Source organism: Schistocerca serialis, chromosome 8 (assembly GCF_023864345.2).
Source record: "Schistocerca serialis cubense isolate TAMUIC-IGC-003099 chromosome 8, iqSchSeri2.2, whole genome shotgun sequence".
Taxonomy (NCBI): domain Eukaryota; kingdom Metazoa; phylum Arthropoda; class Insecta; order Orthoptera; family Acrididae; genus Schistocerca; species Schistocerca serialis.
The window spans coordinates 455709876-455781964 of record NC_064645.1 but is presented as its reverse complement, the minus strand read 5'-3'; the positions used below and the strand labels follow the sequence as shown (position 1 = coordinate 455781964).

The 72089-nt window shown below is 38.4% G+C and overlaps 1 protein-coding gene and 1 long non-coding RNA gene across 2 annotated transcripts; one reads left to right on the top strand and one right to left on the bottom strand.

Annotated features, from left to right (window-relative positions):
• Positions 1 to 48924: 48924 nt before the first annotated feature.
• Positions 48925 to 56798, bottom strand: LOC126416419 (uncharacterized). The gene is made up of 2 exons (XR_007575455.1): positions 53220 to 56798; positions 48925 to 49311 (listed from the first exon to the last, which is right to left on the bottom strand). It is a non-coding gene; the product is annotated as an uncharacterized LOC126416419 (long non-coding RNA).
• Positions 56799 to 63498: 6700 nt separating this feature from the next.
• LOC126416574 (glycerate kinase) lies at positions 63499 to 66830 on the top strand. Its single transcript, XM_050084323.1, is given in 2 exon segments — positions 63499 to 64841; positions 64844 to 66830. Coding segments are annotated over 2 exon segments (1626 nt in total). The 5' UTR covers positions 63499 to 63682; the 3' UTR covers positions 65311 to 66830.
• The last annotated feature ends 5259 nt before the right edge of the window (positions 66831 to 72089 follow it).

Sequence of the window (72089 nt, the reverse complement as noted above, 5' to 3'; positions counted from 1 at the left end):
CTGGAATAAAATTTACACATATTTCAAGCTTCAAGACAGCCCTCTGTAGGAGGATAGGTTCATGGGATGGTTGCTAACTACTTCATAAATACTAGTAAAGTCATCTCCTACAGTGGACTACACAAAATAAAATATGATAAATAAAATACATGTTAACTTAATATAATGTACAAGTTCCTATACCTAATACCGTTTCTAAGTGTGGTGTCCCCACTATTGCTGTTTCTAAGAGTGGTGTCCCCACTATTGCTGTTTCTAAGAGTGGTACCCCTCTATTACCTTTTCTAAGAGCGGTGCCGCTCTAAATATCTTAGGATCCTACAACTATGTAAATCAGTGTGGCAAGTGTATATTATAGATATAGTTCAAGTCAATCAAGTTCCTATAAAGTTTGTGTAGTTCATGTCCTTCCTTTCATGAGTATCAAGCAATATAAATAAATGTTTTACTTAATAAATAAATAAATCTTCTTAGATAACTGCTGCTGCGTTCCATGCTGTATATCCATTCTGTATTTACCTTGTGGTACCTGTAAAATCCTATTCATAAATAAATATGTGTATATGTCTCTCCATACTGTCAGATAATCACAAATTATATATTTCATCATGTATAAATTTTTCTAAGGGAGGGATGAGAGTATGAGCCACAACAGAGGCCTGACGTTTTTGTTTTCTCCTTATTCTCCTTTCTATTTAATGGTGCATTAGTTCAGTACAGTAGATGAGCTTTAATTATGTCATTAGATGACTGCTAAATATGTTCTCTTAAATAATTTTTCCAATCTGAAGTGTCAAGCCGACATAACTCAAAAAATTTCATTACAAGTTCCCATTAGATTAGTGTTGAAGTGTTATAGATTTAAACCTTCTGGTATATTTCCAACAGTGGCTGCTGTAAATAATTCTTTCCACATAAATCTATACTTTCACCTATAGTTATAAGGATATATAAGACATCACATAAGTTATTATCTCAGGCATACCAATCTTTCAATAAATAGTATTCTTTCCACTACTTTCATTCTGTATTCCATGAGTACATGTGATATAGCGTTCAAATCTAGTTTCTCTCCTCTCAACATATTCTCGATTACTCATAACATTTTCACCTATCCATTATTCATTCTACACGAAATAACATACTTATTCCTCAGCATTATATATATATATTAATCATCATTTACTTTTTTACTTCAACAACAACAATAATAATAATAATAATAATAATAATATCCTTTTCTCATCTTATATTCCATTTACCTCTCTTCATATTACTATTTATCCTCTTATTAAACTAAAATTACATTCACTCATATCAACATTACTATTATCACATGCCTCCTAAAGAAAATAATTCTGTTCAGTTCTCTGCCTCCTCTAATGTGTATATGCCTCAATAGCAACTCCTCTTATAACCAAATATCTTATTAGCTATTGGATGGTTCACATTGCTTTCTAGACTTACCTGCATTCATTAGATTGTAAGTATCTGTATAACTTAAATGTAGGCTCATCATAACTGTATATCATATTAATTATCTTCTTCTCATTAGCTAACATTTTACTGTATGTATTTTTTCAAATGTCTGTGTGGATGTAGATCTGTGGGTTTGTGTGTTAATGGATATTCTAATGAATAACAGCTAGGGTGTGGAATATTTGCAATTCGGTATGGTCCAGAGTATAAGATCTGTCATTTCCTGTTTAAATGTTTCAGTTTTGTGGGTTTAGGGTGTGTTCTTAGTAAATCTAACTCATCAACTTGAAATGTTTGTGCTTTCCTGACACCTCTGTCATATTTCTGCTTTCTTTCCTTAGCTGTGTCACATAATGTTGTGTAAGCTTGTCTTACCTTTTCTTCTAAACTAACATGATTTGTTGTTGCTGTAAATTTAGGTAGAGGGTCTGTCCATTCATTTCTTTCTGTTTTATCCATAATTAATTCAGTTGGTGTGTATCCAGTAGAAATGTGAGTTAAATTGTTCACTATTTGTTCAAATGGTGCTTGGTATTCTACCCATTTTGTGTGCTTCTCTGGTGTGTGTGTTCTCATAAACTGTCCAAATTCTCGAAATGTTCTTTCTACTGGGTTTTCTGCCGCGTGAAATCTTGAGGGTCGACAGAAGCGTCCGATCCAATGCGTCGGCTTTGACCCGTGACGTAAGGGTGTTGTGTGTGACGTCATGACGGAGCGGAGTTTGGTTTGAGTGTGGCTGTCTCCAGTTCTGTTTTATTTTATTTACTTTTCTGATCTGTTCGTTCTATCTCGTGAGGATTTTTTTTTTTTTTTTTTTTTTTTTTTTTTTTTTTTTTTAACACTTATTACTTATTTTAATTATCTGTTTCCTTGAATTTCTGTTTTAGTTTATTATATTTATCTTTCTGATCTGTTCGTTCTATCCCGTGAGAGTTTTTTTTTTTTACAAAGACAAAAAACACTAATCAGCTACTGAAGCATCTTTATCTTCTATGGGTTGCAGGGGTTACGACCCCTGGGGAGGTGGATGGGTATTCATGCATGGCTGTCTTCACTTACATGTTGTAGCTACGCAAGGCGTCTAAATTTGTTTATATTTAGTTTGCCCGCCACCCAAAACACCCCATTTCCCGCGCTTGTCCCGTTAGTGTCATTAGGCTTCTTGTGGAAAGTGTGTGTTTGTTTTTGTTTCCACCATATTTGTGACATCATGGGTCAAAGCAGACGGGTGGGATCGGACGTTTCCGTATTTCTAATCTTGAAATTAAAATATGTTTAACATTTTGTTCTTCAATAAAAGTCTTCCATTTTAAACTGGTAAAATATGCTGCATTATCCGTGATCATAACTTCAGGTTTTCCTATTATTACAAAATAATCTGTTAATAGACGTCTGGTAATAGCAGTGGTAGAAACTGAACGTAAAGCATATAATTTTAAATACTTTGTGAAAACATCTAACACAGCAAGGATGTATTTCATTCCTCCACGTGCTTGTGGATAGGGTCCTGCAATATCTAAAGAAATTAGCTGTAATGGCCTCTTAGGTATGATTGGGTGCAATTCATTCATGCTTGTGCGATTAGAATATTTGGCTTTCTGACATATGATGCATTTTCTAATATTACTCAATACTCTTCGCCTTAAATTTGGAAAATAGCAATTTTGTATAATCTTATCTGTACATTCGGTTACACCATAGTGTCCTCAAGTTCTGTGTGTAAATAAAATAAAATCATCAACATGAGCTTCTGGTAAGCAAACACACCAATGCTGTGATTCAGGGTTTCGTTGGTGAAATAATACTTCTTTGTGTAATGTGTAATATTTTCCAAGATGTGGGTCTGTTCCTGCACGTAATTTATTCTTTATTTGGATCCACCTGGGATCATTGTCCTGCAATATGGCTAACTTCCTGCACATGTTTTTGTAGTAAGGTGCAAATGTACCGTCATACATGAGTAAAATTTTGAAATCTGATGTTTGTTCTGTCACATCTGAAAATTCTTGTAGGCCTTGTGGCAAACGAGATAGAGCATCGGCTACAATGTTGGATTCTCCTTTTATGTATATAATATCAAAATCATATTCTTGTAGTGATGCACACCAGCGTGCAAGACATGAATGTAATAACTTTCATGATAGCAGGAAAGAAAGAGCTTGATGATCAGTATAAAGCTTAGTACGTTTTCCCCATAGAAAGCAGCGAAACTTGCGAAATGCCCATACTATGGCAAGTGTTTCGCGCTCGGTCACTGGATATGACTTTTCGCATTCAGTGAGCGTGCGGCTAGCAAAACTTATAGGTTTGATGACTGTTTGTTCATTTTCTACATGAATTTGGAATAAAAATGCTCCGAGCCCATAGGAATTTGCATCTGTTACTAGGCAAAAGTCTGACGTCATGTCAGGATGACATAACAACGGTGCATTAACTAAAGCATTCTTAATTGCTTCAAAATCTGTCTGACAGAACTCTGTCCATTTCCAAATATTAGTTCTTTTGAGTAAAGATAGAAGATGTGGACTGTTAAGAAGGTGGTAGGGTACAAATTTCCTGAAGAATGAAGATAGACCAAGAAAGGCTTTGAGTTGTTAATGATTCTGTGAGGATGGAAAATTCTTTATTGCATCAGTTTTTCTTGAGTCTGGATAAATGCCTTCAGTTGATATGATGTGACCAAGGAATTTGATTTCTCTCCTCCCTAATTTCGTCTTTGATAAATTGATAGTGACACCTGCATCAGAAAATTTAGTCATAAGTTGCTTCAAAAGATTAACATGTTCTTCCCAAGTAATGGTGGCAATGACAATGTCGTCAACATAAACTGTGATTTGCGATAACAATTGTGGTCCAAGAATAGCATCTAAGGCTTCAATAAATACTCCAGCACTCACTCGTAGACCAAAGGGTAGAACACAAAATTGATAACTACGTCCCTCACATAGAAATGCAGTGTATTTACGACTGTTTTTATGGAGGTTCACCTGCCAAAACGATGAGCGGAGGTCGATATTGGTTAAATACTGTACATTATGAAATTTTAAAAGTTGTTCTTCCAAATTTATAGGTCGTGTGTTGATTGGGATTATAACTTTGTTAATTTCTCGTGCATCCAGTACTAACCTTACACTACCATCCTCTTTATTAACTGCTAGGATCGGACTGCAATATGGTGAATGTGACCTTTCAATGATACCCCAAGCTTACATTTTTTCAATCTCTTTCAAAACTGTGGGTTTCTTTGACCAAGGAATATTATTATATGTTCTACAGTATGTTTTGTGTGGTTTAACATCCATCTCATAAGTATAGCCTCTAATAATTCCAGGTTTCTCCACAAATACCTCAGCAAATTGCTGCAAAACTTCAAGTAATTCAAGTTGTTGTTCCTTTGTCAGATATTCAGATTCTGTGCATTTTTCATATAAATTATTAGGTTTAATTCCCTGAGCTACAGCTTCATTAAAAGTTAAATCACATATGTTTGTTGCTGGTGGATACACAAAATGTAACTGTTCAAACTTACCTTGTTTACTGTTTAAGTTTTTACCCTGTGTTAACTCTATTGTCAGTTGTTGTTGGTTTACGGTTAAATGACATTTCCCTTTTCCTAAATGTATGATTGATTGATATTCATTCAAAAAGTCAATTCCTAATATGCAATGCATAACTAATTTGTCTACTACCAGAAAACTGTAATTGAGTGGTATATTTGAAAATGTGAAGTTAATTAGCGCTTGAAATTTCACATTCTTTGATTTGTTACCGGTGGCACTTATAATGTGACAATTCTGTACTGGCAATGTTTGTATTTTCATTATTTGTTTGAGTTCATTATATAAGGACATTGAAGTGACACTTGCTGCTGCTGCTGTATCTAACATTACTTTCACTTCATAACTACCAATCATAACTCGTGTTATAGCCTGAATAATCTTCTTTGTTTTACAGGTACTATTAAAATCTACATCCTGATATAATTCATTTTCTATTTTCTTACTGTCATCATATCGGAGAAAACAAATCGTCGGTTCCGTTGCGCTCTGCTCCCTATCGACCGTAACTCGGGCGCTTAGCTCGGTCGTCGTTCGTTTTCCGGCAAATTCGGGTGTTGCCGCGGGTTGGGCTCATTGCCCAACTCAATAAGATTTACATTTCTGTCGCGTGTCACCCAAGTATCAGCTGTTTGGTTGTTGACATTACCTCGCGTCGCATTGGGAGTTCCGTTAGGTAGGAATTGAGGGTTGCTGTATTGCATGTGTCGTGGCGGTGGTCCATTGTTATTTCCCCATACATTATTTCGCCCATGACTGTAAGTGGTATTGTCATTACTGTTATTCTTGCAATACATGTTTGGATGTTGTTTCTCTGAAAATATCCTGGATGGTACCTGTTATCCTCTCTTCTTTGATCTCTATGATTTCGGTTCCTCCTTCTGTTGTTTTTATTTTGAATATAACTGTTATTGTTCTGATTGTAATTACTGTTCGGATAACCATTATAGTAATAATTACTGTTTCTTTGCCTATGCTGCGAGTTGTTTCTCCTAATATTGAATGGACTTGTCCCAGTGTAGTGCGAATTGTTTCTTTGAGTGTTTTGTTGCGGTCTCGGAGGCGGATTCCAATAGCCTCTGTCATTTCTGTTGTGCGTACGCGAATTGCTTTGATGGATCGGATAAAATTGATTGAAATTCCTGATCTCAACTCTGTAAACAACATCTATCTCATCAACATAATTGAAAAAATTCTTTATGTTGTCCTCGGACGCTCCTATTAATTTATCACGGTAAGGAAATGGTAAGTGACTTTTAAGTGTTCTAATTACGTCTGGTAAATCTGCTGGTTTTGTCCAATATAATGTTTTGTCTAGGTAGCGTTCAAAGTATTGATGTAAAGTCTCTTTCTTCGGGTTGTAAATTTCTGGATTGTATACTTCTCGTTTTAAACTTTGCTGTTCTGTGATCGACCAGAATTCCTCAAGAAATGCTTGTTCAAACTGTTCAAATGTTAAACATCGTCTCTTCATTGCTGCTCCCCGCTTAGCTGCTCTTCCACGTAGCAAATTTGTAACATATCGAATTTTATCGGCTTCTAACCAATGTCTCGGGAAAATACCATCAAAAGAGCAGATGAAAACAATCGGATGCACTTTGTCTTTCTCATCACATGAAAATGTCTGAAAGTATCCATGTTGTACTAATGTTTCATCAGCTACTCCCGATGGTATTATGGGTCCTGCATTTTGTGTCAAACTGTGCATAGTATGTGGTGATGTCTGATAGTAATTTTGATCTTGTGGTAGCATTGAAAATGGTTCATTGGGATTTGTATCGCTCATTGGTAATTCTATTTTCAGCTGTGTGCTGGGTCTAGCATTATTCGAATTCTCATTTGTGTCTTGGTTGCCTGTTATGGGTTTTGGTATCACTGACAAACTTGGTATTACACTTTCTTTAAGTTTACGTACCTCTTTCTGAGTATTATCTGTTTCTCCCTTTTAGTTGTTCCTTTGTCTTATCTAAAATGATCTGTGTCATTGTCTCAAACTTCTCATCTAAATAATCATCACATAATTTGCATTCATGTACAAGTTTCTCTGCTAGAGTTGTGTCATTCTTTAAAGATGCTACATCTGCTCTGTCTTCAAGTTTTTCTAACTTTTCCTGTAAGGATTTCTGCTCCAATGTTACATCATTTAATCTGTCTGAAAGGTCTGTAATCGTCAGGTCTAAGTGTTCTTGGTTTGTTTTTACGGATGACTGTCGTAATTCGTCAACTTGGGTACTGGTTTTCTGTTGTTCAAAAACTACTGTTGACAATTTCTCATTACATCGTTGTAAGTCAGTTTTTGTCTCGTCACTGAATTCCACAAATACCTTCTTGTCTCGTAACCTAGTGTGATAAGTCAGTAAATTTCCTTCCAAGACTACTGGTGGTTTCTGTCAAATCGGCAATTTGTCTCGATTGTTTTTCAAAATTTTGTTTTATGTCCCGTGTCAGTTCATCGAATTTAGTGTCAGATTTCCCAATGTCACGTTTTAAATTGTCATTTTTCTCGTCTAAAGCGTCAAATCGTTTGTCAAATTTTCTGTTTTGGTCACCAAGTAACTTCAGAATCTGGTTGAGCATGTCAGAGTCCTGTGTCTTAGTTTCGTCATTTTTTCGTGTCTGATTGATGTCTGGTGCTGAAGTTGACGTTGTCAATGTCACGTTTTGTCGCGTAGTACTCGCTCTCCATTCGCCTGTATATCTGTTTAAATATAGGGGTTGTTGTCTTAATCGATCCGGTAAAATTATGTCTTGAACATCCTCACAATTAAGTTCAATATTCATTTGACTGTCGAACATGTTTTGCAATGTGTCGCTTTCACTAAGCTCGTCCGCGGAAACAATTTCTACGTGTCTAGCGTCCAACTTGCGATTTTCGTAATTAATTAGAAATTGAATTATTAAACTGGTGCTGAAATTTCCCTCTCACAAATAAATGACTATGAATATGCTCTTCAATTATCATTTGCAATAGTAGTAAATCAATTTTAACTACAATTTGAAAAAATAATTGCGGAATAAATGGATCGGAATAAAGAAAGTACAGATGGCTGCTTGAAACTGTAAAAAATGTAAATTTCTGTACTCACAATTTTTTTTTCTTTTTTCTCTCTCTTCAGTCTTATGTTGCAAATGTAGCATCAAATATACAGTTTTCAATCCAAAATTTTTCTTTGTGCAAATTATTTTATGGAACGTTATCTTTTTTCCTTTTTTTTAATAACAGGGAAAACAATATTGTTGTAAATTTCATGCACGTAACATTACAATTTAAATGAATGAGACTTAGTCCAAATTCATTTTCTGATGCTATTAAGTGATTAAAATTAGATAAAATGTCCAAAATTTATAATAATTCCACTTGTATCAAATCCGGAGATTTTAAGTCCTGTCACCAGGACGCCAATTGTAGTGTTTCCTTATCCTCGGGGTTCTGCCGTGAAAAATATAAAATAGAAAATCTGATTGATGTCTTGAATTTTGGTGGTTTCAGTTACGGATAAGGCGGACTTCGTATTATTGATTGAGATCGTGCTGTAATTTGACCGTGCATGGCAGACCAGATCGGCAACACTACAAAAAGCGACTGTATGGAAATAGCATCAGAAACTAATTGAAATTTACCTTATAATCTTGTTAGATACGCAGTATTAATTACAATATAGTCTTCATGGCTGTCATCCTAATTTCGGCACTTATGCAGTTTAGCAGGTACGGAAAAAATTTATCAATTTTTTTCAAAATTTGATCGATTATAGTCAAATTTGATACGCTGATTACGAATACGATATTTATTTTCGCCCCAGTCAATTATTTACATCAAAAAAATTGTTTTAAATTTTTTTAAAATTTTTTTATTTTTCAATATTTTGTCGATATAGTGAATTCTGATGCGCTGATTTCGAATATAACATCCATTTTCATTTTCCCTTGACCGTCGGCGATATCTTCTGCCCGATAAGCGCGGCGCTGCCGATGACGCAACATTGCGTAATACACTAACTAATCAGTATTTTCAAATCATAGGCGGCCGCTGCCGCGGCCGCATTCCAAAAAAAAAAAAAACTCCCAACCTAACCTCAAGTGGGCTACGCTACAGATCACTTTATTTATGAAAATACAAAGTACAATCACCAACAAACTTTACATATTCACCCACAAAGCTCTCCAAGCCAGATACATTTGGAATGAAAAATTTTTTCCGTACCTGCTAAACTGCATAAGTGCCCTAATTTCTCTTGTAGGACGACCCGTCTTTCACTTTTCTCCGTCTGTTGAAAACTTCTTCAAGTTGTCACTGTCATGATCAATTTACAAATTTGGCGATAACCACCTCGAATCACTATTGAAACAACCTCGCTTTGTAATATAATTTTAATTTCCACCCAAAAGCACATTCAACACATCGCCGAAAAATACACATCTTTCGTATGAAGACAAGAGAGAGAGTGTCATCAATTAGTTGTTAAAAAACAAAAACCTACGCAAAAGTAAAAAGACGAACAAAATTATTTATAAAAATCGGTCGCTGGCGCAGCGCTCTTCTGCGTGCGCAATCGTAAATTATATCTTTGTATTGGCGGAGGTGCGGTAGTCAAAGTACCATTACATCACGAAGGTTCCCTCCCATTATAAACTGTCGAGACAAGAATTCAATGCTCATATTAAATATGGCAAACAGTGAACCTCCTGCCATAAGCATTAATTTAGAGATTATTTATATTGCAATAATATTTTTAAAAAGTTAATTTCCTGATTAGCCATGTACCTCAGATAGGGCAGGTAAGTATAATACCACCTCTTTCATCTGTAATACGTATCCCATAGATTATACTGACTTGTGGTGACAGAGCCATTTGTTAATGCAATTTTATAAATATTTATGTAATGTTTTAACTAGTTTGTATCTGTTTCTTATATTTCATGTTCTTCCAAGCAGAGAGATGACAAAAAAAAGTAACCAATCCAAGAAAACTGTGATACACCAAGAGATGGAGAAACAATCATTGGTGCAGCAGCAACCTCCTTGCACCAGGTTTTGAGCACTCAGAATAGGTCAGAGTGCAGATATTATTGTTCAAGTAGGGAGTAAAGTTATTTCCATGTGTTGATATGAATTGAATATAGTTTATGAGTGAAATCAGCAACAGGCAGAACTGTGCTCAGATTTTTTTTTTCCCTTGTTAACTGATTGTGACGCAGCTGTTACTGCTGCAATAGTAAGAACTGGGCAAAAGGGTTGCCATATTAAATGTCTTGACATTACATTTCATTTAATTTTAATAGTTTTGAATGAATCCAGGCTGTGGTAAAGATTGCCAGACAACTAATCCTGGATCATGATCACGGTAGTGATGTTGCATTGGAAGCCAAAGCAGGAGGAATGAGTACACAGGAATTATGACTTGTAGGTGTGATGACTGAATAATTGAAAATAAATTGTGTCATTGTTTGTGGCTGTGACTGAAATAGTGAAAGACCAGAAGGTTATGGCTACAGGTCACGCCGAAGCAGAACGAGTTTGAATCTGAGCTTGCTACACTATCAGGCAGAGAGACTAAGATGGCATAAGAGTTAACTCGCGAGGTATTGGGACTAAAGAAAGTGCATGAAGGTATTGCAGAGATGGTGTAGAAATTAACTGGAAAGGTTAGTGGGATAAAACAATCATTTTCTGCATGCTGTCAAAATGTCCAATTGCTTTCAATCAGGATGAATAATTTTGTGATAAAACAAGGGTAAGTTTTGCACGAGCAGTTTGAAATGCAGGTAAAACATGTTGCACAACTCGCGGCGTGGGCATCCAAAAAGGACACTGTTAAATACCAGGATATGAAAAAAAGTTTCAAGTGAAGCTAAGGAGGAATACAACCATTCTGAAGATCCTGTAGGAACAGCTACAGAATGTAACAAAAAAAAAAAGGTCGGGATCAATACGGGTGGGAAAATGATGTAAGAGAACAATTGGAAAATGTAAAGAAAGAAACTGCAGAAGTTAAAAACATTAAACAGGTGATCAGTCGAAGCATGCAGTTCGGAAAGTAATTCCATTTCTGAACCAATGATACATAGTCCACAACAAATGCCAGCAGTGTATGTGCAGTACAGAGGCCACACCATTAAGTGCTGCAATGCTGCTGGAAGAAAATATAATTTACCACAGGTAATTTCAAACTTTTCAGCCATAAAATAAATCTGTTAATCCTATAGTATTCATTCACACATTTTGTGGAGCAAAGCCAAAATACTGACTAGATGGTCAAAAAGGGTGAAGAAGCAATGTAGGCCACAGAAGATGCATAAAACTACAGAATGTATGATGAACTTGAAAAAGTATTTGTGGTGAAGTGCTAGTTTGATGGGGTACAACAACAACTTTGTAAAGAAGTATTCAGTCGTGAAACATTCCAAATGTGGCAAAGGAGCTTGCACAATATTTATCAAAATATATCAATAAAACACGATAATGGATCAATCCCACATATCAAAGAGGTGTGCTTAGAATGCTGCAGGCTAAACTACCACTGTATATATGGGGAAAGTTAATTACAGTCCCTGACACAAATTCAGAAGAGTACTTATCAGTATTGTATGTGATAGATCTTAGACAAGAAAACTCAAAAGGTGCATCCAGCAGTGGACAATTCAGCAGAAATGATAATGGAAAAAAAAATGTTTAGACTCACAATGATTGTGCAGGTCACAACATCGGACAAAATAATGTTCTGAGGGGCTGGCGCAACAAAAATGTGAATTTTGGACAAAACCCAAATAATGGTTTTAACAGTAGCAAGCAAAGAATTGGCAACCGGTACATACTGTGATATTCAAATAGCAGTAACCACAACCCATGGCAGCAACCACCACAGAGTGGACAAAGTAACCTGAACTTTCATAATTCAGCTCAAATATGAGAAGTGGAAAATGTTAGCAATTGTCCACACATCAGGTTTGGTAAACTAATCTCAACTGTCTTGAACACCAAACCGATGGTCTACAGATGGGGTAAGGGCGAAAACCAGTAAGTTCAGCTGATTCAATATGAGGACAGTCATACCCTCATGGACAAACTTTATTCTAGTGGAGGAAAATGTGAGAGTCACCACAGTATCATGCCACAATCAGCGAGTACAGGGTGGGGCACATAAAAGTGGCCTGGAGAAGAGAGTTCCAAGGTACAAAAAAACACAGCAAAGGCAAGGAAATACAGCACTAACCTGACTATAGCAGATGTTGAAAGGGGGCCACCATTCCTCTCTTGGTGCTTTTCGTTCCTGATCAGCAATTTGCTGAAGGCAGATTGAAGCTGGACTGCTGGAATTGCTGCAGTCTTATCCAAAATGTTCTGTTGCAGTTCTTGAAAACTATGAGGGTTGTTGTAATACACTATAGACTTGAGGGCTTCCCACACTGAGTAATCACACACTGACAGATGAAGTGACCTGGGGAACAGCTAGAGCTGCAACAAGACTGGCCTCTGCTAACAACTCTATGAGGCATGAAGATCGTGTAAATGTGCTCCAGGGTTTGACCAGCTGTATGGGCAGTTGCTGCTCCTGATGTGCATCACGGGATGTGGTTAGATGCATACCTTCACGTCCAATAGTATCCACTCGTCAGGGCCACTTTTATTTGCCTCACCCTGTACCATGTAATTAGGTGACATAACAACTACAGCAGTGGTATACATGGCTGTTGTTCTGAATGTTATCTCCATGAACTTGTTAAGAGAATTAGTGAAAGAATGTGTGTACCCATCTATCCTGTTAACAACTGCAAGATTCTGGGAGTGACAGGCATGAGATCATAAGTTGCAGGTCTTGGTTATTTCTTTGAATAAGAAATTTAGCAATATTATATGCATTCTTGGTACTGGATGTTTTGGTAACAGACTGTATAATGGGAATGGAGTTTCTCCATCAAGGCGACACACTGAGCAACTTTTCAGCCAGAGTATACTACTTGAATTGTGCCAGCATGGAGGTAGAAGAACTGTTGAAGCTCATGATAATTATTACCCGGTGGTAAAGATTAACCGGTTTCTGTCACTGATATTAAGAACCAGATAATTCAAAAAGCAACAGTGTCTGCATACTTAACTGATCAACAGTGCAATGGTTTGAAGAGTGTGGTGCTGAAATATGCAATGGTGTTTCATGAAAGACCTGGTTAAAAGTAAGATTTTAAGTGTTTTCTGAATGTCAGGCTGCATAACACCTTTTGTCACATAGTCATCACTACGGAAATCCAAAAAAGTGTCAGAAAGGAAAATTATTGATCCATCTATTAGCCCATACTGCAGCCCGCTCCTTGCATCTACAAGGTACAGAAAATTAGAACCTAATGGACCCAGAAGTTATATATATGTGATAAACATATTTTTATATATAAATTATATATAAAAACAAAGATGAGGTGACTTACCGAACGAAAGCGCTGGCAGGTCAATAGACACACAAACAAACACAAACATACACACAAAATTCAAGCTTTCGCAACAAACTGTTGCCTCATCAGGCCTCAATCTCCGCTAATTTCAAGTTGCCGCCACTCATACCTCACCTGTCTTTCAACAACTTCTTTGCCTCTACACTTCCACCTCGACTGACATCTCTGCCCAAACTCTTTGTCTTTAAATATGTCTGCTTGTGTCTGTATGTGTGGATGGATATGTGTGTGTGTGTGTGCGAGTGTATATCTGTCCTTTTTTCCCCCTAAGGTAAGTCTTTCCGCTCCCGGGATTGGAATGACTCCTTACCCTCTCCCTTAAAACCCACATCCTTTCGTCTTTCCCTCTCCTACCCTCTTTCCTGATGAGGCAACAGTTTGTTGCGAAAGCTTGAATTTTGTGTGTACGTTTGTGTTTGTTTGTGTGTCTATCGACCTGCCAGCGCTTTCGTTCGGTAAGTCACCTCATCTTTGTTTTTATATATAATTTTTCCCACGTGGAATGTTTCCCTCTATTATATTGATAAACGTATTTTGTATACATTGCATGTGAGAGGATGAAAAATTACTTATGGGGGTATGCACACCTCACTAGCACGTAGTGCAAGTAGAGGAGCATACTTTTTTATAGTGAATAGTTACTTATGCATACTATTGAGTAATTATTTCCTGATTGTTGAAATTTACTACCTAGATATGGTTGCAGATGTTAACTGCTATTTATGCCACTTTTCCATATTTTGTATAAGAAACAGGTAATGGGAGAGGTAAGGGAATGTTAATAAGAAGAAGATAGGAATATGGAGTAAAATGTATGCACATGGGGACTAGTAATACCACAATCAATGAACTATGCATAAGTGAGACTGCATATTAGTAGAGAAAACATAATGTGTTATTAAAAATATTACCTCTCATATTGTAATATTTTTTGGTAAAGCATTAAGTGAGGCACATGCCCTGAATATCCATGTACATGTAGAAATTTGCATTTGAAAAACATTTGTGATGATGGTTGTAGAAGTGGAAGTAAGCTGAATCACACTGAAGCACAGAAGTTATGTTTTCCTCTGTAATAAGTTAAATAATAAGAGTTTGGGTGATTATAACCACTCTAAAAATCATGGACTTTTCGTTTCTTTCTTGGTTCTTGCTGCTGAGCAGTATTTTCTTGCTAAGAATGGCACAGGTGTGTATCCACTTGGTAAAGAGCCACTGGCTGTTTGCATATTGAATAGTGGCTAATGGTGTTTTCAAACTAGCCCTTCAACAGAGGAGCCTAATGGAGAAATATAAGGGGTGTTCAATAGGCAATGCAACACTTTTTTTTCTTGGCCAATTTCATTTGAAAAAAATGCATAGTTATATGTGGGACACCACAGTATATTCTTGCTTCAGCCACTATAGTTTCATGAAGTTCCAGTAGATGGCAGTGTTATATGTAACCTTTAAAATGGCATCTTTAACAGAGGTACTTTCGAAGCAGAGAGCTGTCATTGAGTTTCTTTTGGTGGAAAACCAGATAATCACAGATATTCATAGGCACTTGCAGAGTGTCTACAAAGACCTGGTAGTAAATTATTTTTTTTGTAAAAAAGAATAACAAAAATTATGAAAATTGTCAAACTCATTGCAATTGACAAAAGAAAGTCCGTTTGAAAGAAAAATTAATAACCATATTGTCTTGTCAGTAAAAAGGAAAATAATCAAAGTGCTCCATAAAGCAAAGACAAACTTAAACATGGCAAAAATAATAATCCTCTCAAAAAAGAAGAAGAAGAAGAAGAAGAAACAAGGAGCTATGTCAGAATGGCATCAGCCTTGTTTATTGCATTAAAAAAATCCTTCCCAATTAGGGGCTATATAACTTATATCTTATGAAATACTAGAAAATTAGCATTGTCTCTTACTCTTGATCAGAGGTTATGTAATGATGCAGAGGAATCAATGGATGGAATATGAATCCTTACCAATACTGACATGACTCGCTGGTCACTAAAGAACAATACAAAATTAACTGTGGCTTAAAAAAAACCTTGTTCTTAGTTTCTGGTAGAGTACCATCATCTTAGTATGAAGGTGTTTATATGCTTTGCAACAATAAAAATATTTACATGTTAAAATATAACTTCGGGTACCATGTTATATGTTAATTTAAATAAGGGATGATCTTTGATAAGATTTCAGACTAATTATAGACACACAGTATGTGGTGTATTAGACTTTATATGGAACAGTAGTTACCAAGACAAGAATTCAAAGCTCAATTAAATACTGCATCAATGAACCTGCTGCCTCGCCCATTAATTCAGAGATTATCTCTTATTGCAATAATATTCAAAAGAATTAATTTTCTGATGAGCCACATAACGACCATATTTGATTGTGTCAACATCACCATATTACTTGAAAGCTGTGGAACCAGGTATCAGAGGAACTGGCTATGAGCTAATAAAATCGTATATGAGCAATAGATAACAATTTGTCTTGCTTAAAACAAACAGTGGGTCTTACAAATCTAAAATTACTGATATCAAATATGGAGTGCCTCAAGGTTCTGTCTTGGGACCCCTTCTTTTCTTGATTTATGTTAATGATATACAGTTTTGTTCTCCTAACTGTACAAAAATATTGTATGCAGATGACACATCAATAGTGTGTAAACATAAAGACTATGAGAGTCTGGAGGTGCTGTGCAACAGTGTAACTAATGAAATAGTCATAGAGGGAAACATTCCACGTAGGAAATATATATCTAAAAACAAAGATGATGTGACTTACCAAATGAAAGTGCTGGCAGGTCGACAGACACACAAACAAACACAAACATACACACAAAATTCAAGCTTTCGCAACAAACTGTTGCCTCATCAGGAAAGAGGGAAGGAGAGGGAAAGACGAAAGGAAGTGGGTTTTAAGGGAGAGGGTAAGGAGTCATTCCAATCCCGGGAGCGGAAAGACTTACCTTAGGGGGAAAAAAGGACGGGTATACACTCGCGCACACACACACATATCCATCCACACATATACAGACACAAGCAGACATATTTAAAGACCTTTTTTTTTACCCCTAAGGTAAGTCTTTCCGCTCCCGGGATTGGAATGACTCCTTACCCTCTCCCTTAAAACCCACTTCCTTTCGTCTTTCCCTCTCCTTCCCTCTTTCCTGATGAGGCAACAGTTTGTTGCGAAAGCTTGAATTTTGTGTGTATGTTTGTGTGTGTTTGTTTGTGTGTCTGACGACCTGCCAGCACTTTCATTTGGTAAGTCACATCATCTTTGTTTTTAGATATATAATGAAATAGTCAAGTATTTTAATGAAAGCCATCTAACTGCAAGCACTTCAAAGACTGCAATGATGGAATTTAACACAAGGAAACAAATAGAATTTGACATGAAATTGTACATAGGAAATTACATTGTAAAAAAGGAAAAATGGACAAAGTACTTGGGAATTACACTCCAGGACAGTCTCAAATGGGACATGCATACTGATTCCTTAGCATGTAAGCTGTCGAAGAATGTGTTTGCTATAAATATGATTAGTAAATGTTGTAAGGACGTGTGTAGTAAAAACTGCTTATCATGCCCTATTCTCATCAAATTTAAACTATGCTGTAGAAATATGGGGTGCAACAACTCAAGCCACCCTAAGCACATTATTAATACTACAGAAAAAAATTATCAGAATTATTTGTGATGCCAAACCTCGAAAATCATGTCGGAATCTGTTCCAAAAATTAGGTGTGCTTACCATTATAGGTGTACTCATATTGAAAGTTATATTGCATGTGAAAACAATAAATCCAAATTTCAACTGTGACCTGCACCAGTACGATACAAGGCAAAAGTTCAGATGCCATGTAAGCTGGGCTGAAGCTTGCCAATGCCCTACCAAAAAATCTCACAACCCTTCCTACTAACAAATTAATAGATCAGCTAATAAGAATTCTATTTGAAAACCCTTTTTATTCCCTAGACGAGTATTATATCTGTATGAAAAGTACTTCATAAACATGTCAAGCTCATAGTTTTAAGTAACCTACAACTAATATAATGTTGATAACTACAATATTTGTAATATTGTGATTGTATACTACCAAATGTAAAATGCATCAAAATGTAAAATTTATTAATACAAACAAATCTTTAGTTTGTAATTTATAAACTGACGTATTCAGAAGAATAATCTGTATGAAGTCCTGAAACTGTATTATTTCTAGGGATTGTATTTCATTATTCGATGTTGAATAAATATTATTATTATTATTATTATTATTATTATTGTCACCAGGTAGGGCAGATGAGTATAGTATGTCCTTTCATTTGTAATGCACATCCTGTATACTGTGCCACCCCATGCCATCTCCTTACTCCTACCACCACACTGCTGTTCCCATCAGGTGCAGTTATGACTGACTCTGGCCACAGCATCAGAGAGAGTGGTCGTGTGGGGGGGGGGGGGGGGGCTGTGTGCATAGCTGAAAGCTAAAATGAAGGACAGTCTTTTCATTGTGCCTGTCTGCGACTCTGTGTCTCCTTTATAAGGTGAGTAACTATCTAACTTTTTCGTAATACTGTCGTTATTCTATTCTGGATTTTCCACTGTTTGAATTTCTTTGATTGTTAGACCCTGTATTAACCATAATTCTGTGTGACAGCATATGACATAAAATTCTCTTACCTGTCATGGATATGAGTTGTGTTGTGCATTTGTGCTAAATTATTGCATACTGTTTCAGAAAAGAAGGCTGTCTATGCATACATACACTGTACTAACAGGCAATAAGCCACATATGAAAGATCATACAATTATATATATAATTTGCAAGTCTATTGTCATATGATACCTGAACAAAAAGTAATGAGGAAAGATGATATAATACAGTGTGGAAGATTTTTGAAGAGAGAAAAGTGTTTGATATGTAGTGTATGACACTAAAGGTAATTTGGAAGATGAAGGATTTTTTTCAACAGATGTATAAAGAGGTAAGGGTTCTATGTGCATTTACTGGCTCATATGGAAAGAATTGTGGAAGTACAGATTGAAGAAAATTGTTACAGAATTTCTGAACACAAGAATGAAAATAAGAGTTTTATTATGTATGTATTATGAATTGGAACAGAGTAATGAGAGTATATGCCACAACTTGTAAGGTACAATTATTCATAATTTGTGTGGAAAGAAATTGATAAGAATGGAGAGCATGGAATAAGAGTTGATGAAACTTAGAGACGTATTCTTCTTTAGTAATTAAAGAAAACACCATGGGAATTCAGCAGCGTAATTACTATGGAATCTTTATTACAGGTACATTGAGAGAAGTGAATGGAAGGGCCGTTCTTGCATTTGCAGTCTTGAAGATAGATCTTTTTTTATATAATTTCAGCACAAATTTGAAATGCTTTTCAAAAAAATGAAAATGTTTCTTTGCATATTATTTTGTTCAGTAGTTAACATTAGATTTCAACAGTATGTTTGAGAGTATTGTCACACAGTTGATTAAGGTATACATGATCTTTATTTTTCGTATGTTATTACAAGATGAAATTCTATTTATGCGTTAAGATACTATTGGATCAGGGTAAAGAACACGTGTATGTGACTGATGACTATTCTCTGCAATGATGATATTTATACCAATAGTGTGTACACACACTAGTTACCAAAACATCGATGGTCACCTTTCCCTGTCCCTAAGCTTATGTTGTATATATGTTTTAGTTTGATATTTCTTCACAGTTAGATGCACTGAGTAGACGGGTACCCTGTAAATAGCTCTTTTTTTTCTCTTTCAGAGTTTTTCACAATAACAGAGATCTCAACACAGTATAAACAGCATCTTAGGACATATTTTGTTGTACTTACGCATTGTTCATGTCGTTCTGTACCTTTATTGTACAACTTAAGTACAAACTAAGGATTTACTATATAAGATACATTTTATTACACATAGATACTTTGTTTCACTGCATGTCGTTTCACACAAAATGGACCAGATGAAGTACAAGTGACAGTGGGTGATAAAAAACAAAAGTTGACACTGCCATTATTTCATAAATACTTAACATTTGTTTGGAATCTTTGGTTTGTCGGTGGAGGAAGTGACTCAATTTTTTGCCCACCCTGCATCTGCCTTATCTACACTACTGTTATTTAATTGGAATCTTTGGGTTGTCAGTGGAGAAACTGATCACTTTAATGTGCTCTCTGAGCCTGCCCTTGGTCCACAAATATGTAGCTTCCTGTTCAATTGTGGCTTCATGACTCAACCAGTAGTGTCCTCTGTAAAAAAGTGTGGTGTGTGTGACAGTTTACCATTAGTTAAACAGTTTCAACTCCCAGTACAGGACATTGTCCCATATGTATTTTCTCCGTCACTTTAGCCAGACAGTTTACATGTTTTTAAAGACATCTAATATTTTATTGTCAACATATCATCAATAGTTGTAAATCATTCAGCTTATTTCTTTGCTCATGAGGTAAAATTTCTTATTGTTGTTCCTTATATTATGTTACTATTTTCTACTTTTGATGATGTACACACTTCAGTTTTCTATAGATTATTTATTTTCAGAGTCTGTCCTGTTAACTTGGTCTTAAACATAACATTTTCAGTTCTCTTTTCAATTACTAGTGACTTTATAGATTGTTACAGTTCATATTACAGTACCACTATTCATACTTATTTAATATGTTTCATATGTTTACTGTTTCAACACAATTTTTGTCCTGTTTTGTAATTGTTGGATGCACAACTTTATGTACTTTGGGCTTTTTTCTTAATATGCAGTCCAGTCACATAAATGTGACCACAACCTGTTTGACATCAGTGTGGAGCAACTACTCACAGACAGCAGGTGGCAGCACTAGCAGTGGAGTGTATACAGGATGAGGAAGCTAAATCATAACACCCCTTGTATCTCCCCAACCGTAGTATACACAAAGATGCCATTTGGACAGTGAATTGCAGGGACAGGGGGCTACTTGAATACGTCACATTTCATGTTTGTGCTATCTTTTTTACAGAGATATGAGGCCACCTTTTTTTTTTAACCCTATGTTAAATTTGAGCGTAACATGATGGGCTTAAAAAGACGGTTTCAAATGTATGTATATCATAATATTTAGGTGAATAGTTTTTGAGACACAGCTATGTTCTCATAACGTGTTCGTCCTTTGAAGCGTTGTCCGATGCGACCTTTCCTGTTGTGTAGAGTACATGGTAAACGTCGCGAGGCCGTCCTTACACAAACATGCCCATTTACTCAATAATAATCATACATACTGCGATGTTTTGCACAAAAATTAACTGATGATGTCGAGCAAATAATATTCAGTTATTTGACAACTGTGATACCAAAATAGTAGACAACATACAGTATTAAAATACTACAAGGTGTTAATACATTTTAAGTAACAGAAATACAAATGTAAGTGAGGAGGCCCTCATTGGTCACAATTTTTCATATATATTTGTTTTTTATTTGAAAATATTTACTATTGATCACAGTATGAAGCAAATACACACAAAGATGCAAATACATATTATACATGATACAAAACTTTACTGAAGCATGTGCTCAAAATGCTTCCCCTCTGTTGCAATGCACATTTGTAGTCGCCGTTCGAATGATTTGTGAACAGCTGTGCGGATGTCACGTGAGATGTTAGCACACGCTTTGATGATACATTGCTTCATATCGTCTGGCATAGTTCGTATTTGAGTGTACACTTTGTTTGATTGCTCCCCACAGAAAAAAATCAAGAAGGGTCAAATCAGGAGAGCAGGCTGGCCACATCACTTCAGCACATCGTCCTATCCAACAATCCGGGTACTTTTCATTTAACAGCTCTGTAGCCACACTGGAAGAGTGAGCAGCACAGCCGTCATGTTGGAACCACATGCACTGACGCTTAGTTAGTGGTACCTCTTCAAGCAAAATGGGCAGAATGTTTCACAAGAACTGTGCATAGTTTTTGCCATTTAGTATACCTGGAATGACGTACGGCCCCACAATGACATTTCCTACGATGCCGAACCACATGTTAACACTACACGGTTGGTGATGCTGCACCTGTCGAAGCCAATGAGGGTTCTCTATTGGCCAGTAATGCATATTATGCAAATTCACATTACCATGGTTGGTGAAAGTCACTTCATTGGTAAAAAGCACCCATTGAAAAAACGTTGGATCATCTTGTAGGCGCTGCAGAGCAAACCGGCAAAATTCCTGGCACCGTTCGAAATCCACCCTGGAGAGTGCTTGATGTAATGTGAGGTGAAATGGGTGAAATCTATGCCGGTGCAATATGCGTAGAACACTTCTCTGACTTATACCACATTACGAGACAATACGTTGCGATGAAACAATAGGGTCATTATGCGCCAAAAACGGTTATACTGGAGTTATTCTTTGATAACTGTTAGGCCAGTATTACACTAACAAATTTCTTTGTCAAAGGAATTTGATGGTGTAAAAGCGAACTTTGTCAAATCTCGTCTGTTGTCAAATAAATTTGATCAAATAAGTTGCTCGTCTTCTGTTCTCTGCAACATGACATTACCACATGGAGTGCTAGCATCACTGCAGCATTGTGTCATCTGTAGTATTTTTATAAACATTGCCGGTAAATACAATTGGTGTGTACCGACAACTACAAAATTAATAGAGATGTATGAAGCTGATGAGGCGCTTTACAATGTGAGGCACCCTGAATACAAAAATAGGTTAAGAAGATTGGAGACCTGACCTAACCTAACTTCACGGCCAAGGCAACCTATCCACATTCCTTCAGAACTTCAACACTGTTTCTCCTATCTGCTTCACCTGGTCCTCCTCTACATAATGTGCCACATTCCTGGAAGTTGATCTCCACCTCTCTGATGGCTTCATCCACACCTCAGTCAACATCAAACTCACTAACACTGCATTTCAACAGCTGCCATCCCTTTAAAAAAAATACAGCATAGCCACCTGTGGACAACATATCTGCTCTGAGGAGAACTCTCTTGCCCTGTATGCTGAAGGGCTCACAAAGGCCTTCGCAGACAGCAACATTCCCCCCAATCTAGTCCACAAACAAATTTCCAATGCTGTATCCTTACACACCCACAATCCTCCCACCGTCCCCAAGAATCAGCTAGAAGGAGCGCCCCCTCAGCACCCAGTATCACTCTGGACTGGAACAAGTGGACCATATTGTTCACCAGGGCTTTATCTCTCTTCCTGCCCTGAAAGAGGGACGTCCTACACCCCTCCTAAAGTGGTGCTTCATTGCCCACCCAACCTACACATCATCCTAGTGTATCTCCATGCCACTCCCACTCTCATCCACTTATTACAGAGATCATATACATGTGGCAGACCAAACTACAGGATCTGCCTAATCCACACACCCAGCTCCTACTACTCTAGTCGTGTCACTGGCTTATCCTACCCATCAGAGGCTGGGCCACCTGTGAAAGGAGCCATCATATACCAGCTCTGGTGCAATCACTGCACAGCTTTCTGTATTGTGTGACTACCAACCAGCTGTCCACCAGGATGAATGGCCACTCCCAAACTATGGCCAAAAGCAAAGTAGACCGTACTTGTGGCACAACATGTAGCTGAACATAAAATGATTGATTTTAATGGCTGGTTCACAACCCAGATTATATAGATCCTCCCCTCCACCACTAGCTCTTCTGAACCACACAGACTGGAGTTATCCTTAAAACATATTCTCTGTTTCTGAAATTATCCCGGCCTCAGCCTACAGTAACCTGCTGTCCCCACATCCTCAACCGAACAATTTCTGTCCTGTCTGTCCTGTCACCCCTCCCAAGTTAAATTGTTTTCAGCATGTGCCCTTTCCCGCTGGCCACTACAATTGTACCAGCCCATATACCTGCCACCCCTCCCTCCCACATTCCTAGCTGACAAACTAGCCATCTCCGTCCGAGATACTAGCTACCCATTACCAGCTCACCTCCCACCTCCTGTTTTTGTTAGTCTAGCTCGTCAAAGGATAAATCTTAAAAGCTAGCAAGTTTTCTTTCTTTTGTTTGTGCCTATCAACAACTCAATACTTCTGTTTTTCGGTGAGTGGTCTCCTGTAATTCTAACGTGTTTATCACGGTTAAAACATGCATATGAACTTCTTTGAGCAGAATTTCACTAGAAATGCTTTTGTCATAATAGATGTCTTCGAAAGATGAACTGTTATTCATAAAAACAGAAAAATATAGATCAAAAAATTGAATTAAGGGTTGGTGGAGGAAGACTCTCACCCACTAGGGGAGGGAACTTTTCTGCTTCTAACTACTACATCCAGTATGACTATTTTCCTGAAGTTTCAAAAGCTTATAAATTATTCCCCTTATTTTTTTAAATTTGCCTGGGGTACAAGACAGGCAGCAAGCTACAGGTTGTCCATTGATTATTCTTAACTGTTTTAAAAAGGACAACGTTATCTCAAAGAAATAACACACATAAATAACTATCAACTATATTCCATGAGTAACACAAATTTAGAATTATGGGTATGTCATGTCATTAACAACATGGCTTAACACTGTGTGGCGCCGATGAGGTCAACACCAGCATTGATATACGTTTGTCTCTAGACTCCGAGCATCGTCTGTGGACCCTAAGCTAAGATTATCTTTGCTCTCTGCTGCCATAGGTAGTTCTTTAATAGCCTTGCTTGTGTTACGAGGTGAATAAATGAACTACTATTAAAAAGGTGTTGTTTGGTGTAACTGACCTGAACATCCACCTCACTGGTGACCCCGAGGTGTAATGTCTTCAGTTTGCGCCGTTTTACTGTGTCCGCGGCCTCCGCGTCAGTTATTTTCCCGTGTATTACATCAACACAGTATTCAAACAATGACTTCGGCCCAAACACATAATGCTGGATTTTGTGATCGATATGCATCGTGTTGCGGGCGATGTACACCTGCCAGGACTGCAACACGATGCCTCTCATTCGACGATTACACCGATTTCGCCGGACGTTTTCAAGCCTGCAACAATAAGTGTGGTTAGGAGTGTGCATGACTACGGCCATCAGACACCTTTGTTCCCACCACATGTGCCCTCCCTCATCAACGGTGCAGTTACCTCTTACGGATCTCCGTGCAGTGCGGGACCAATGCCGATTTCTGCAAATGCTTCGTTGGATAACCTACCACCGCCAGGACAACGATTTACCACGTCGCAATCCGTGCAGTACCACGCGGATTCCTGTCACATGGCCGGAACTGCTTGTTCAAAAAGATCAACCTCCTCAGCATCCGACCACGCCCGCAACTGCCTCAGTTCAGCATCAGCACATGCCTTCCTGCTTTGATACCTCGGCCTGCAACAGGAACAATACCTTGTTATCTCCATCCCACTGCTACGCCTCAGTGTTTTTTGCCACAACATTCACCTTCTCCGCACACCGTTTTGAGTGGAGTGACTATGAACAGTGAACATTCACACATTCCGTCCGACGTTCGACATCATTTTCCACACTGTGCTTCTGGACAGCCCGCACCTCCGCAGCCTCCCTGCAACACAGGTGGCTCCGGCTCTGATTGTACGTCAAGCTTTCCGCACACTAGCACGCGTTTTCAAGCTTTGAACTTTTTCTCACCTGTCGCCCCCGCACCGGCTCCAGTCGAGCTTCCGCTACCGTTCTTGGCACATCTTGGTGCCTCACCCATGTCAGTCTTCCGCGACGCATCAATCTGAACACACCCGCAAGGTGTTGAGCTTCCGCAACCGCAATCGACACATTACTGTGTCTCACCCGCATCGGCATTCCGCGTCGCGACGGATCGCGCTCAACGACAATGCGTCACCTTCGTGCTGCCAACCGACCAGCTGTCATCGCCACATCCTCTGGAGGCACACTCTCCTGGAATACTGCAACAACAACAGCTCGTTTCAGGCAGTGCCCCGACGAATTCAACTCAACCTGTTCTGCCGAACATTCTACAACATTTACCGACACTGCCGCCGTTTAATCCCGACAGGCGAACAACCTGGTTCAAAATTGTGGACGAAGTGTTCGACCATTACAAACTTGACAAGTCAACCAGATTTCTGTGCCTTATCACCCACCTGCACAACCAGGAGGACTTGATTGCTGACCTGGTCAACGCCCCGGACTCAGCTACCCGGTACACTCTAGCCAAAAAGACAGTTGTACGTCGGCTTGCGCGCTCAACTGAGGCAGCAATACAGCAAGTGCTCTACGTCGAGCAACTAGGCAACGACAAGCCTTCTCAACTCTGGAGACGGCTACGGGCCCTTATCAGTGCGATTTACTTTCTGACACAGCTCTCCTCGCCATCTGGTCAGATAAACTCTCATCCACTTTGCTCTGGCTCAGAGGTCTCCCGAACCTGTCGACCAACGAATGACAATTGCTGACAAACTACATGATGCATCACAGCTCAATTTCGCCAACCACTGCCTACCTGGCAAGTCTCAGGTTCAGGCTCTTCATCCCGCAGCCGGGGCCGCGCTGTACCGACTGTTCCGCTCGCTCCGCAGTAAACAAGCAGCTGGGACGTCACTGGCTGTGCCCACGGTCACGCCCTCTCCTGCAATTGAACCTGCTGTGGCCACCAAACCTCAGCCACTGCCTCTGGCAACGAACTTTCCGCAGGAAATGCAACCGCACTACCCATACTGTTACTTCCACACATGACTCGGTGAGGCGGCATGGAACTGCAGACCACCCTGGTGCTTCCCAAACGCCAATCGCAGGTAGGTCCAGGTGCCACCTCCTGCGCACAACATGACAGGCCCCCCCCCCCCCCCACCCCACCCCCACCCAGTGCTCCATTCTGTCCGGTAACAACTGGATAATTATGGACAACTTTATATTAAAGACATTTCGTTGGGATACTTTTTCCTAGTGGACACAGGTGCCGATGTTTCGCTGCTGCCTACGTCCTTAGTGTCGTTGAACATCCGCCCTGATTATACTTCACTGCAAGCCATGAATTCAACTAACTACAATGTTCGAGTTCAACCTCCCACGTCGTCTCACCCTCCGCAAACTGCAAACTCGAGTGGACTTTTAGTGTGTGATACTGAAGAACCTATACTAGGCATTGACTTCTTGCGACACCACAAACTTTCACCGGACCTAGTGTGAAACACTGTGTTTGGTCTTCCGTCCAAAACCCCTTTCCCCTGTGCTCTGTCGAGCAAACCCCCCCGTGACACATCGGTCTGGGCTCACCTCATCCGTACATGCTCGTCTCTGTCGATGATGTTACAAGAAACAATGCACAAGTGCCTTGTCGAGCTTGAAAACGTCGCTCACCCACGTCAGGAAAACTTCAAGCTCTCCCTCCGGCACCACGAAACTCAGCTCCAGCTCTTCGACGCAGCAAAGGAATTACAGACACTGCAGCGAGGACAAAGCAATCTGCTTGTAGTCAAAGCAATCGAGTCTCCATGTGCTTACCTCCCGCTACCCCTTGCAACTGTGCTATCAAGTCTACTATAACGTGTACTGACAGTTCCACGGGACCACACCCCCCTAACACAGAAGCATTTGACACTCGGCTGGACACAAGTGCGCATGTGCAACGAGCGTCACGTGTTCTCGAACTGACAGCTCCTACCCCTCCCTTCGCAGACAGCAGCTCTAACTATGCAACTTCGGCTCCTGCGCACCGCTGTGTGACCGCCACTGACAACACAAACAGTGCACTCGTGCCTAGCGCTTCGCCCGTGACCGTGCTGCCACAGGCTGCACCCTAAGACAATCGACTCACCAACGCTTCACGAGCTCTACCGAGCTGACCTGACCACGGTGCCACTGCTTCGGGCCGGTGGCCATCTTGTCACTTTGACTCCTGAGACACTTTGCCACCTCGGCTCCTGTCAGATCCGCCGAGTGGCTCCAAACACCACGACCACACCTCGCCTGCCCCACCCGGCACACATTGTAAACAAACCGCCTCCCGTGCCGCCGGCAACATTTTCGTTGTCACCAACGGCATGGTTCACAAGCATCACCTCACGCCAGGCCCCCCGATCTCCAGTAAACCATGTTGACTTTGTCCCAAGCGCCTCTCCGACCTTAAAAAAACAGATTTCTGAACTACTAAGCTCTGGCATCATTGAACCCTCTGCCAGTAGCTGGTCTGCGCCCATACATATGACACCCAAGAAAGACGGGTCGTGGCACATGTGCGGAGACTACCGTCGACTAAACGCACGAACAATTATGGACACCTACCCCACACCCAACATTACTGACTTTACCAGTTCCCTCGCACGTGGGACCACGTTCTCTGTCATTGATTGCAAATGGGCCTACCACCAGATCCCCATGGCACCTGAAGACATCAAGAAGACAGCAATCACCACCCCGATCGGGTTATTTCAATTTCGATTCATGCCCTTCGGTCTGAAAAACGCAACCCAGACCTGGCAATGCTTCATCAACGAAGTGCTATTCGAACTAAAATTCTGCTTTGCATATCTTGATGACATTCTTGTGTTCAGCTCCTCCATCAAGGACAACATTCGACATGTGCAAACTGTTATGAACACTCTCGCGGCAGCCGGCATCGAGACCAACCAGGACAAATTGCAGCTACATCAACCCGCTGTCATTTTACTCAGTTTTTCTCTCTCTGCCGACGGTATTTCACCGCCCCCCCCCTGAGAAAGTACAAACAATACTAAACCTACCCAGACCTGTGTCATTTAAAGAGCTCCGGTGCTTTCTGGGGACGGTTAATTGTTATTGCCGACATCTACCTTGGGCTGCGGAGATTCAGGCTCCACTGACGGATATCTTGGCAGGCACCCACACTTCTGGATCTCTCCCCATTCCATGGACCGCTGCTATGACTGACTCTTTCACTGCCCTCAAAAATCTTCTTGCCGAGGCCTGCACCATCGCGCATCCTCATCCCAATGCGCAGCTTTTCATCACCACAGACGCGAGCGATACTGCCATCGGCGCTGTCCTTAGCCAGACAATCGACGGCCAGACTTCGCCTCTACAGTTCTTCTTGCGCAAGCTCACCTATGCACAACGGAAATATTCCGCGCTTGGCAGGGAGTTGCTCGCAGTCTACAAAGCGATCAAGCATTTTAAGACTGACGTTGAGGGACGCCCTTTCTATGTTTTAACGGACCACAAACCCCTGGCTGCGGCCATTACAAACCCACCAGCTGTCCCGCCTCCTCGCCGCTTCAGATACATGGACTTCATATCTCAGTTCACCACCGATATCAGACACATAAAGGGTGCTGACAATATAGTTGCTTATTTACTTTCACAAGTCGACGCCGTCCATTCACTGTTAGACATCTCTGAACAGCCTAATCTCCAACCCGCCGACGAGGACACGCAAGATCTGATCTCAGACTCTACCTCTTCACTACACTTAGTCCGCACCACTGTCCCTGCATTTCTGGTGAGATCTAGTGCGACGACAGTACGGGCACGTTACCCCCCGCCCCCTCCGGTCCCAACCACGCTCCGTCGAGCTGTCTTCAACGCATTGCATAATTTAGCCCACCCTGGTGTTCGTGCGTCCGCCCGCCTTGTAGCGGAGTGCTTTGTGTGGAGAAATGTCAACAAGGATTGCCAGCAATGGGCACGCTCCTGCATCGCGTGCCAATGATGCAAAGTACACACACACACACTTCACCCCCCCTCGGTGCCTTTTCGATCCCTCCTGGGCATTTCCGGCATATTCATATTGACATTATTGGCCCTCTAACGGCTCTCGTTATGCTCGGTCGGTAGATGAGAGAACAACTCGCTGGGTCGAGGGTTTTCCCCTCCCCAATATTACAGCACAAACTGTTGCTCGAGCTTTCGTCGAGTCATGGGTATCGTGTTTTGGATGTCCAGCTATCATCACAACTGACCAGGGCAGACAATTTGAGTCGGCCCTGTTCAACGAGATTTGTAACATTTGCGGCATCCGGCGCATCCATACCATAGCATATCACCCGCAAAGTAATGGGCTAGTTGAGTGCTGGCACCGCACTTTCAAGGCGGCTCTTCGATGCCACAACTCTCTTTGGACGGAGGCCCTTCCCCTTCTGCTACTCGGCATTCATGCGATCTATAAGGAAGACCTCAAAGGCACAGTAGCCGAGTTCGTATATGGTGAGAACATTGTTCTCCCTGGCGAACTCGTGAGCCCTTCTGCTTCTCTCCCTCAGTCTGACTTACCTTCCTCCATGGACTGTGTCAGACGACACTTCATCAACCTCCACATCACTCCGCCCGCCAGCCATTCCCGCCCTAAGGTTCATGTCCCAAAATCTCTGGACAATTGCGAGTATGTCATGCTCCGAGATGACACTGTCCGTGCTCCCCTCCAACCTCCATATACCGGCCTGTACCGAGATCTCCGGCGCACAGCCAACACCTATGACATCCAGATGAAAGATTCAGCTGTCACAGTCTCTATCAACAGACTTAAGCCTGCTCATGTCGAGCCTTCTTCTGCTCCCCTTCAGGCCACGACCACGCCACTCACTGTCGTGGCTCATGACGCTCCGACCACCCCCTCCAGGTCGGACTTACACACTCAATCGAGTGACTTCCGGCTCCAATCATCGAGCTCTCCTCTGACCTCACCCCCTACTCCGGTCTCACACTCTCTGTCGAGTGACCCCATTCTTCCCACATCGAGCTTACCTACGATCACGCCCTCGCCCACAGGCCCTTCGCTGGTCCCTTCGACCTCTCCTCAGTCGCCTGCCTCTCCCTGTCGAGGTTTCTCATGCCCCCCCATCTTGAACGTGCCCTCGCTCGAGGTGTTTGTGCCTGTTCCCCTGGAGATAATCCATAACATCTGTATAATACTACGCGATGATACACTGTTCGTCGTGTGTTTCCCTCCATCCGGTGCTCATGACACAACCTACCCCCGGCCTCTCTAGAGTACTCCGACTGGGGGGGGGGGGGGGGGGGGGGGGGGGTTGCTATGTTGCGCCGATGAGGTTGACACCCAGCATCGATATATGTTTATATGTTTGTCTCTACACTCCAAGCATCGTCTTTGGACGCTAAGCTAAGATTATATTTGCTCTCTTCCACCATAGGCAGTTCTTCGTCAGCCTTGCTTGTGTAAAGAGGTGAATAAATAAACTACTGTTTAAAAGGTGTTGTTTGGTGTAACTGACCCGAACATCCACCTCAACTGTATCTTATTTTTATTAATATTAGCAAACACAAATTGCTCCATTGCTATCCAAGGCCCCCACCCCCCAAAACAAACAAAAAAAATTCAAGGTAAGGACATTATCGTCCTTGCCCCCACCCCCCCCCCCCCCCCCCCCCCCCCCCCCCCCCCCAGTCTCCTCCATCAGGGGGAGGAGCAAAGTGTTTGAGGGCATGCTAACTACCCTACCCAGGCATAGGTTTTAACAACTTTTATTTTTATTGCACTTATATCCCTTTTCTTGCAGAAAGCAGGTAATTTCTCTTGTTTAATTTTACCATTTTAAGTTATTTCTTTTGATTGCTGTTACAAATTTTACACACAATACAGCTAAAGAAAAGATAAGAACAATGAATTTATATGTGGTACATGTATAGCTAAAGAAAATATTATAAGAAAATGGCATGTAAATAATGTTATACCTTGGGGTTTCTTCTCAGGTTCCAGCCTTAGCTGGGACTAATCTTTTACTTTCCAGTATGCCAGCCAAAATGGTCTGCCATGGTGTCTCACAGATGACTCAGTCTTCGGTGTCTTTTATCTTCATCGCAGTTGCTAATAACATGATTCAGTTCTTCCTGCTGTGCCAGCCACCCTTTGTAGTGCATTACTTCATCAGTTATCACTGTTTGGTCAATCTTTGCTGTTCGAGTTGATTTGAGTCTATCCTCTCAGGTAGCCTCCTTCATTCTTGTTGTGCAGTTGGTCAACATCACCTTTTTGCCTTTCATCTCAGGGTGATCATTGTGGATGTCCACCTGGGGTGTCAGTGTGTCTCGTGTTTTTGAGAGTGATCTTCAATTTGGGAGGCTGTTGTGACACCCATTTGCACACTGACCTGCATCAATCATGACTCTGCCTCTGCCTGCCGGTGTTGGGCTGATCAGTAGGTGGCAGGCCTCCTGCAGTAGGGGTCAGGCTGCTTCCAACTGAGCAGATCGTATGCTCCTCACAATGAAATTGTATAGGATTCCCAATGAAGTACGTCAACGAGTGTGATGATTCTCGTTGTGAATAGGTTGACCCCATGTTCACCTTTAGTAACTTCATTAATGAACTATAAATATGTAATTTAAAAGAGGTGTCTTATTTTAACTATGGTTCGACAGAACTTTATAAAATCAACACAAGACTGTTCCCACACCAAAACTTGGGAAGTAACATTGTTCATGGAAGTAACATCGTTCATGGAAGTAATATCGTTCATGGAAGTTACCCCATCCACTTCAACTACTGTGTATTGTCTCAACACTGTCAGACTATGCCCAAATACTGATGCTGCATGCTTGAGGAATGTGCATAAAATACAGCAGAAGACATCGTTAAGTGCTTCAAGAATGATTACATTTTTTTGGCTTATTTAAGATACATGGGCAGGAAGAGTACGTTACAACAGTGCTCAAAAAATTACTGTATTCCAATCATGAGATGGTAAGTAAAATACATAAGATGGTGTAAAATAAATAGCTTACGATGTGCGCATTTAAGATAGTTTTATTTTTCCTATCAACAAATGAAGAACGGTTCTCGGTACATTTCTTGAGTTTCATCCTTTGTGGCCATTATCCTGATTATATTTTAAAGTCTTATTTTGACGTGTGTATAAATATTTTTCTTTGTATTAATGCCCCATTCTCTGAAGAATTTGCTTCTATTCTACATTAAAGTCATAAACATGGTAATCAACAATAGTTAATGTAGTGTCTATTGTTGTTAGCTAATAACAGTACTCACTGTAACTTGTACAGTATTGATAGTATATCTACACACTGTACTATGATCACTACAGATACATTTTTATAGGTTTATTATTCAGTTGTGGCAAAGGAAATGCACTGAGAGTAAAGATGAGCAAAATGCGGAGTTATAATTGTACAAAACATTACAGTATTGATTGAGATTTTATTACACTGGCATTCATTGTCTAATATTCCGGGTTCAACTTGGTTTGCAGGGACAAAAGGCATAAGGTATATTGCATCAGTAACACCACTGCCAAAGGATGTTAATTTTGCCTTGAGGGAGTATCCTGTACAGCTTGCTTCCTGTGTTGAAATACGTATCTTATACTCTTTATTCTTGGGAAAGCAATTTCTAAATAGCCAATTTTTTAATCAGTGATTTTGTAACAATGAAATAAAAAATATCGCAAATATACAAATCTGCTAGGAGTGATAATACAACACAGAAAACCTAAATATTTGGAGCTCATAATGATTAAAAATTATTTTGTATTTAATGTTTTTTGTGTAAACATGCTCAAGTCCATGAGTTATGTAATACACCAAGGAACATGTGCAAGACAATTTCACCCTAGTTTCTTTTGGCCAGAACGCAATAAAAAATGAAACCAATATTTTTCTTTGGCCGCAGTGGTAACACCAGTTCCCATCAGATCACCGATGTTAGGAGCTGTTGGGCTCAGCTAGCACTTGGATGACTCACCATCCGGGTCTGCCAAGTGCTGTTGGCAAGCGAGGTGCACTCAGCCCTTGTGAGGCCTACTGAGAAGCTGCTTAACTGAGAAGTAGCAACACTGGTCACGAGCTGACAACGGCTGGGAGAGTGGTGTGCTGACCACATGCCCCTCTGTATTCACACCCAGTGATGCATAAGGGTTGAGGATGACACAGCAGCCAGTCAGTACCGTTGGGCCTTCAAGGGCTGTTTGGATTTTTTTTTAAATACTTTCTTGAACATGCTGGAAACATGTTATAAGTGTGTCTACATCGAATGACTATTATATCAAATGTTTGTTGATAGTAAATATTGGAACTGAGAATAGTTAATTGAAAATTATAATGATACAAGTGTATATTTGATACCCTTTAGAAGCAATCCTGACAATTTGTACTGATGCCAAATCCATGAGGATATCATACTTAAAAGCACTGGCTCTAACTAATTAATTTATTCAGGAAACTTGGATACATTTTGTTATGAGGCACAGCGTCCATTACATTTTGTTATAAGACACAACTTCCATCCATTTGAACCTGCTTACAGTAGTCAAACCTAGGTGCACCTCTATCTAATTTTTATCCCACCCACTTCCCTCCAATACCAAATTGACTTGACGATTCCTCGATGCCTCGAGATGTGTCCTAGCAGTCAGTCCCATTTTTTAGTTGTGCCATTAATTTCTCTTCTTACCAAATTTATTCAGTACCACCTATTTAGTTATCCAGTATACCCACATAATCTTCATCATTCTTCAGTAGCACTTCATTTCACACGCTTTATTCTTATGCAAATTAATTTTCAGATTGTGTAAACACCTACTTTATCTCCCTAAATGAACACTGACGTAACAAGATTGAATAGGCATTTTGTTGTGATGACTGATATGTAGTGCAACCAGAGTATTAGGTTAGGGTGGCTAGGTGACAGTTCGGTTACGTGTGGCCAAGTTGAATGTGAAAGCAGAGTGTTAAGAGTAAAGTATTGTCCCATACCTGTGCAGATAGTATTGCATGGGTGGGTACAGTGGAAGTGGTGGGGGTTTTGTTGTGTGCGAGCACTATCCGGTAGGGGGGATTCAGTTCAATGGATGAGGCCTACTCAAAAGCATAACTCCTAAGCTACAGTTAGCGAGTCTGCGAAAGATCATACAGACAGCTCATCCCAGTATGACTAATAATATAACTGACTGAAGTGCCTAATAAGAAAATCACCCCATTAACAATTAAGGCAACTGCTGATAGTGGACCAAGCACACTGCTCAGCAGATTACTGCAGACTAAGATGGTCACTCCTCCGTAACAAAAAGGTAGACACACCTGGGGCTGTGTGGCTGCCAAGCTATTTGGAGCTACATGTAACATATTGATTTGTAGAGCAGCAAGAAAGTATTTTAAAAAAATCCGAACAGCCCTTGAAGGCCCAACGGTACTGACTGGCTGCTGTGTCATCCTCAACCCTTAGGCCTCACTGGGTGTGAATACAGAGGGGCATGTGGTCAGCACACCACTCTCCCAGCCGTTGTCAGCTCGTGACCAGTGTTGCTAGTTCTCAGTTAAGCAAATGTCTATGTTCATGCCATATTTAGTGCACTTTTTGTTATAAAAATGAACTGCAAGGTAAATTCAGAAAGCACATACAGGATAATAAACTAGTATCTCATGAGTGCATGACACGCATTGTATGCAGTCTACAAAAAATGCAGTGGGGGAATGTCATACTGTCTTCTAACCACATACAATAAATAGTTCTAGTTTATTTCATGATAAATAGTCGAGAAGATCTAACTGATATTATTACCAGACTTCAGTATACTACTGTTTGTTTACATTCCAGGCAATGACTGAAATTTAAGTATTAGATTATTTGGTCATGTTTTCATATTTACTGTTACTGCTACAAATGCATAGACAAATCCATGAAAAAGGAAACAATTACAAATGTTCAATGACATTAGTAGCACATTGCAAAAAACAAATACACAGAATTCGAATGAAAACAAAGAAATCTTTGTTTGAGAATCTGCCAGAACAAGAAAGGAACAGTGATTTTTTTATGGGTTGTTCTGAGCTAATTACTTTGCTGGGAGCATCTGGATTCAATGCAGTCAAGGAGCTAGCTGTTGTATGTACGCAATGTCCTTATACCAGAAGACTATGAATAAAGTGAAGACAATGACGTGCTGCTGCCTAAGAATCCTCCTTTACCTCTTTGTGGTGATGACTCATGATTATTCTTATATATAAATGTAGTGTCATTAAAAAATAAAATTGGTATTCTTAGTATTCTGCTAGGTGTAAACGAGAAGACTACATTATGTGTTAATAAACACTGGTGCAGTGAAAATAAGATGCAACTGTACATATCACGGTGGATGGTCCTGGCATACTGTGGCAGATTGAGCTGGCATCCACCGCCTGCTCTTATTACACCCCAACTACTACCAATAATTTTTTTCTCTCTTTTCTGTCTCTGGGTGTCTTGGTTCTGATTTTCAGTAATATTAGTATGAGGTCAAGGCATAAATCTGCCCATTTGTTATTTAGGTCAGATTTCATTGTTACTGTTGTAGTCTCAAAATCAGACTGCAAAAATACAATTAGTTTTGTTTAAAACCATGTTAATTAAAAGTTATGTCTGATTAAAAATTTTACTATATTAAATAGCAGTGAAAATATTTTGAGCTAATAAATAGCATGCAGCTTTACTGTATGATTACATGATGATGGCGTCCTCTTGGGTAAAATATTCCGGAGGTAAAATAGTCCCCCATTCAGATCTCCGGGCGGGGACTACTCAAGATGACGTCATTATTCGGAGAAAGAAAACTGGCGTTCCACGGATCGGAGTGTGGAATGTCAGATCCCTTAATCGGGCAGGTAGGTTAGAAAATTTAAAAAGGGAAATGGATAGGTTAAAGTTAGATATGGTGGGAATTAGTGAAGTTCGGTGGCAGGATGAACAAGACTTTTGGTCAGGTGGATACAGGGTTATAAATACAAAATCAAATAGGGGTAATGCAAGAGTAGGTTTAATAATGAATAAAAAAATAGGAGTATGGGTAAGCTACTACAAACAGCATAGTGAACGCATTATTGTGGCCAAGATAGACACGAAGCCCACGCCTACTACAGTAGTAAAAGTTTATATGCCAACTAGCTCTCCATATGACAAAGAAGTGAAAGAAATGTATGATGAGATAAAAGAAATTATTCAGGTAGTGAAAGGAGATGAAAATTTAATAGTCATGGGTGACTGGAATTCGAGAGTAGGAAAAGGAAGGGAAGGAAACATAGTAGGTGAATATGGATTTGGGCTAAGAAATGAAAGAGGAAGCTACCTGGTACAATTTTCTGAAGAGCATAACTTAATCATAACTAACACTTGGTTCAAGAATCATGAAAGAAGGTTGTATACATGGAAGAACCCTGGAGATACTAGAAGATATCAGATAGATTATATAATGGTAACACAGAGATTTAGGAACCAGGTTTTAAATTGTAAAACATTTCCAGGGGCAGATGTGGACTCTGACCACAATCTATTGGTTATGAACTGTAGATTAAAACTGAAGAAACTGCAAAAAGGTGGGAATTTAAGGAGATGGGACCTGGATAAACTGACTAAACCAGAGGTTGTACAGAGTTTCAGGGTCAGCATAAGGGAACAATTGACAGGAATGGGGGAAAGAAATACAGTAGAAGAAGAATGGGTAGCTTTGAGGAATGAAGTAATGAAGGCAGCAGAGGATCAAGTAGGTAAAAAGACAAGAGCTAGTAGAAATCCTTCGAAGTGAGAAATATTGAATTTAATCGATGAAAGGAGAAAATATAAAAACACAGTAAATGAAGCAGGCAAAAAGAAATACAAACGTCTCAAAAATGAGATTGACAGGAAGCACAAAATGGCTAACCAGGGATGGCTAGAGGACAAATGTAAGGATGTAGAGGCTTATCTCACTAGGGGTAAGATAGATACTGCCTACAGGAAAATTAAAGAGAGCTTTGGAGAAAAGAGAACCACTTGCATGAATATAAAGAGCTTTGATGGAAACCTAGTTCTAAGCAAAGAATGGAAAGCGGAACAGTGGAAGGAGTATATAGAGGGTCTATACAAGGGCGATGTACATGAAGACAATATTATGGAAATGGAAGAGGATGTAGATGAAGATGAAATGGGAGATATGATACTGCGTGAAGAGTTCGACAAAGCACTGAAAGACCTGAGTCGAAACAAGGCCCCCGGAGTAGACGACGTTCCATTAGAACTACTGATAGCCTTGGGAGAGCCAGTCCTGACAAAACTCTGCCATCTGGTGAGCAAGATGTATGAGGCAGGTGAAATACCCTCAGACTTCAAGAAGAATATAATAATCCCAATCCCAAAGAAAGCAGGTGTTGATAGATGTGAAAATTGCCGAACTATCAGTTTAATAAGTCAGAGCTACAAAATACTAACGCGAATTCTTTACAGACGAATGGAAAAATTTATAGAAGCCGACCTCAGGGAAGATCAGTTTGGATTCCGAAGAAATGTTGGAATACGTGAGGCAATACTGACCCTACGATTTATCTTAGAAGAAAGATTAAGGAAAGGCAAACCTACGTTTCTAGCATTTGTAGACTTAGAGAAAGCGTTTGACGATGTTGATTGGAATACTCTCTTTCAAATTCTGAAGGTGGCAGGGGTCAAATACAGGGAGTGAAAGGCTATTTACAATTTGTACAGACAGCAGATGGCAGTTATAAGAGTCGAGGGGTATGAAAAGGAAGCAGTGGTTGGTAAGGGAGTGAGACGGGGTTGTAGCCTATCCCCAATGTTATTCAATCTGTATATTGAGCAAGCAGTAAAAGAAACAAAAGGAAAGTTCAGAGTAGGTATTAAAATCCATGGAGGAGAAATAAAAACTTTGAGGTTCACCGATGACATTGTAATTCTGTCAGAGACAGCAAAGGACATGGAAGAGCAGTTGAACAGAATGGACAGTGTCTTGAAAGGAGGGTATAACATGAACATCAATAAAAGCAAAACGAGGATAATGGAATGTAGTCTGATTAAGTCGGGTGATGCTGAGGGAATTAGACTAGGAAATGAGACACTTAAAGTAGTAAAGGAGTTTTGCTATTTGGGGAGCAAAATAACTGATGATGGTCGAAGTAGAGAGGATATAAAATGTAGACTGGCAATGGCATGGAAAGAGTTTCTGAAGAAGAGAAATTTGTTAAAATCAAGTATAGATTTAAATGTCAGGATGTCGTCTCTGAAAGTATTTGTATGTAGCCATGTATGGAAGTGAAACATTGACGACAAATAGTTTAGACAGGAAGAGAATAGAAGCTTTCGAAATGTGGTGCTACAGAAGAATGCTGAAGATTAGATGGGTAGATCACATAACTAATGAGGTGGTATTGAATACGATTGGGGAGAAGAGGAGCTTGTGGCACAACTTGACTAGAAGAAGGAATCGGTTGGTCGGACATGTTCTGAGACATCGAGGGATCACCAATTTAGTATCAGAGGGCAGCGTGGAGAGTAAAAATCGAAGAGGGAGACCAAGAGATGAATCCACTAAGCAGATTCAGAAGGATGTAGGCTGCAGTAGGTACTGGGAGATGAAGAAGCTTGCACAGGATAGAGTAGCATTAGAGCTGCATCAAACCAGTCTCAGGACTGAAGACCACAACAACAACAATAAATAGATTTGGTAAGGATGATACCACTCATTGTAAAGACTAGCATTCCAACTTTTCATTAACATACTTAGAATTTTGTGGAAAAAATTAACTTAGAAGATAATTACCATTAAAGTTCAGAAGTAGACACATTTTACATTGTGCATTTTGACTCTGTGCTTATTAGATTTCATCTTTGACTGCTGTACTTCTGTTACTCCAGTTTTTAATCACAAGGTGGCTTACTTCATTAACTGATTGAGCCATTAGTTATGAAAATTGTCTAATCTCCCTTGATGTTCAGTATTGCACTTGTACTCATAAATGGATTAGTGCCAATGCAGATGCATAAAATGATTTCATATACTATTCCGAAGTCCTAGATCACTACACTTTTTACTAACCAAATTATTATTAATAATTATAGTCTAACCTGAGTAGTATTTTTTTTTCTTCATATGATGTTAAGAAATTGGTCATCATCCAACAATGGGACCTTGAAGACAATATATGAAAAAGTGAAACCAAAATTGTAATGGTGTGTACATTCTTGACCATCCGGAACGCATTAAGATTTTCCACTTTATGACTTCAGACTGATGTGCTACCAAAGAGGCATCATAGAAGAGACTACATAAATCAGGTTGGTGGGCTTACAGTACTTGTGCAATACAGTGTCCTCAGTGTGGATGATATAAGTCTAAAAAATGCAATGGAAGTAGCTGTACTGTTATAGCCCACATTAAAAACCATAACTAGATTTTTGTACTGTGTGTCAGACACTAATATTGAAGCATTTGGGCAGCCCTTGGAGAAAAATAACTCACTTTTAGCAAAATGGTCCAAGGAAAGATATAGATTCTTGGAGACAAAAATACTGATTTAAGACTGAGGCAACCACACAATTTAGTTTTCTTAAAATGCTAATATTGGATGACTTGCATTGCATTAATGATAGTCCATAACAATTTTTCTGTCGTCATCAGGGTTTATCAATGATACTTCAGAGAACGGTCGGGTTTCAACTACCTCTCCTCGTGCCCTGGAATGAAAAATATCCCCCCCCCCCTCCACACACACACACACACACGGCAGGGTTTCAACTACCTCTCATCATGTCCAACTTACGCGGTATCTTTGTCTGCCCCTATTCAACCCCTTCTCCGAACCAATTGTCCCATGGGGCTTATCCTGTAATAGATGCAAAACCTGACCCATACTACAACATGCTCCAGTCCTGTCCCTAGCATCTCCTATCCCATCAAAAGCAGGGACAAATGTGAAAGCAGTCATGTGATCTACCAAGTTATCTGCAACCATTTTCTGTCATACTACATGGTCACGACCACTGCCAAGTTGTGTGTCCACATGAATAGCCAGTGCCAAACTCGCCAAGAGACAGCTGAATCACCGATTTACTGAGCATGCCACCTAACATGATATGCTTGAATTCAATGACTGCTTCACTGACTGGATTCTTTCCACCCACATCACCACCCTGATCTCAACCTTCCCTGCTCCCACTCCAGCCCTACACAACCTTCTACCCCACTGGCGGAATCTTTTTGCCTTCTCTTCTTTACTCCACCTCCCCTCACAGCATTAGCCTGCAGATGCTGCAACTATCAGCTCATCATCCTTTCTCTACTATGTCCCAGCATGCTCTCTCTCTCTCTCTCTCTCTCTCTCTCTCTCTCTCTCTCTCTCATTTCACTAGTGGGATTTCAAAATGTTTACACAAACAATTTTTGTCAGTTCTACTTGAATATATAAAATGCACATAATTTTTTTTTCATTGTAAGTGTCAATCACTAATAGTGATATCTAAACTGAAAGCATGATTTAATGTATAGTTTACTGCAATAGGTGTGCAACTGGTGCCACTTGCAGAATTGTAAGATTCATTTTTTGGATCCTGCTATCTCTCAATTGTACAATCACAGTTCCTTTATTTTGGACTATGCCATACAGTACTGAGAAGTTCACAATCCATGTTGCTTATTCACTACCTGTATAAATTTCAGTTACTGCTCTTAAAATATCTTGGCAAGCTGTTGTACCACTTGTGTCTATTCATAAATTGTTGTTTGTCTGAAGCAATGGTATTGTGACCAGGTATCTTATTACACATACTTGATTAATCTCAATGGTATACAGAAAATGAAAAGTAACTGTGAAAGTAAAAACTTTCTTTTTTTTTGTTTTCCTGTATCATGTCCTGACACGAGGTCCTTCCTACACAAGATTATACCTACTTAACCCAGAGTCCTTTTTTGTAGCTCTTTGTCTTAGGTACATATTACAAAATATTTATTCTGGACAGCACCTTCGTGGATGTAGATATGTTGCAAGTGTTACTGCTCCCTTTTACAACAACAGTGTTCTGTTACTGTGTGTACTAACCCCAAGAAATACTATTAGAACATGCTACCATTTTGTCAAAAGGAGGGAATTATGTTTGATCCAAGAGTTATAATACTTATCCCTGAATTAATTAAAAATTTGGTGATTAAAACAAACTGAATTCAATATTATTCATCTGTGAAAGATCCAGAAAGTTACGCAAATGCAGTGAAAGGTTTCATGTATTTGGAATGTGTTTATTGTTTATGGATTCATCACCTCAACAAACTCATTGCATTAGCATGTAGACTACTACATAATTTCATTGTAAGATGTGCATATTAACACTTTGTATGGGTATCTAGCCCCCATTTGTAATTATAGTTTTCCTTAATTGACTTAACAGTAACTCTTACAGGCGTATCTTGTATATGAAGAATAGAAATCTCTACAAAATGCACTCTTCCTCATATGATTTGTTTACTTCACAAACAGAAACAAACGTTTCAAGTGTCAATGAGTGCACTGTACAGTATAGTTTCATCATCAGTAGGTATTCTACAGTTGTCCAGTGCAAAGCTAAACACACTATGTAACATTACTGACATGGTTATATTGCTGGTATTCTTTTGTAATGCTAAACTTTTGAAGTCTCATTCTCTGAAATTGGTTGAAGATGTAGTCTATTTCAGTGATGGACATGACATCATTAATTTAAACTTGAGATTACTTCACATTTCTTAGTGCCAAAACACACAATGATGAAGATTAACTTCTGCTATAGTTATTTTTATGGTTCAAATAGACTAAGTCAGCAACTACACTTGATGAACTCAAACATCGGCAGGTTCTTTCCATGGTGAAGTCATCCTCCAAGTCTACAAAAAAAGTAAATATTGGAAAATAGCATTTGAAAGAACTGTCACTGAAGCTCTACTAACACTGTAACACAGAGAAGTTATGTGGACGACTACAGACAGATTTTCCAAACAAGCTCATTAAATAATCACAATGAGTGCCTGTAAAAGTAACATCTGCTCATATTAGTGTCTTTGACATTGAAATGTGGAATGCATGAGTGCACTCTATGACTTTTTACATTGAGATATTAAGATAAAAATAGCTGATCATGACTCTGCCGTGGAGAAGTTACTGTAACGATTACTAGGACCTAAATTCCTATTACTGTATAAAGAAAACAATTTCAAAATTTTGGGGAAGCAACTAATAATTTGGTTTATCTATGTGATAGATGATTGGAAAATAAAAAGTTGGGCGGATTATTTTATTCATACCATGTGCACTGCCGTGGGAATTTACCAAGCCTCTTGTAAATTTAACATTTCTTCATTCCTTAATTGTCAAATTACTCTGAAAACCAAAGCTATTTTCTAGTTCAGAAAAAGTACAGCAAGAAAATTGTAACTACACCTATGATTTTATAAACATACTTTAAGGTCCAAATAATAATAATATTTTCTGGATGTGGAAACTTTAATTATGAGTAACATTTCAGCTAATGAATTTTCACAAACAATACTGATAGAGTGAAATGAGGGCTTTCAAGTAATTTATGTCATTCTGGAAATAAACAATTGTTAGCTCAAAATATGTTCCTAAGCATATGGCTTCTGAATAAAGCAAATTACAGATTTCTCTTACAAGAACATGTACAGTGTTGACATTAGCAGAACTCAGTTAAACTGATAAATAATGAATTTTACTGAAACATCACCTAAATAAGAATTTTGGTGCTTTATGTAAATGTGGTACATCTACTACCAGCAAAATATAAAAAGGAAATAAGAAAGTTATCTAAGGAGTAGATTTATTGCAAATGGAGTTAATCCAACTTGCCAAGTTTCAAGTTCCTCATCTGCACAATAGAAGTACTGTATGTATTCTGCTGTCCCCGCCTCAAAAAAGTGAGTCTACAGTTCTCATAGCCAAAATGGTGCATGTCAATCAGTGTTTATATGATTGCACTGCAGATGATCTAGCTGGATTATGAAATCCTACCATATTTGCGATATCTTTAACCCAGCACACAGCTGCAAGTTTCTGAGGGGAACAAGGTATTTAAAAAATAAAATGCTGTAAAATAATAATGGAGCACTTGTGTACATAGTACACAGATCTACAAAAGCAAACTTGAGAGAGAGTGGCATACAAGGGCAGTCAAATTAATACAAAAAAGTAAGTAAACTATTCATTAATACAGAAGTACTTGGCATAGTTGATAACACCTTTATTCCACTGTAATTGCGTTACAACAGTCAACATCTTTGTGGAACAATGTTTGAAGTTGCCAGGCATGTACCTCTTTATCTGAAGCAAAGGGACAGTGATGAATGTCTTTCTTCAGGGCTCTAAAAACATAGAAATCACGTGGGGAGAGATTGGGACTTTATGGAGAAAATGTGTTTCTCAGCGAAACTTCTACATGTACCCTATACAGCCTTGGCAGGTGTTATATTGGCAGGTTGCTTAAACTATGCTGCAGAGACATCTTCAACTTTTATAGTCCTGTCTTCCTCAGTTGCGTGTAATATTACGATATATTGATAATTTTTACTTATGGACCATCTGACAGCAACTGAATAAAACACAATTTTAGTGCCATACGCGTTTCGCCTTTATTTTCTGCAAGGCATCATCAGTGGCCTGGAATATGTACATATGTTAGCTATTTTATTTACATTTTTGTCATTGTGCCTATAGGTTATAAACAGTTCTGGTAGTTGGTATTTCCTATTAAGTAGTAATGTTTTGAACTGTACTTACAGGTTGCGTGGACAATTTCTTACATATTACGCTCCTGTTGCATTTTTGGTGTTGTTCTTCTTCTTATGAAGTAAAAATTATCAATATACCGTAATATTACACGCAACTGAGGAAGACAGGACTATAAAAGTTGAGATGTCAATACAGCTACGTCAAGCATTCCCTGTCAATGTGTACAACAGGTTCAAGAAAATACATCTGAGACTCCATAAGACGATACAGCATATAAAATTCAACAAAACATGCAAAAAGAACGATTTAATTCCAAGTTACATTAATGTAAAGGTTAAAAACAGTTCTACAGTGGCACAAAAGTCGAAATGATTTGCAGAACGATATTGGTTACTACATGAAATTAAGATGCTCTATTCGAAAAAACAGCACCTAAACACGATGCTCTATGGGACTCATCTAGAATTGGCAAAAAACATAGGAAACGCTGCAGTTTTCATGGCACTAGTACACAGCAATGAAACATTTACAAAACAAACATAAACAGAAGATAATGAAACTAACAGTAAAAAAGACGCAAAAATACATTTACATTTTAAATGTGAAACCACATGAACACCAACACACATTCCATCCACGCTTAGTTAACCTAACAGAGACAGAACTACACGAAAATGAAAAAATGCTCTTGGAAAAAGGTTTGAAACACTGCACCAATAGCAAAGTGAACAATCAATACATAGAAAATCTCATAGTAGAAACCGAACACATCCTTACACGTGAAGAACAACAAAATAATTGTGAAATAAACATAGGACTGACAAGAGAACTAGTAAAAGAAGAAATAAAAGGCATAACAAAACAAACACAGCAGACACACAATAAGAACAACCAAACAGAAGCAGCTACTATGAAAAGGTTAAAACAAAAGTTAACAGACAATAACGTATTAATAACAAGAGCAGACAAGGAAAATGTAACAGTACTCATGGACAAAGAGCAATACATCACAAAAACGAAGGAATACATATACACCAACGCCATACAAAAACTGAAGTCAGATCCAACTACACGATTCCAGGTAAATGTGAAACGAACACTGAAAAACATTGAACACACACTCGCAGACAAACAGAAATACTACCTAACACAGAAAAACCCACAAGCACCAACACTCCGCAGTCAACCGAAAGTACATAAAGACGGAATGCCAATGAGAGCTGTTATCAACTTCAAGAAAGCCCCAACATACCGCAGAGCCAAACACCTCCAAAAGTTAGTTACAAAACACTATAAAGTAGAAAACAACAGAACATTCATAAACACAGGAAACCTAATAGAAAACATACAGGTATCACACACAGCATCACTGATTTCATTCGATATAGAAAATATGTATACCTCCATCCCTATCACAGAAACAATAGAAATCATAGAACAAAATCTCTTATCCCACAGCAACCTCACCACAGACGCAATAAAAGAAATAACAGATATGCTCAGACTGACAACTGAACAAAACTACTTTCAGTTTGAGAAAGAATATTATCTACAAACTGATGGACTGCCCATGGGATCCCCAATATCAGGAACACTAGCAAACATTTTCATCAGTCACCTAGAAAATCAAATATTTGATAAGATAACCACAAATGAAAGTTTCAAAATCATATATTGGTACAGATACGTGGATGACATTATTTGTCTGGTAGATGAGCATAGTGAAAAAATAGATGAACTCCATTCAGAAATAAACAAAGCTCATCAGAACATAAAATTCACACTTGACAAAGAAAATCAAATAAATTTTCTTGACATTACAATTAAAAAAGAAAATGGTAAACATACATTTAACATCTTTAGAAAACTAACAGCCACAGACACAATAATACATTCCACATCCAACCACCCCCACAGCCAGAAACTTGCAGCACTAAGACACATGTTACATAGATTAAACAGAATCCCACTCAGCAAGAGAAACTATGAACAAGAAATGAGTACAATCATACAAATAGCTAGGAACAACGGGTATGACACGCATGTGGTACACAAGCTCAACCAAAAAATAAAAACACAAATAAAAAACAAACACAACAGTTCCACAATACAAAAGAACTCACAAGCTGAAAACTTACAAACACACTCAACAAACACACACAATGACAACACCACACAGAAAAGAACCAGATGGTACACCATGACCTACACACACAAACTAACACACAGAGTTGCAAACATCCTAGAGAGACAGAGCTTCAAAATAGCATATAAGCTTGGGCAAACCCTTCAATCACACCTAAGCCAGCCAGCTACCAAGAGGGACAGATTCTAACGATCAGGAATATATAAACTTGAATGTCAAAGTTGTGATGCAGTATACATAGGCATGACATGCAGGAATTTTGAAACAAGATACAAAGAACATATCAGATGTTGGAAGTATGAAACAAACCATTCCACATTCGTAGAGCATTTAAAACACTACAACCATCATCCTACAAACATGGAACAAGAAATGAAAATAATGAGAATAAGCAACCATGACAAGCATCTTATACAAATGGAAGAAAACTTCCACATCCAGAAAGCCATAGCAGAAAACAAACATGTGATAAATGAACACACACACATCAGCACAGGCTCCCTACTACACCTTTCTTTAAAAAAAAAAAAAAAAACTCTTCCCCACACCATCTGGAGACACACACACACACAAATGCATACACGAACAGACCACAGATACTCCAATAGTTACACTCATAAGTTTGGCAATAACATTCGATCTTTGGCAAAAACATTTGGCAGTCGGCAACAGAAACCAAAACATTGCATTAAAACAAGCATTCAGTGCATAGTACTGTGGAATGTGGAAAAAAACCGCAAATTGGCGTTCATAAGAAGAAGAACAACACGAAAAATACAACAGGAGCGTAATATGTAAGAAATTGTCCACGCAACCTGTAAGTACAGTTCATAACATTACTACTTCATAGGAAATACCAACCACCAGAACTGTTTATAACCTATAGGCACAATGACAAAAATGTAAATAAAATAGCTAACATATGTACATATTCCAGGCCACTGATGATGCCTGAAGAAAATAAAGGCGAAACGCGTATGGCACTAAAATTGTGTTTTATTCAGTTGCTGTCAGACGGTCCATAAGTAAAAATTATCAATATACCGTAATATGCTGCAGAGTTTTGTCTGGGAAGTCTTCACACAACGTCCATACAGTCCCGATCTCTCCTCATGTGATCCCACATTTTTGGAGCCCTAAAGAAACATTCTTGGCCATTCATTTGGTTCACACCAAGAGGTGCACATATGGGTACAATCATGGTTTCGTAGACTACCGAAAACATTTTCCCATGAAGCAATTGACCATCTTGTCTCACAGGGGCATAAATGTATTCACAGTTATGGTGATTACTTTTGAAATACTAAACAGTTTACTTACTTTTTTCCATCACTCTGGTTTTCAAGCATCTTTCATCTTGCGTACTCTTCCTGAAGTTTTGCATCAGTGTAACCAAATATATTATAAGGAAAAACGAACGTGACAAGTTTCATTCAGATCCCATGCAGAATCAATCTCAAAATATTTCGATTTCATCATCACTTTCAAATTATTTTTTAATTCTGCTATGTTGACTCAATGATAAATCTATAATGGCAGATCCATGATTAGGTTGGGATTTCTTAATTAATAAATACTAAGATAGATTTTTCCATGTGAGCAGTGCAAACCTTCCCCTCTGCTTCCACCCCCTCCACCACACAAAAATTCATAAGACCAATTTAATTTATCAGTCTCTTTGGGTGGCGGTGGCAGTGTGCATAAACACAACTCAAACACACATACCTGACCACAGTCTCTGGCTGCCAAGCCCAGAATGTGAGCAGCAGTGCAAGATGCTCAAAGTCTTGCCTTGGCAGTCAGAGACTGTGGCCACGTCTGCACGTGTTGCACTTGTGTGTTGTATGCTGTCTAAATCTAATGACGGCCTGTTTAGCCGAAAGCTGTGTTTGACAGTCTTTTTGTAGTGCCTATCTGCGAATCAGCGACTCCACTATATGGTGAGTAGCAACTATCCTTTTCATAATACAAATCATCATCTTTTTTTGCTGTGAGATGACAAAGCAATCCAGGCACAGTTACTGGAATCACTATATTAAACCAAACATCTGCTTTTGTTGTTATAACCAGTGCTCGATTTGTGATGGTATGCCATACCGATACCTTTGCTAAGTCACAGTACTGGTACCTCTTCTTTTTTACAAATCAAGCACTGGTCATAGCTGTTAATACTTCTACTTATTCTATTTCTTCAAGATCATGACACATCCAAAAGGTCAAACCAAACTGAACATATCTAGAAGAAACTGTTATAAATAAGTGTTCATTTTCATAGCCCATTATGCACTCTCACAGACTGATCAATCTGAAGTTACAAGCAGAGGAGAGGTGATGTGTGGAAAGAATCAAAGAAAAAGAACTGAAAACATGCAAAATAAGAAGCTGTGTATCACTGGCTGAATGTGTTACAATTGGCTCATTATACCTTAATCTAAACATATACACAGTGACTCTTTGATGAGGTTGAAGTTGCAGTCCAGCAGAAATTTTCGTATGTCACTAATAGGTATTAAATTTATACCTAATACAGCTGATGTCTAATAGTTCACAGTGAGTGAGTAAATTTTGAATAATTGAATATATTATAACAAAACATTCAACACTCCATGCAGAACCAATCACAAAATATTTTAATTTCATACTTTTCAGCTTTACTTTTGAAGAAATGTAAGCAACTCAGCCAAAAAATATTATCCTCCCTCTCTCTCTCTCTCTCTCTCTCTCTCTCTCTCTCTCTCTCACACACACACACACACACACACACACACACACACACACACACACACACAAATTATATGCAACGATTGTGTAATTACTTTCTCTGGGCGGGGATGGGAGCAGGGATTGTGAACACACATATAAAATGGGACAACATATGTAACAGACATAAATCCTTTTGCAATAAACAAATTTATTTTACTGCAGTTTTTAACATATCATAATAAAAAATCACATTCATTGCAACAGTAACTCCAACACAAGAGATACAAGTGTCATCCACTTCAATAAACATTTTATGACAGTGGGTTTTCACAGTGGAATGTAAACCATTTCATTTTCTTAAAGTGTATCTATGATACTGCTACTGTCAGTGCCATAACATTAATATATTACCAGACACACTAATTTGGCACAGATAGTAAAATAAAAATAATGAGCCTGGGTACTGGCTGTGACCTATCCCTAGTAACCATCTCAGAAAATATAGGGTGGTGTCAGAGAACGTCTGGTTGTGCAATCCTGTAGTCATTCTGTTGTACTGGATTTGCAATGTGCTTCTGAAAATAAATCAAAGACTGAATAATTTATTGAATATTTTTTGATATAACCTGGCTGTAATGGAAAGAACAAACGTAAGTAGAATAACATCACTAGATGTCAAATTAGAAAAGAATTAAGTATGTACTGATCAGTAACATGAATTCTGTATGTACACTACATGACTCTGTCGCCAATGAGGTGCAAATCCATCTTGAATGAAGTACCTAGGAGTACTCTCCTGCATTTAAGCACATATTAAGTTATCAAATGGTGGAACATATAATAAGCTAATCTGAACATGTATTGCATCCACATTGCAACTGGGCAGCTGAAGATAGTGTTGCTATGGATTTACCGACAGTCATTATGTAGGTATACGCCCAAGGCATTAAGCATTCTAAGAGCACATTCATATTATACAGGGTGTTACAAAAAGGTACGGCCAAACTTTCAGGAAACATTCCTCACACACAAAGAAAGAAAATATGTTATGTGGACATGTGTCCGGAAACGCTTACTTTCCATGTTAGAGCTCATTTTATTACTTCTCTTCAAATCACATTAATCATGGAATGGAAACACACAGCAACACAACGTACCAGTGTGACTTAAAACACTTTGTTACAGGAAATGTTCAAAATGTCATCCGTTAGTGAGGATACATGCATCCACCCTCCGTCACATAGAATCCCTGATACACTGATGAGGCCCTGGAGAATGGCGAGCATGAAGAGTCTCTACATTTGGTACCGGGGTTGCGTAGACAAGAGCTTTCAAATGCCCCCATAAATGAAAGTCAAGAGGGTTGAGGTCAGCAGAGCGTGGAGGCCATGGAATTGGTCCGCCTCTACAAATCCATCAGTCACCGAATCTGTTGTTGAGAAGCATACGAACACTTCGACTGAAATGTGCAGGAGCTCCATTGTGCATGAACCACATGTTGTGTCGTACTTGTAAAGGCACATGTTCTAGCAGCACAGGTAGAGTATCCAGTATGAAATCATGAAAACGTGCTCCATTGAGCGTAGGTGGAAGAACATGGGGACCAATCAAGACATCACCAACAATGCCTGCCCAAATGTTCACAGAAAATATGTGTTGATGACGTGATTGCACAATTGCGTGTGGATTCTCATCAGCCCACACATGTTGATTGTGAAAATTTACAATTTGATCACGTTGGAATGAAGCCTCATCCGTAAAGAGAATATTTGCACTGAAATGAGGATTGACACATTGTTGGATGAACCATTCGCAGAAGTGTACCCGTGGAGGCCAATCAGCTGGTGATAGTGCCTGCACAAGCTGTACATGGTACGGAAACAACTGGTTCTCCCGTAGCATTCTCCATATAGTGACGTGGTCAACGTTACCTTTTACAGCAGCAACTTCTCTGATGCTGACATTAGGGTTATCGTCAACTGCACGAAGGATTGCCTCGTCCATTGCAGGTGTCCTCGTCGCTCTAGGTCTTCCCCAGTCGCGAATCATAGGATGGAATGTTCCGTGCTCCCTAAGACGCCGATCAATTGCTTCTGGAAATCTGTCACGATACAAACATACCGCGCCATGGCTATTGCTCCATACTAGTCTGTACATCAAATGGGCATCTGCCAACCCCGTATTTGTAAACATTGCACTAACTGCAAAACCACGTTCGTGATGAACACTAACCTGATGATGCTACGTACTGATGTGCTTGATGCTAGTACTGTAGAGCAATGAGTCGCATGTCAACACAAGCACCGAAGTCAACATTACCTTCCTTCAATTGGGCCAACTGGCAGTGAATCGAGGAAGTACAGTACATACTGACAAAACTAAAATGAGCTCTAACATGTAAATTAAGCATTTCCGGACACATGTCAACATAACATCTTTTCTTTATTTGTGTGTGAGGAATGTTTCCTGAAAGTTTGGCCGTATCTTTTTGTAATATCCTGTATACATTTACTGATGTGGCTCGACATACATAAACCATCACAATTTCAAAAAGAATATAAATTTCTTCTACTCATTCATCACAACCTGTACATCACACTACAGGTGAACCTACAGGGCTAAGGAGCAAGTGAAGGTGAACATTAACAAAAGACAACCAAACATTGCTCAAGCTGTACACTATATTAACAAGAAACTATCACAATACTGCTTAACACTAGTTCTGCTTCTGCCAGTTACATGTGTTCTAGTGAATTAGAAAGAAAGCTGCTGCTACTTCAGTTATATTAGGTAGCTGCAGGCTGTCTTACAAGAAACTTAATATTTACTTCAATAATCAAGTATTTTTTCAAAGAAAACAGTAACCTAAATATGTAATTACATAGGACAGTTTACAACACACTATCTGCCATCCATCTAAAGAACGAATCAAATCCTTGCACTAAGATAATCAGTGGATGGAGTCACTAATGAAATATGTTTTAAATTTTCCTTTGAATTTGCTGAGATAACTAATTACTTCTTGTATGTTAGATTTGAACTTCCCAAATATCTTCATACCATAGTACATAACTTTGTTAAATCCTAGTTAAGGATGCAAAGTTTACACAAAAGTTATATTTCCGTCTTGTTTCGATAGTGCAAATCAAATTTCAGCTCGAACTGATTTTTCACTACCACATTACGCCTAGACTAAAATAATTCTGTGATTGTAGCAGTGGCTAAGAGTCAGCCAACTGCAGTTCTTTCTTGACACCTATGTGCCCACTATAATGACTGATTTTTTTTTTAGGCACCACACAGCTTTCTCAGCCGCAGTACAATGTACGGGAAGGCAAAAGCCAACTGTTGCCCTATCCACCAACCCCACTGATGTACTTCCCACTGCTGCTGACAGTGACAACAATAAAAGTAATCTGAACACATGTTTTTGATCTATTTGCATTGCATGTGCAGCTCTTGCTCGTTCTAAGTATGTGGAATGATGTATATAACAAACAACCCTGCCCCATCATAGCTATCTGTCAACCAAGAGGTTATTTTAATCAAAATTTAGAAGAAAACATAATAATTGTTTGTCACTAAGTCTGCCAAAGGTTCACGAAAGTGTTCAACAATAGCCACAAAAATTTTCTATTATTTTTCCCACTAATATAATCTGAGAGGTGAAAAAAATTAACTTTCCAGAAATTACTGTCAACCACGTTTTGTATTATTTTTCAATCTTTATTTACCAAGACCTGTTTTGAATCAGTATCATCAGATGGTACATATTTATTGCATGTTTGCAGCGTTGTTGGAGTTGTGCAGCTGTGGCCAGGCGTGAACTGTACATACTTCTCACCACATTCGGTGTGTATACGTTTCGTTCTCTCGCCATAACTACATGAGCCACAAGAATGCTGCAAATATGCAATAAATATGTACTACCTGATGATAAACCACTTGTCAATTTAAAACAGTCATGGTAAATAGAAACTGAAGAATAAAACCAAAGGCAACTGGCTGCTGTAAAACTTTACAAAAATTTAAATATGAACTGAAATTGCTTCTTCTGGTAACTTCTGCTCTGAAGATGGATATTTAACAAAAACCTTGTGGTATAAAAGCCTACAATGATTGCTTGTGCTATTTAGAAGTAGATTTCAACATTCCGTAACTGTAACACGAGTAGTGACAGAGACCAATATGTTCATTATTATTACTTTTCATTATTATTCATCATTATTACTTTTCTGCCAGTAAATTGGCTGTAAATCTGTCAATAGCCAGGGTGTAGCCATAAACACAAAAAAGACACAGAGTGTACAATCAGTGTAATCTACACCATTTTGATAGAAACAGAACAATGGTCCTTGGAACACAGCATTATTTTTAACTAATCAAAACACACAGAAACTATATCCATAGAATAAATTCAGTTTATATAAAGTGATCTACTTCTCAATTATAAAAGGTAGATTGACATAAAGTCATGACTCACTTCCCTGTTTTGACCAGTAATGCCATCAACATGGTGTACACTATTTCAAACACATACAATATGGTGACCACGACATCACTCATTACACCTGCGAACAAACATAAACAGCATGTGAAGTATTTAACTCCAGCAATAGAATGAAACTGACAGGGCAACCAAATGAAGAGGACAAACTAAATAAATGACAATAAGAATAATGACATCACTGCAAAACAAATATTCACCCAAAAATCCAGCACATCAAATCCTCAAAATTTAACAAAAAAATTACAATAATGAAAACTACACATCTCAAATGAAGACCTCAATACCAGTAACCCATACAGAACACAAAAACTCAACACAATTTTCACTTGCCCTATATAGCCCCAACAAAGCCCTCAATACCAAGAACCAACCACTCTAAAACATGGTGTTGCAAATTTCACTTCACCCACATAGCCAAAGTAAAGCCCTAGATACCACAATTTCACTTACTCTATCTAACCAAAGTTCTCAATACAACAAACCAAACCATGCTCACATGACTAACATCAGAAATGAATCCTAACCAAAGATGGTACATCAGTACCTATGACACCTACCAATAACAATCCAACAATTACTGAGCACTAACAAGGAAATCCCGATAATTCAAGAAAACTTTCAACACCATCGATTTCAATACACACAAACACATTAGCCCACTGCAACAATCTTTCTTCACAACTGAAGAAAAGAGAAAAATATTAAATCTCCAACTACAAGAAACAAACGGCAATAATATTTCCAAACAAAAATGAATCCATCAGCCAAAATATGCAAATTCAAAGTTGTTTTTGTTGTTGTTGTGGTCTTCAGTCCTGAGACTGGTTTGATGCAGCTCTCCATGCTACCCTATCCTGTGCAAGCTTCTTCATCTCCCAGTACTTACTGCATCCTACATCCTTCTGAATCTGCTTAGTGTATTCATCTCTTGGTCTCCCTCTACGATTTTTACCCTCCACGCTGCCCTCCAAGGCTAAATTTGTGATCCCTTGATGCCTCAGAACATGTCCTACCAACTGGTCCCTTCTTCTTGTCAAGTTGTGCCACAAACTCCTCTTCTCCCCAATTCTATTCAATACCTCCTCATTAGTTATGTGACCTACCCATCTAATCTTCAGCATTCTTCTGTAGCACCACATTTCGAAAGCTTCTATTCTCTTCTTGTACAAACTATTTATCGTCCATGTTTCACTTCCATACATGGCTACACTCCACACAAATATTTTCAGAAACGACTTCCTGACACTTAAATCTGTATTCGATGTTAACAAATTCCTCTTCTTCAGAAACGCTTTCCTTGCCATTGCCAGTCTACATTTTATTTCTTCTTTACTTCGACCATCATCAGTTAATTTGCTCCCCAAATAGCAAAACTCCTTTATTACTTTAAGTGTCTCATTTCCTATCCTAATTCCCTCAGCATCACCAGACTTAATCAGACTACATTCCATTATCCTCGTTTTGCTTTTGTTCAAAGTAACTCACCAGAAATCCAGCGAAAATTCTTTCAATAGCAACCTGAAACATTCATCCAAAACTACTCACTAAAAAAAACTCCAGCACAACAGAGCCACCAAATAATACAACACACAATCTACAAACACAAAGACTCAAAAATAATCATGGCTCACCATGACTTTACGGGTCAAAGAAGATGGGTGTAGCATCAGCACCTGACCTTGTGCGAATAACCCCATGTTAGTCTCAGGTAGTAAATAGTGAAAAGGCAATGACTGCCAATTGGCAAGAAAACAGGACTAAATTATCAAGAATGTAACTTAATTACTGTTGGAACATTTTCTCAGAGTTTGCATCTTTTTGGTACAACCCAAAAAGGCCAGTACTGCCTGCTTTTGCAATTAGATCTTTCTCACTGTACTGGCCCACAAACAGCATACTTTCATCCAATCTGTTCTACAGCATTTTCTTTCTAAGCAGCGCAGCTATTTTGCTGCATTTCTCTTCCCTTTTTTAACCGAGTTTCATCGCTATATACTTCAGTGACTAAAAATAACGTTCAACAACTCCATTACTTAACATCTCAACATGTTTACATGAGAGTTACATTTGAAGCATGGGTGGGTGGTTGGTTGGTTGGCTGGGGAAAGAGACCAGACAGCGTGGTCATCGGTCTCATCGAATTAGGGGAGGATGGGGAAGGAAGTCGGCCGTGCCCTTTCAGAGGAACCATCCCGGCATTTGCCTGGAGCGCTTTAGGGAAATCACGGAAAACCTAAATCAGGATGGCCGGACGCGGGATTGAACCGTCGTCCTCCCGAATGCGAGTCCAGTGTCTAACCACTGCGCCACCTCGCTCGACTCTAAACCGATGGATTCAACTATGTCGTTATTCAACTGTCGGAGTATTCGGTATTCGCTAGCGAAAAATAACTTGGCAGTTATTGATAACGGTTATCAAAGAATAACTGGAACTGTGATAACGGTTACTCCAGAATAACCGTTTGGCCCACCTCTAAAACATAGATCATTCTGCCCGCCAAAAATTTCATCTTCAAAGATTATACTCGCAACGCCTTCAACTGGATGTGGTAACTTCTGTGAACTACGTTACTTCCCGTGTTTCGCTCTCGCTAGAGTCTTGTCCAATAATGATAACTGTGAGCCAACAATAACTGCTAGATAAAAATGCCAATCTCTGACAGTTATTTCCATAGTCGTTCGAATTCTTTATGGTAACTCTCTTTCTACTACCCGCCCAAGTTAATGTGACATATAAGGCGGTGGCTCAAGGGAACGACCGTATTTGTTAGTGCCTGTACTGCAGCTCCTATCACACACCGCTCTGACATTAACAGTATTTAATTGTTTGTGCTAAAAGTAACGAAGACGCACGACATAGTACACAGTTTTTATCAACAGACAGCGCGCAATCTCACAGTTATTCCCATGAACTATAGAACGCCTTCCACATGGTCTACCCCTCTCCTTCGGAGCCTGATCTCCGATGTATGACGCGAATGCGTAGTACGATATTCGGTTAAGAGAAGGTGCGAGGCACTGTTGGCAGTTATTGAAATAATTGCCAGTATCAGATGAACGATTGTCACAGTAACCGTTACTTCTCAGTAACCGGTTATTTCTATCAGTTAAGTTATTTTTTGCCACCTCCCGCCAACGCTAGAACGCCCTCTTCATGTACCTCGCCAGTTGCAATTTTCTGCCATGCCCTCTGTATGGCGTTCCATGATCCCGATTCCAGTAGTTTCTTCCAAATACGTGCAAGAAGCTGGCGCGTAGGACTCTCACGATTAGGATACAGCTCTCCATATCGCTTTATTGCTCTAACAGCATTTCTCCTGCTTTCACCATACACTAGAAGCATATCTAACTTTTCTTCGTTGGTGTACATATCTGCTCCAAGAAACTGTGACGCAAATGCGATATCTTATTACCCCAGCACCACATTTATACCCTTCTCTCCAGCTACCTCATGCGTCACCTTGCGGAGTTATCGAGAAGCATGTTTTTATCTCGTGCGAACAGAAACCAGACCGTCGGCGTGTTTTTTAATTGTGCCTGTCTACTTCTTCATCCGCAGTGTTTTTATTTTTTAAATTCCACACCTTACCGCCATTTTACTGTTTTTTTACAATGTCACCGTTTTATCGCCTGTTTTTCTTGTTTGTTTCTATTCTCATTATGTTTTTTTTTTAACTTTTCTGTACGGTGTAGAGCAGCATATTACGTGGCTGCCAGCCCTCTCCCGCTCCCTCCCCCTCTGGCGGGGAGGATTTGAAACCCAATAAAGAAAAAAAAGAGAAGCATGGAAATAACGCCTTCCCTGTTAAGTTCCTCGGTGGCCAATCGGAAAGGTCGCATTGGACAACGCCGCTTGGTTGTGTCCTGGTTGGAAACCTAAACGTTTCAGAACATCACATTTGATAATGTTTCCTTCATTGTATGTTGCCACTGCATAATAAACTCCAAAATGCAATGTTTTTATCTGTACAAACACTCTTTTGGGAATCGTAATCCAAATTATTATTTACACCATCATTTGGATTTTATGTTTTCCTTGTAAACACTTTTCCAATAAACTTGGCTGTGATAAATCTCTGAATATGGGCTTAATTACATCAATTACAGCATTTGGCAAACGGTATGTATGGGCATATTCCTTTGGTACTTACACCATTAGTCATCACCTGTGGCGCACAGTGCATGTTGTGGGTGCTCATTTGTTGATGCAGTATGAAATAATAATGCCCATACTGCTCTCCTCATATACTGAATGCTTCTTGTATTTTGTCTATTTGTGCATCCATAATACCTCTGCAATCTATCAATTGCTTCATCTGTTAATCTTCCTCTTCCTCTAAGGGTCTTGGCATCACTAAGTTTCTGCTGGGATCCTAATGTTTGCTTTAGTTTGGGCAAGCAAGCCCCCATGCACTTCTGCACGTGTCCAATGCACTCCTATTTGTTATTGTGAATTTCGTTGCCAGCCTCTACAGCATTATATGCCTTAGAATCACCATCTCCTAGATAGTTAGTGTATCGTACATTATACCACTCTTGTCATCTGGAAAAAATTGCTTTCACTCTCTCTACTTCCATCACTCCACTCGTGCCATGAAAATTTGCTTCCCAACTTTCACTATGTTCGTCCTTGGCATTGCCCTTACATCTACAATATTTTGAGAGAATAGCAACATCAATTGCTTTGCAACTGTCTCCACTGGTAGCTGTCACAACTCCATTTAGAGATTTATGATCTCTACATTGCCATGATCCATGTAAAGCAACAGTTAAATCTCTACAATTCCCATTATCTGTCACAGCTTCTTCAACTGCTTTCTTCATTGTTGCTTGAGCAATATCTTCAGCTGAAGATCCCACCAATTCATTATAAAATCCAAACTTGGTTGATGGTTTTGGCAAGTTCATAATTCCACATAACATTGTCCCTGCAGCACTGCCCTTGCTAATGCAACGCAAGCCATACACTTGCCTACCATTTGTATCATACACCTTCTTTCCACTATTATCACTGTGAGGAATGCTGTTAGAATTAGAAAACGAAACTTCTGCAGCAAATTTGTTACACTTCAATAACAATTTACATGCCAAACCAATGTGTGAAGTAATTTTCAATTCCAGTCCTCTTTCTTTGCAAACTTGGCATAATATGTTATGTTTCAAAATATTAGAGAGCAAGGAAATGTTAATTATTTCATTTACATCATTACTGTCACTTCTATAGTTTTAAAATTTTTCTATGCTGTCACAAAATTTCTTGCTGGAAGAAGTTCTATCACATTCATTTGGAGTAGTCAGTGAAGCAGTCTGAGCAGCATCTTCCTTCGAAACAACAAAAGGGTTCTTCTTCCACTCATTGTGCCTTTTCTTAAACACTCAATTGCTGAAACGGGGCATATTGATATCCACAAACCAAATACATAAAACAGGTACAAGCAAAATTCGTCAAATACGCAAGATTGAACAGCTTAACAACACAAAGCAAACTCCACAAGTCAACACACATGGTATAGCGTTTATGTTTACCGATATGAACATTGAACAGTCACTACTCACTTGTCACAGAGATAAAGGCATACAACGTTGGAAAACAAAACACTGTCTAATTCTGCAAAGACACCCTGCTTGCAGCCAGCGAGCGGCGCCATCAGAGGTGACACACCAAATCGCTACAACCGTTTACGCGGCGCGCCAACTTTGCAGCGATAAAAAAAACACGCTTAGAATTCACTTAGAAAGGTGAAACTTGATTTGTTTTGTTCAGAAAACCCCAAATATTTTTATAATGAAAAAACCAAAAAACGTTAATTTCGTCATTTTCATCGTTCCGGCTCCCCTTAACTGAAGCTACTTCTTCCAGTCCTTTTTCATCTACGGAAACATCCTTATGTTCTTCTTTCTGTTTATTTTTGAAGATCATATACACAGTTTTTTCAGGTTAATAATTAACTCATTTTCAGAGAGCCTTTGTGCTGTACTACTGACTGATAAGAATGTATTTGATTCAAGTGCCTCCAAATTGTTGGAAACATTTACCACAGCCATATCATTTGCATAAAGGATTTTGATTTCATTTTCAGGTGTTTGTATATTATTCACAAATAAATTGAAGAGAAGGTCCCATTACAGATCCTTGAGGTACACCATACTTAATGCTTCTAACTTCTGATCCGTATAAGTTATTAATGGCTACATATTGCCTCCTGTTACTTAGATATGATGTTATACAGTCTGCTGCATGTCCACGGATAGCAGTTTTCTCTAGTTTCTTTACTAGGTCTGTATGATCAACTGTGTCAAACGCCTTGGATGGATCAAGAAGAACTCTAGACACTACCATCTTGCTGTCAAAGGCCTGTACGATTGATTCTGTTAATGATTAAATGGCTGTTTCCGTTGATTTCCCTCTCTGATATCTGAGATGTGCTGGAGTTATTACATTATGTTTTTCCAAATAAGCAGTTAGTCTGTTTGAAAATTTCTAATATTTTGGAGAAGCCTTATACTAAAGATACTGGCGTGTAGTTGTTAGGGTCGTCGTGCTTTCGCTTTTTGGATACAGGTACTACTTTAACTAATTTGAGTTTATCTGGAAATACTCCTTCTTGGAAAGAGCAGTTTGCAATATCCAGTAGTGGTGTAATTATTTCTGCTGCCACCTGCTTGATTAGGTAGTTTGACACTTCATCATGTCCAGCAGACTTTTTAACTTTTAGCTTTTTCATTAGATTCGTCAGTTCCTTTTCAGACACTGGTTTCAGGAACACTGAGTGACTTGGCTTATCTGTCACAATAGTTTGTATCCATACTTTAGTTTTTCTATTGCATATGTGTAGTTATTATTCAGGATTCTGGCAATTTTTGTTTTATCTGTGATGATTTTGCTATTTACTGTCACAGTTTCTATTTCATTTGTTTCCTGTGAGTATTTTTTCTTGCCTCTCTCAGAGTTAATTATACTCCGAGCTGCTCTCATTTTTTTGATTTTGAAATAGTCTCATTAATTGATTTTGCTTCTTCTTGTCTTAACTGCCTGTATTTCTTCTGGTGCTGCCTGTAGGCTTCAATATTTTCTCTGTGTTTCATTTCTCTTCAGGTAGCTCTCTGTTCTATTATTTCCTTCGTAATCCACTGCTTATTTTCGAGATTCTTTCTTTTCCTCTTGGTTTTTGGAAATACTAAATTGAAGTAATGTGTTATGGTGTCTTGGAAAGCATTTTATTTTTCATCTGTTCCTTGGGCTTGAAGTGTGTCACTCCACCTCTCTTTTCTTAACATCACTTTGAAGATGTTGATATTTTGTTAGCTGATAAGTCTAACATATCTTTCTATGCTTTTATCTTCCTTTTGTGAGTTCAGATTTCCATATACTTCAAAAAGCTGTCCAAAATGATCAGAAGTTCCTGTTTGTAGAACCTTTGTTGTATACGCATTGCTACTTATATTAGTGATAAAATTGTCAATGATTGACACAGTCCCCAAAGTCACTCTTGTTGGTTCCTTAAGAGTTGCCTTCATGTTATATTATAGTAGCAGCTCCTCAAATTTGTACTTTCTCTGTGTCTCTCTTCCCATATTAATGTTAAAATCACCACATATTATACAATTTTTCATTTTGTTTTTTTTTCTAGTAGAGTGGACATATTTTCGAGGAAAGGATTTATTTTGCCACTTGGTGATTGGTGCACATAGAATACTCTCCATTGTAGATCGTACCTGTAATTTCAAAATCTTTTTCTTTGAATTTTGGTAAGGTTTTGTATGTGTCATTCATACTACTATCATAATTCTGTGCTGTTTAGACAAATATTGCTACTCCTCCACCTCTATATTCTGATCTGTAGAAGTAGTATAAAAGATCATAATTTATGGTATTGCGGATTTTGATGCAGAATTCTGTACTTAATTTCTTTTTGCTTACTAATAAAATTCTTAGTCTGTATGATTAGCATGTTCATGTTTCTTGTCATTAATATTTAACTTCCAGTTTTTTGCTTCCCTTGGACTTACCATAAAAAAATCATCTCCCATATGTTGAGACATCATCTTTCTTCTTACTAAAGATCTCATGGGCACTGATTCACTAGGCTTTCCTATTTCCTTTGTGCAGCAGTTTGCTGCTGCTCTTCATCTTTATCGCTTTTGCATTTTGGACTTAGTTCCACTAATATATGCTCTTCTCCTGTGGTATCTGATGTAAGAAAATATTTTTATTATTGAGTATCAGATTAAGGAGGGCAAGCAACATATACTTGCGTGGCTCCCTTTCCCCTTTAGAAAGTGCCGCATACCATTGTGGAACAGTGAGGCTTTGTGCGAGCGATGTGGGGTTGCAGAAGTAAAGTATGCTAAGAAATTCCCGGACATCACTTGCACTGAAAATGTACGTAAGGGTCAGTTTAAAACTGAGTTTGAAGAATATTACAAGGGGGGAATATAAGTACTATGTTGGCCTCGACTGTTCTGTCCACACAACGACACAGCTGGCTCTGTAAAAAAAAAAAAAAAAAAAATTAAAAGAAAAAGCGCTTGGCACATAGAAAGTAAATGATTAAGCAAACACAAATTTAAATTAATTGACACTATAATTACGAACTTGGACGTTATGTCCATATAACATGTTAACACATCAATATCAATGACAGAGCTTGAGTGGTTTGAAAAAATTAAAAATCACATAGAAATGTCCATTCATTAACCACTCTGCGTTTTTCACACGTGCTCGTCCCACGTGCAACAAAATGATAGTATTTTTCTGTAGGTTTTAACAAATTACAAGTCTAATAATGACGCCTATGTAATGATGCATCCGTATTATACAGGAGATAAAAGAGAGTGATATCTTCTGGCAGTGGACGATGTGTGGTGCGCTTGTTTTTTGTAATATTCAAATGTCTTCCTAGTTTGTCTTTAATATCGTTTTTACATGCACGTTGAATTAGTCTATAGTTTCTTAGGCGCGTCAGTGGCGCTGGATTCGTTTCTTCTTGTAAATCGTCAAAATACATCATTACGATGCGTAATTAAATATTAATAATTGACAAATAAATGGCTCTTGCCCTCTTTCGTTACTCAAATCAGTGTTTTATGTGGCGAGATGTGGCGGTGTGAAAATACATCTCAATGGGTTTTGGGTTTCTATTTAGTGTCCTTGTTTCTATTGTGATACATTACAATTCAGCTCAATCTCATTAGGCCTAGCTATGTTTTTGTTGCTCTTCATCAATAGTTTTGCCTTTCAGATTAATTTTCCAATGATATTGCTTTTTCTGGTGCTAGATATTTTGGATTTTGAATTGGTTCTATCATTTCTACTATGGAGCTCTCAAAATTCACCATTTTTTGGTTTACTGTCTTCGGTTCTACTGTGGATATGTTGCAATTCAGCCCAGTCTCATTAGGTCTAACTATTTATTGTTGCTTTTTCATCACTGGTTTTGTCTTTAGGATTAATTTACAGTGAGATAATTTCTTCTTTTGCAGCATATACTGGATATTGATTTGACTTAATCAATTCTGCTGAGGAGATCTCACAGTACAGCTCACTATTGGCAGATAAATTTTAGGTAACTGTTTTGGTTTCAATATATATGTTAGTTGCTGTTGATGTATTCCTATTTGCCTCATTTATCACCTCTGTTTTCAATCTTTTACACAAAGCAATTTTTCCTGTCGACGTCAGATGCCGCCCATGCCTTGTATAATCATTTCTGCTCAAAAAGGTGTTGACATCAATTACTGTAACATGATAATGCTGAACTGAAGCTCTCATTATTTGACTGTTTAATTTCTAAAATAACACAGTAAGTAAAATGTCTCATTTTTACAGTTGCATTTAATTTTAGTGTGTTTATATATACTTCCAGTTATATTACCGGTGTAGTGTAAGATTGTAAAGATCAGGCCGCCTTCATGTTGCACGCCGGGTAAATATCACTGAAATTCGAATGTCCCGCCAAAGCTCAGCTCACTTCGAAGAAGCTCGTCTCGCTTCGTATGCTTGGAGCCAGTCTATTGTCTAACATAGACTGTACTTGGAGCCGTAATTGCACGTCAGGCTGTATCTATACACAAACTATTAGTAGAATGTCGTGCTCAGGGTTTAGTGAAACGGAAGTATTGATGTATGTGAGGAGACCGGTGTCTTCGCCTGCTGACACGTTCACTTTAGTTTTGCCCATAGATCATTTTTACAATGAAGATCTTCGACCATAGATACTCTATGGTCGAAGATGAAGACACGCCATGTTGCATGCACAAACATCTGCGCCGAATGTGGATACTCTTGCGTAATGAATGTCTGGGTAAATACGTTACGTCATGGCATTCGAGAGATAACCTAAATAAAACACCCAAATAAAATTTTATAGTTTCAAGTATGTCTTGTTGTAGTTAATACCAGTACAGTGGATTGTACGTCATGTAACATTAGGAATATGGTGAAGTTAATAACATTCGGAAAGAATTACTTGCATATATTTTGTTATAACAATTTCAGCAAACACGCCAAATTTATTTCACACAAATCGGGCGTGGCTGCTGAAAAAATGTACACCGATTTAAACGGAATGAAAACTCTTTCGAGGAAGATGTTCGAGAAAGCTGTAGAGTCGGTTCAGCCTCGTAACATCATAAGAGAGAATGTGAAACTGAGCGATACTAAGTTGTTTGTTCAAAACGAAACATACATCGTAAACGAGAACTGTTATATAGTAGGTTTTGGGAAAGCTGTGTTGGGTATGGCTGTAGAAATTGAAAACATTTTGGGGAAACATTTAGTTACTGGGATTGTAAGTGTACCACTTGGAATTTTGGACACATTCAAGAACATGCCACATATGCTTCCAATGCAAAACACGAAACTACAAGTAGTGGAAGGAGCAGAAAATAATTTACCGGATGAGAATGCATTAGCAGCCTCCAGAAAAATAGAAGCACTAGTGAGAAGCCTAAATGAAAGGTCTTTACTTATTGTTCTGATCTCAGGTGGTGGTTCAGCACTTCTACCAGCTCCAATTCCACCATTAACTTTAGGTGAAAAGATAGAGACCATAAAACTCTTGAGCTCTGCTGGTGCAAATATTATGGAACTAAACTGTATCAGAAAAAGGCTTTCTTACTTGAAGGGTGGAGGCCTTGCTAAATTGGCTTACCCAGCACAGATTATTTCACTTATTTTGTCAGATGTTGTGGAGGACAATTTAGGCTACATTGCAAGTGGTCCAACAGTACCAAATACAGATGGAATCAATGATGCTTTGAATATAATAAAGAAATATGACTTGCTTGACAGGATTCCATTGTCAGTCTCTACAGTACTGTGTAATACAGCATCTCATGCACTTGACTGTTTCCCACACACACAAAACTTAATAATTGGAAACAACTCTATAGCTCTGTACAGTGCAGCCACAGAAGCAAGTGTTAATGGCTACCATCCAGTTATTTTGACCAGAAGTATTTTTCATAGTGTGCAAGAAGTCTGCAGAGCTTACATATTACTAGTTACAAATATATGCAAATTTTTGAGTGGACAGATATCAGAGAAAAAGTTCTTAAACACATTTGCTACAACATACCTCTGGAGACAGATTTGCAAGAGAAATTGCTTCAAGGGCTATACAATTTTGGTAAGACTAACGGATTGTGTTTGTTGGCTGGTGGGGAGACAACAGTCCAGGTGAAAGGAAAAGGAAAAGGTGGCCGTAATCAAGAATTAGCACTACTTTTCTCACTGAGTTTACAGGATGCCCTTAAGGACGAACCTGATCTAAATAAATATGATATTTTGCTTCTAAGTGCTGGTACAGATGGTATAGATGGTCCAACTGAAGCAGCAGGTGCAATTGGATACAACCAGCAAGTTGAAATTGCTGAAAAATGCAATTTGAAAATTACAGAATATCTCAAAAATAACGATTCTCACAATTTTTACCTAAAGTTGGACATTTCTGATGACTTAATAATTACAGGACATACAGGAACAAATGTAATGGATGTGCATATTATAATCATAAAGGCTGCAAAAGTATGTAAACGTTGTAAAATGTCAGAAAAGTTTTGAATATGTAAATCATAAACACAGTAAATAGTCATTGTCACCAAAAATTGAGATCTGTCTTACACTTTTATTATTGGTTTACTTTTTTAATAAATGTGATGAGCTGTGTACCTAGTTGTCATTAAAATCATTCATTTGTGCAGCCATCTGTATTGCACACAAATTACTATTTTCTGTTGTGATTTTTTTTCTCCTGGATGTATCTAAAACAAGGTATACTTTTGCACCAGAACTGTTATTTAAAAATTGTAAAACCCAACAGGAATTCAGAAAAATCTTTGGAAGAACACAGACTATATAATTGCTCTTTGTGTCCATAATCCACACCAGTGTCTGTTCATTTTAAATGTTTTGTGTGCATGAATTGCACAGCTATTGTTATACTGCTTTACTCCTTGCTCCACATTTTCAATGTGATAAGTTAATTATCTGAGTTCTATTTAGTTGAAATATTACAGAATTGTACTATGTCAATTTAAAGAGCTCTGTCCACTTGTGCAGTTATTTGGTAGTACCATAGAAGTGTCCGTATATGTTTTAAGAACAATAGGCCAGCACACATTCATGTTTAACACTTCTCTCTCTCTCTTTTCATTGTAACAATAGAAATACGTCTATGGATAGAAATGCGTCTAATTTATAATATTTGTGTGTGTAACAGATGAGTGCCACCCATGTCATCATACAAAATCTTGTCAGACTAAAGAAGGTTTCTCACGCTAAAACTGGTGTCATCCAGTTATGTTGTCTTATACTGTTGCTAACTTATAATACTGTGGTAAATGTTTGCCTGCCTGGATCTTTGTGAAATGTTGAAACAAAATTTTCAGGAAGTGGGAGAATTTGTTTTAAAATTATAAGAAATTACATGAAATAATTTCCTTTTTCAGAATGCTTATTAATTCCAGACATACCAAACAATAACACATAGTGACTATGTAAACACACATGAAATATAATTGTCACAAATATACACATTCTGTATGGTGGTAGTGAAATAAACACAGCCTATGTTGGGGAAAAAGGAAAACACGTTTAGAAGATTTAAAGTAACAACATGCAATGATGGTAATATTTTCAATAGTAGCACAGCGCAAGAACAGGTAGTAAGAATACTTTATGTTGCAAACAGTCTCTGTTGCACATTACAACTGTAATGAATACTACATACTATAAGGTGCAGCTGATTATTAGAAGCATTTACGCACTTATTCCGTGGATTCTTTTATGCATGTTAGGTATCAGGATGTGGAATGAGTCAGAAAATGAATAAATATAAACATGCAACAAGAGCTGTCAGGGAGAATACAATTAATTTACAAAAATGTTGAAAGAGAAAGTAATAAAATAAAACTAGGACAGAAGCAAAGTGAAACAAAAGGCATGGAAATCGGCATAGTACAAGGATTGCGATATGTTTTGCAACAATATATAACAAATAACAATCAAAATATGTGCAAACAAAACACTCTACATATGTATGTTAAAAATTCGTCTAGTGAATAAATTGTTTTATCAAATAAGTACATATTTATTTTTAAATGACTGTTACCACACAGACCTTTGATGTTATTTGGCAGTGAATTAAATATCTTAATACTAGATTCCTTTCTATATGTGGTTTTGAATTCACTCATTAAATCAGTCTTCCTACTTGTATTGTAATCATCGCACATTTCGTTTGCTTTGTAGTGCACAGGATTTTCAGCCACAAAGCTCATAATGGAATAAATATGTTGAGATGTGGTAGTAGGCATTCCAAGTTTCTTAGAAAAATAACAGAAGATTATCGGGGGGGACATCTGCACTTATCTTGTTCAGCAACAGTACTGTCCATCCTATTTCAGGTATTTCCAATGTTTAATTTTTGATAAATTTTTCCAAAACACAAAGCTGCAGAGTAAATATAGTTTCAGCTTTTTGCTGGAATCACTCCTGTTTTTAACTTACCAATGGCAATTAAAAACTCAAAGATGAAACGAGTACAGGTAATCATGCCATCTTTACTTTTATTTATTTATTATCAGCCCAATGATCACATTTGTGATATAGGATTTGTCAGAGTACATTTTAACAACTATATAATATCTTTACAAAATTTGTATCTGTGCTGAATTCATATTAAGTTATCTTATGTTTAATACAATATACAACTAATAAGTGTTTTTATAACATAATTTATTATGCACTGATGTAATTTCATTTGTCACATTAACTTAAACATATATTTTATACAGTTGCGCAGAGATATTCGCTTATGCTGTAATAGCATTTGTCAAGCCTGTGGTTCTTTAGAACAGTTTTAAATTTATCCTCATTTTCCAGCTCTTTGATATGTTTTGGTAGTGCATTAAAAAGTTTGATGCCTTGATTACATACATGTTTCTGGCTTCGGGTCCTTGTTACAGCTTGTATGTGGAGATCTTTACATTGCCGTGTATCGTAATTATGGAAGTCTGTATTGGCTTTCATTTTGTCCTGATTTCTTTTGATCACCAACAGACATTTCAGAATGTATAATGATGGAATTGTTAAAATTTTCAATGCTTTAAAAAGGGGCCTACAATGTGTTTGAGGTGGGCTGTGGGTCATTATCCGAATAGCACGTTTTTGTAATTTGAAAATCTCATTTAGACGACAATTTGTTTTTCCCCAGAATACTATCCCATAGGATGCAATGGACTGAAAATAGCCAAAATATACTAATCTGGTACAGTAATTACTACAAACTCTTGAAATAATTCTAAGCACAAAACATGCTGAATTTAGTTTTAGTGCTAAGTTCACCACATGGTCCTTCCAATTAATCTTCTCATCAATGTGCATACCCAGGAATTTTGCACACTGTACTCTTTCAAGTTGTTTGCCCTCCATGGTGGGATTCAGGTCATCCTGTTCACTTATTTTTCCATATTGCACATAATTAGTTTTTTTTTGCATTCAGTGTTAGCTTGTTAGCACTAAACCATTTTTTTATATCTTGTAGGACATGGTTCACAGTACTGTGCAATGACTGCTTCGTATCACTAACTATTAAACTAGTATCATCAGCAAATAACATGATTCTAGCTTTTCTCTCTGACACCTGAATATCATTAATGTAAATGAGGAACAGCAAGGGGCCTAATACACTTCCTTGGGGTACTCCTACTGTGAGCTCCCTTGGATCTGATCTTAGTTTAATTTTTTGATTAATATTTGGTGCTGTAATTTCAACCACCTGCATCCTCTTTTCCAGATAAGACTCAAACCACTTTTTTACCGGTCCTCTGATACCTATAGCTTCAAGCTTTTTCAAAAGTATGCTGTGGTCAACAGTGTCAAAGGCTTTTGACAAATCTAGATTTATCCCAACTACACTATTTCCCTCTTCCAATTTAGTGATTATTTCTTTTGTGTATTCTAGTACAGCTGTTTCGGTACTTCTCCCAGCTTGAAATCCATGCTGATTACCGTTTATCAGGTTGTGCATATTAAGATAATGTGTGACTCTATATTTCATTAGTATCTCTAAAACTTCAGAGAAAGTTGAGAGGAGTGAGACAGGTCTGTAGTTTTCTATTTTAAGTTTATCACCCTTTTTTAACAGGGGAATGACTTTAGAAATTTTCAGTTTTTGTGGAAACACGCCCTCAGCCATTGACAAGTTTGCTATGTGCGCCAATGGTTTCGCTATCTGATTAGCTGTTTTCTTTACTAATATTATTGGCACCTCATCTACTCCAGCTGACATCTTGGACTTCAGACTTTTAAAACTTCCTTTTCGTTTATTGGAACTGCCATCATACTGCTGGCTGCCTTGGGTGCTTCCATCTTAATCTGCTCCCCAAGATTCCTGCTTAATGTCTGGGGCACATTTAAAAAGTAATTATTTATATAATTAGGCATGGCATATTTATCTACCATTTTATTCTCCTCATCTTTTAGAATAATTTCCTTGTCTTTGGTAGGTACCCCGGTTTCTTTTCCCACAATTTCCCATGCTATTTTAGTTTTATTTCTGGACTGTTTTATTTCCATATTATTACTTAATAACTTTGCATTTGCAATTATTCTGCGGTATATTTTCCTATACCTCTTTACATATTCTATAAAATCAATATTTGTACACTCCCTCAACTCTGAATTCAGTTTTTTCATGTTTTCACATGATTTCTTAATTCCAAGAGTCATCCAAGAACTTGATTTTACGTATCCAGTAGACTTGATTCTGGTCAGTTTCTTCGGAAAACACATCTCAAAGTTCATCATATAAATCGATGCAAATACACTATATGCCTCATCTGTACTTGACTGTTTCATAACATCTAACCAATTTTCATTTTCTAAGATACTTATGAACTGATTACAGCTGTCCACAGAGAAGTTTCTTTTGTAAATATTATTTACACCTTTATCTTCCTTCGACCTTAAAGGGATATCAGTGGTGAGAGCATTGTGGTCAGACAATCCTAAATCTGTTTGTTACCTCTATGTCAGTTTCTGACATATTTGAGAAAATGTTATCTATGAGGCTATTGGAGGTGTTTGTTATTCTAGTTGAATTGTTTATGTGTGGTGACATGTTGAAACTCTTTAATATGTCCAAAAATTGCCTTTTTTGTTGACTTTCAACTAGAAGATTAATATTGAAATCACCACAAAGAATAATCACAGTTTCTTTTTTGTAAATAGTATTTAGCAACAATTCTAATTTATCAAAAAAAGACTTCTATGTTTCCACATGGTGATAATATACACTGTTATGACTATGACTTTTTTCATAAGGCCATATAGCTGGACGGCACCTGCTTCAAAACACTTTTCAATACTCAAGTTCTCTGCTTCACATCTCTTCTTAAATTCTAACTCTTGTCTAAGGTAAATACCGACTCCACCACCTTTTGCAATTTTCCTACTATAATTATTTGCCAGTTTAAATGGATTAATATGAATACTACTAATTTCTTGGTCTTTACATCAATGTTCAGTAATACACAAGACATCAGATTGGGTGTTACTTACTGCTATTTCAAGTTCACAATATTTGTTCTTGAGGCACTGCACATTTAGAGTCATAATCTTTAGAACAGGGGAGGGAGCACTGGTGGTATTTCTCCTTTCGTTTAACACTGTTATCTTGGAGTTTTCATTATGGCTGGATACCAAAAACCCTGTTGTACCACAGGTTTCTTGTTTCTGTTGGTTTACCTACTTGAAGTGGATGATGCTGATTGATTGTTTATACTAGCTGTGGCAGCTAATGACATTTTAATATTTACAATAGCAGATGATGATGTTTTTAGTGCTTCAGCAAATGTTGCTCTTGTTAAGGTTTTCATTTCTTCTGCTTCTGCCCTCATTTGGAGTGGGATTTTAGGTAACTTTTCTACTGTTATGCGGCTTATTTCTTCTAGTATCTTTTCACCCATCATCTTTTTTCCATAATAGTTCCTGTGCTGTCCATGCCTCGTGAAATGATTTCTCACTGAGCTGTTTGCATCCACAAAAGTTGCACACTTAAAAGCACAGCAGATCTTTTATTTCATTGTTTGTATTTCATCCAGATGTTGCGGAATTATCTTAATGTTTACAAATATGATGTTTACTGCTGAATGAAGTATACTAACCAACCATACTAAACAAGCACACATAGGTAAGATGATAACTGAGCAGGACTACGGTTGGTACATAGCATACAATTCAAGTCTTAATCTGCCAGAGATTCATATTGTTCCAAACAAACAAGAATGACTAGAAACAGAAATTGTCACCAACCAGATCAAACATATATACAAAATTGCATGATCTCCAAGCGGATGAAAATGGAATTGACACTTAAATACTCTAATTGAGGGACTCATTTCAGTGTGTGTCGTGCCAAGAAGCAGTTATTGCTGTGGTCTTCAGTCCGAAGACTGGTTTGCACCTCTATCCTGTTAAAGCTTCTTCATCTCCGAATAACTACTGCAACATGCATCTGTTTGAACCTGCTTACTGTATTCATCTGTTGGTCTCTTTCAATAATTTTTACCCCTCCCCCACCAAATTTCCCTCCAATACTAAACTGGTGATGCCTTGATGTCTCAGAATGTGTATCAACCTATCACTTATTTTAGTCAAGTTATGCCACAAATTTCTTGTCTCCCCAGTTCTGTTCAATACCTACTCACTGGTTACATTATCTGCCCCTCTAATCTTCAGCATCCTTGTGTACAACCACATGTCAAAAGCTTCTGCTCTCTTTTTGTCCAAACTTGCATACAAGGCTACACTCCAGAAAAGATGCCCTGACACTTCACTCTATATTCAATAACAACTTTCTCTTCTTTATAAACACTTTTGCTGCCAGTGTCCGTCTACAAATTACAGCCTCTCTACTTTGGCCATCATTAGTTATTTTACTGCCCAAATAGCAAAACTAATTTACTACTTTTAGTTTCTTTTTTTTTCTAATCTAATTCCTTCAGCATAGCTTGAATTAATTTGACTACTTTCTGTTACCTTTTTTTTTCCCCCTTCTGTTGGTATTCATTTTATATCATCCTTTCAGGACACTGCTCATTCCATTCTGCCCTGTCCCTCACCCTTCTCAGCCACTGGATTCATTTTGTGTCTCTCCACTCATAACTGCCATTTGGTTTCTGTACAAGTTATGCTCACTTTCAGAATTTCAGTGTGTTCCAGTCAACAACTTCAAAAGATTTCTCCAAATCTACAAATGTTATAAACACAGGTTTGCCTTTGCTTAACCTATCTTATAAGATAGGTCGAAGGGTCAGTGCTGCCTTGCGTTTTTCTAC